Source organism: Bos indicus x Bos taurus, chromosome 7, assembly GCF_003369695.1.
Source record: "Bos indicus x Bos taurus breed Angus x Brahman F1 hybrid chromosome 7, Bos_hybrid_MaternalHap_v2.0, whole genome shotgun sequence".
In the NCBI taxonomy this organism is placed as follows: domain Eukaryota; kingdom Metazoa; phylum Chordata; class Mammalia; order Artiodactyla; family Bovidae; genus Bos; species Bos indicus x Bos taurus.
In genome coordinates, this window is record NC_040082.1 from 104058703 (window position 1) to 104122968 (window position 64266).

Consider the following 64266-nt stretch of genomic DNA (forward strand, 5'->3'; position numbering starts at 1 on the left):
CATGTAGCCATTATAAACCAATACTGAATAATATGGGAAAATGCTCCTAATTTAATGTTAAATGATAAAATGCAACATATAAACTATGTATCTTACAATCTAGTTTTATTAAGATATGCAATATATGCTTACACACATAATTCATGAAAAAAATACTGGAAGGAAAGAAACCAAAGCACTTATCTCTCACAGGTGCTTTTTATTCTGACGATTTTGCCTGAAGTTCCACATTTTCTGGAATGAATATGGGATGCCTCCTGATGATCTTGTCCAGTGCTGGTGGTCACTGTGACCTCTAGTAGCCTCTAGTTCTCACTTTCCGACTCAAATACTGTTAATCTGTAATCATAATCTCCAAAATCCTGAGGACGGATCTGCTGTCAGGCTGACTGATGGTTGTCAACCTAAGTCCTGACAGTTTGTTTTCCCTATGGGCCTCAGTTTTGTATTATTCTTAGTAATCAAGAGAATGACAACAGGGAGTATGTAATATTTATCAAGTACCTCCTATGTGTCAGGTTCCACTCTGAGGGCTTGACATGAGGGCCCTGATCAAGCCCTTTGGACAGTCAAGACCCTTGTAAGGCTCTTCTCCTTGACTCGGTGTGGAGGTCTGCAACTCACTTTGGTCTAGGGGATGCAGTAAAAGCCACACTCTGCCTGATCCAGAGTAAACCTTTAAGAAGGTCTTAGTTACTATATAACTCAGCAATTCCACTCCTTCGACCACCACAGGAAAAATGAAAACATACATTGGCATGGACGTGTACAGGTAAATGTCTATAATAGTTCTATCCTTAATAGGTTCAACATGCAAATACCAAATGCCCATCCACTGATGACTGGATAAACGAAGTGGATGGCTATACACTGCAATATTACTCAATCATAAAAAGAAGTGGAAGGAGGGCAGTATAGGGGTAGGGGAGTGGGCAGTACAAATTACTGGGGATAAGATAGGCTACAAGGATGTATTGTACAACAGGGAATATAGCTAGTAATTTTGTAAAAGAAAAGGAACCTTTAAAAGTTGTATAATTTTTTTTTAATCTTATTAAAATACTGTATAATCTATTGAAATGCTCAAATAACCTAATCTTTTGATTGTGATGATCTAATCATCTGTTAGATTGAATTAGAGGCTATTCTTTTGTTTACTATAGTTTCCTGTTCTCTCAATTACTTTCAGGAACAAAGAAACAAAATCAGTCACTCCATTAATTCTCCAGTGAATTGTTTTATTTTAGTGTCTACAAAAGTAAAATAAGTTCAGTGAAGGAACTGCAGGATAAAGGATAACGGTATTGTAGCTTTTATCCATGATTGGCCTTTTCTACTCCAGGCAGCTGTAACATAGGGTTTGAATCTTACTGTTCTGCCTGCTCTAAAAATGCAGTGGTCTCGTAGTTCATCTTGCCTAAGTCCTTGGCCTACTGAGGTCCTCCTGTCACATACCACATGTCACACACTGGTACACACCATACACGTGCATTTCCCATGTTCCTGGCCAGCCTTATTTCTCGCCATCGCTAAGTGGGTTTTCTCCACTCCTGTCTGTCATGCTGGTCACCTAATTCTCCAACTGGGTGACTTGGCTCCTCAGAAGACCTGGTCAGAGTCATGTGGCTGGATTGGGAGTGAGAAATGGAGTAGTCCTGCCATATCAATAAACAAGGGGGTCACAATCAGTGAATTTCTGAACCCTAAGGGCAACCAGGAAAGAAAACAATACCTGTGACCCTGCAGCCATGAGGCAGCACTGGGGAACTTGGAATGTAAAAAAAACATAGGACACTGGCCCCAGACAGCTGAGACACATATTCAGTTCAGTTCAGTCACTCAGTCACGTCTGACTGTTTGCGACCCCATGGACTGCAGCGTGCCAGGCTTCCCTGAGATACTTATAGAAGGCATGATTTCAGTGAGCCCAGACTCTTGCATCTTCCCCTTCATAGAAAAGCGCTAAATTCCTTCACTTTAGATAGCAGGTTTCCTTTAATTAACAATAATCTCTTTATGTTCAGGCTACGTGTCCATTGTTGTACAACTTCATAACCTGGCTCCTCCCCTTGCTTCCCTGGAGCTGCTCTCTCAGGGTTTCTTGAGAGGCTGTCTCCCGGGCTTGAAGTCCTAAAACTTCCCATTGAAAAAAACATAACTGTCAACTTTCAAGTTGTGACTATTTTTTAAGTTGAGAGGGGCAAGATGATGACTGTGGTCCAGAGCTCAGGGTTCCCAGACTCATGGGGAAACACAGGAACCTAATCAGGTATAAGCCATTTCCCTAAAGAGCAGATGACGGTCAAGGGGTTTTGTGGAAAATCAAATGAGGAGACTGACCTCTGGGGGTGGGGCGGCAAATGGAAGCAGATGGAAGCCAGGAGGAAAGATTCCCAATGTAACTTCTCAGAAACATACACACAAAAACACATGCACAGGACCAGGTCATTTATCAAAATTTCTTCTGGCCTTTCCTGAACCTTCCATGCACTTTTCAGCTTTTCAGGGTTGCTGAATCACAAACTCCCAAGTGAAAGTACAATTTTGATGCAAAGTGGTCAAACCTGGGATCACCCATCCCCCACCCCCACCCACCATCCAGGCAACTATAGTCTACTTGCCTTAAAGCAGAACTGGATTATTGCATCAGATGGCCCAGACAAGAATCTCTTATCTCAAAGCAACTTTAAGGGGGAAAGGTCAGGGGACAAGCGCAAGCAGGTTCTATTGGAAGGGTCTGACCTACCCAAGCCGATATGATTTGAGATCTCGCTTGCCCTGAGAACGTCCTGATCTCTGCCTACCACTCAGGCTCACGGGTGATGACTGCAGAAAAGGACGGAGGTTCTAATAAGCTCTATTTGCATCTTTTTCCTTTTTAACCTCAAAACGCAGTGTTGGTTTTCCTCATGTTTCCTGGATGCTCGGATGTTTACTTCTTTGTGGTTTTTCTTTTCTTTCCTGATTACACGAGTAATAGATATTTGCAGTATAGACAATTAGTCAAGTACAGCAAAATATGAGAACGACTTAAAAATCATCCCCTGATGGGTACACGGAATCTCTGCATTGGTCTACTTCTGTGTGCATTTGAAATTTTCCATGAGTTTAAGACAAAAAAAGGGAAAAAAGAAACCACTCACCCAGGCCCATGTGTTTGTGTGGTTTTGTGTGTGGCAAATGCAAGTTCTGTAGTTAAGAGATGGTGTTGTCTGCAAAACCAAAAATTTTTACTGTCGGACAGAGTAACACCCCATGCCTCAGGCCCCCATTGATTTGATGTGATGTGTTCTGTCTGAATCCTTTACAAAACCCACGGATGGTAGCGCCTCTGTCCATGGAATTTCCCAGGCAAGAATACTGGAGTGGGTTGCCATTTCCTCCTCCAGAGGATCTTCCCGACACAGGGACTGAACCTGTGTCTCTTGCATTGGCAGGCAGATTCTTTACCGCTGAGCCACCTGGGAAGGCAGCCCCCAAGACAGCCCTGTCCTAATCCCTGGAACTTGTAAATAGTGTTTGATGTCCAGGGAGAATTAAGACTGCAGATGGAAGGAACGGGGCTTCCCAGGTGGCCCTAGTGGTAAAGAACCCGCCTGCCGATGCAGGAGACATGAGAGATACAGGTTCAGTCCCTGGGGCTGGGAAGATGAGGAGGGAATGGCAACCCACTCCAGTATTCTTGCCTGGAGAATCTCATGCACAGAGGAGCCTGGTGGGCTACAGTCCACCGGGTTGCAAAGAATTGGACACGACTGAAGGGACTTTGCACACATGCCTAAAAGGAAGGTTGTGACTCTGCTGACCTTAAGATGGAAAGATGTTCCTGGTGTAGCCACAGCCGTCTTAAATGGGGAAGAGGGGAGGAGAAGAGTCAGAATGAGAGAGAAGGCATCATGAGAAAGATCAGACCAGCCCCTGCTGGCTGGGATGACAGAGGAAGGGGCCATAAACAAGGATGCAGAGAGCCTATAGAAGCTGGAAAAGGAAGGGAAACAGATTCTCCCCTACAGCTTCCAGAAAGAACCAGCTCTGCCAACACCTTGATTTTAGCCCAGTGAGATTCATTTTGGACTTCTAACAACATTCAGAAAACTAAGATCATGGCATCCAGTCCCATCACTTCATGGCAAATAGATGGGGAAACAGTGGCAACAGTGGCTGACTTTATTTTTGGGGGCTCCAAAATCACTGCAGATGGTGACTGCAGCCGTGAAATTAAAAGACGCATACTCCTTGGAAGAATAGTTATGACCAACCTAGACAGCATATTAAAAAGCAGAGACATCACTTTGCCAACAAAGGTCCATCTAGTCAAGGCTAAAGTTTTTCCTGTGGTCATGTGTGGATGTGAGAGTTGGACTATAAAGAAAGCTGAGCACCGAAGAATTGATGCTTTTGAGCTGTGGTGTTGGAGAAGGCTCTTGAGAGTCCCTTGGACTGTAAGGAGATCCAACCAGTCCATCCTAAAGGAAATCAGTCCTGAATATTCATCAGAAGGACTGATGTTGAAGCTGAAACTCCAATACTTTGGCCACCTGATATGAAGAGATGACTCATTTGAAAAACCCTGATGCTGGGAAAGATTGAAGGCAGGAGGAGAAGGGGACAACAGAGGATGAGATGCTTGGATGGCATCACCGAGTCGATGGACGTGAGTTTGAGTAAACTCCACGAGTTGGTGATGGACAGGGAGGTCTGGTGTGTTGCGGTTCTTGGGGTCGCAAAGAGTCGACCACAACTGAGCAACTGAACTGAACTGAACTGAACCTCCAGAACTGTGAGATAATAAATGTGCTGTGTTAGGGCTTCCCTGGTGGTTCAGGGGTACAGTCTGTCTGCCAATGCAGGAGACATGGGTTTGATCCCCAATCCAGGAGGATCCCACACACTGTAGAGCAGCTGAGCCTCTGCACCACAAGTTCCGAGGCCTGTGCTCATAAGTGTGAGGTGATAACCTCACTGTAGTTTTGATTTGCATTTCTCTAATAATAAGCAATATTGAGCATTTTTTCCCATGTATTTATTAGCCATCTGGATGTCTCCTTTGGAACAAAGTCTGTTAAGTACATCTTCTACCCATTTTTTGGATTGGGTTGTTGGTCAACACACCAGAAAAACAAACCCAAAAAAATTATTTAAAAAAAAAATTATTATTTTTTTTAATGCCTCAAAGCATACTATTTTAGCCAAGTAGATGAACTAATAGCTGTTGAGTATCTACTACAGCCCAGACCCTTGACCATCTATTATGGACTGAATTGTGCCCCTGTCCAAATTCATGTTAAAGCTGTAAAAGGCTACGTCAGGACACAGCAAGAATGTGGCAATCTGCAAGCTGAGGAAAGGGGCCTCACTGGGAGTAACACTGCTGACATCTTGCTCTTGGACCTGCAGTCTCCAAAAGCTATGAGATAAGAAATGTCTGTGGTTGACGCCACTCAGTCTGTGATATTTCGTTACGGCAGGGAAAGAAGACAAAGACCTCATCTCAATTAAGCCTTACAAAACCCTGTTGAGGATGTCTTTTAATAAATGTACTGGACTTCCCTGGTGGTTAAGAATCTGCCTGCTAGTTTAGGGGACAATGGTTTGATCTTTGGTCTGGGAAGATTCTACATGCCGTGGGGCAAGGCTTTGTGCCACAGCTACTGAAGGTCAAGTGTCTAGAGCCAGTAAGAGAAGTTACCACAGTGAGAAGCCCACTCCCCTCAGCTAGAGAAAAGACCGCTTGCAGTAACAAAAACCAAATTAATACATAAATATTAAAATGATTACTTAAAATGTGCTGGCCCTAATGAAATGACCACATCATTCCACTGAGTGCCTGCCCCACATCAGGCAGGTCACAGACACGTGTCAAAGCTCTCTCCTTCGCTGTCTCCGTATCACAGACAAGGATATGGGGGCACAGAGAAGCCAAGATGCAGCCCCGAGTCACGGTCTGTCAGTGCCAGAGCCAGGGGCTCAGCCAGATCTCCACCGTGCTTTCCGCTGCAACCTTCGTTACCATCTTGTTTCTGACTCACACAATAAACTCTAACTAAATGCACCATGCTTTACTCCCCCTAAAGTAACTTCTACAACCTTTCCAGCACAGTCACTCTTGCAGCCCATGTGTGCAAAGTCACTTCCGTCATGTCCAGCTCTTTGTGGCCCCCATGGACTGTAGCCCGCCAGGCTCCTCTGTCCATGGGGATTCTCCAAGCAAGAATACTGGAGCGGGTTGCCATTTCCTCCTCCAGGGAATCTTCCAGACCCAGGGACTGAATCCAAGTCCCTTACGCCTCCTGTATTGGCAGGTGGGCTCTTTACCTCTAGCACCACGTGGAAACCCATCTATACCACTAACAGCCACTGACACTAATGCAGACTAGACAAAAACGAGTAAGAGCCACCCATGATACATCCTTTTTGTTTTTAATTGTCCAGTCCCGGGACGGGCAGGCAACCCTTCTGTAAATGGTCAGCCAGTCAACATGTTCAGTTCTGTGGGTCAAATGGTCTCTGTCTCAAGGACTCAATTCCGTCCTTGCGGTTTGAAAGCATCCACTGATGATACACAAACAATTGGGTGCGACAAAGTTCCCATAAAACTTCATGGATGAAAAAACATGAATTTCCTTTCCATTTCCGTCTTGATTTGCTTTTCAACCACTTAAAAACATACGATTCCACCTCCTAGACCACGAAGAGACAGGTGGCGGGCAGCAAGAGGACAGGAGGGAAGCCAGGTGTGGGAAGCAGCTTGCCAAGCCCTGGCCCAACCACAAACCAACCAACTGGTCGGAAAGAAAGCCATGGGCCGACACTGATGAGCTCTTGCTGTTTTTTACTGAAAAATGTAGATTTTGAATTTCCAGTTTGCTACAGATCCTTTCGCCCAATTTCTCATCCAGGAACACTTGCTATTAACCAGACTCCTTTCCAGGAACTCTCAAGTGCCAAAAATGGGCTTGAAGGGGATAAAGTGCCTTCCTCTGCATAATGAAAATCAAGGGAATGGTGAAAACAAACCCCCAGGTAGAATTTATATCTTTTCTTTAAAATATTTATGTTTTATTTTTATTTATATGGCTATGCTGGGCTTTAGCTGAAACATGTGGAATCTAGTTCCTGGGCCGGGGATCAAACCCAGGCCCCCTGTGCTGGGACCATGGAGTCTTAGCCACTGGACCACCAGGGAAGTCCCCCCCCCACCCCTTTTTTTAAATAGCATGTTTTTTGCTTTATACACAAACAGCACATGTCTTGCATCAACATAGGAAAACATCAGGTAGTTTGTCAAATCTTTCATGAACTCAGATTTGGTTAAGAAGGAGCTAATGAAAATGCTTGACATGAACAGGAAATGCCTCCCTGGCTTTGCAAATCTAACCACTTCAGAGGAGGGCCAATCTCATTATCACATCTCCTGCAGCTGCTTAAGAGGAATCCCAGGGAGCCCGGCAACGATTTACCCCCTAACTATCCAGGGAACTAAAATTGGGTCTGCTCTGTGAACCACCAAGGGAATATTTCATGTAAAGATGGGCTCCATAAAGGACAGAAATGGTATGGACCTAATAGAAGCAGAAGATATTAAGAAAAGGTGGCAAGAATATACAGAAGAACTGTACAAAAAAGATCTTCACGACCCAGATAATCACGATGGTGTGATCACTCACCTAGAGCCAGACATCCTGGAATGTGAAGTCAAGTGGGCCTTAGAAAGCATTACTACGAACAAAGCTAGTGGAGGTGATGGAGTTCCAGTTGAGCTATTTCAAATCCTGAAAGATGATGCTGTGAAAGTGCTGCACTCAGTATGCCAGCAAATTTGGAAAACTCAGCAGTGGCCACAGGACTGGAAAAGGCCGGTTTTCATTCCAATCCCAAAGAAAGGCAATGCCAAAGAATGCTCAAACTACCACACAATTGCACTCATCTCACACGCTAGTAAAGTAATGCTCAAAATTTTCCAAGCCAGGCTTCAGCAATACGTGAACCGTGAACTTCCAGATGTTCAAGCTGGTTTTAGAAAAGGCAGAGGAACCAGAGATCAAATTGCCAACATCTGCTAGATCATGGAAAAAGGAAGAGAGTTCCAGAAAAACATCTATTTCTGCTTTACTGACTATGCCAAAGCCTTTGACTGCATGGATCACAATAAACTATGGAAAATTCTGAAAGAGATGGGAATATCAGACCACCTGACCTCCCTCTTGAGAAACCTATATGCAGGTCAGGAAGCAACAGTTAGAACTGGACATGGAACAACAGACTGCTTCCAAATAGAAAAAGGAGTACGTCAAGGCTGTATATTGTCACCCTGCTTATTTAACTTATATGCAGAGTACATCCTGAGAAATGCTGGGCTGGATGAAGCACAAGCTGGAATCAAGATTGCCAGGAGAAATATCAATAACCTCAGATATGCAGATGACACCATCCTTACGGCAGAAAGTGAAGAACTAAAGAGCCTCTTGATGAAAGTGAAAGAGGAGAGTGAAAAAGTTGGCTTAAAACTCAACATTCAGAAAACTAAGATCATGGCATCTGGTCCCATCATGGGAAATAGATGGGGAAAGTGGAAACAGTGACAGACTTTATTTTTTGGGGCTCCAAAATCACTGCAGATGGTGACTGCAGCCATGAAATTAAAAGACGCTTGCTCCTTGGAAGAAAAGTTATGACCAACCTAGACAGCTTATTAAAAAGCAGAGACCATTACTTTGCCAACAAAGGTCCGTCTAGTCAAGGCTATGGTTTTTCCAGTAGCCATGTATGGATGTGAGAGTTGGACTATAAAGAAAGCTAAGTGCTGAAGAATTGATGCTTTTGAGCTGTGGTGTTGGAGAAGACTCTTGAGAGTCCCTTGGACTGCTAGGAGATCCAACCAGTCCATCCTAAGGAAATCAGTCCTCAATATTCATTGGAAGGACTGATGCTGAAGCTGAAACTCCAATACTTTGGCCACCTGATGTGAGGAACTGACTCATTGGAAAAGACCCTGATGCTGGGAAAGATTGAAGGCAGAAGGAGAAGGAGACGACAGAGGATGAGATGGTTGGATGGTGTCACCAACTCAATGGACATGAGTTTGAGTAAACTCCGCGAGTTGGTGATGGACAGGGAGGCCTGGTATGCTGCGGTCCATGGGGTTGCAAAGAGTCAGACACGACTGAGCGATTGAACTGAACTGAACTGAACCGAGGATGGTTAACTATCAAGGCAAAGGTGGAAAGCCAGCTGGTATGAGGTCAGCTGCTGTTGCCTAAGACAGTTATCTGGGTGGAGCTGAAAACCTCATCCTGGCTCACAGATTAAGCAAATTTAATCTGCTTAAGTGCCAGACACTGCTCCCAGTCACAGATGACAGGGACTTAGAACCAAGTTCTTTGGTATGTATGTTAAGTATTATGTATGTATGCATAAACAATACATACCATAGGAGCAAATGAATATTAACAAAAACAAGAAGTAAGGTGCCTAAGATGCATTTCTGGGGGTGGGGGCGGTTCTTAGCCTAAAGCTGTCAAAATGTTTGTGTTTTTTTATACGTAAGTTGCAGCAGTAGCTATAAGTTTAGTCATTTTACCATCCTATCTTTTTTTGATATCTGGGTTTTTAATTGAAGCATAGTGAATTTATAATGTTGTGTTAGTTTCCAGTGTACAGCAAAGTGATTCCATCATATATATATTTGTGTGGTTTTGTATGTGTATTCCTTTTCAGATTCTTTTCCATTATAAGTTATTACAAGACATGGAGTGGAAATTCTTTTTTAAAGTGACTCCAAAAACCCACTAGGGATGAGACACTGAGATGTCCACTGCTGTGTTATTTATAATACTCAAAAACTAAAGACAACTCAAGTCTCCATCAGCTGGGGACCAGTTAAATTAATTATGGTATGTCCACACAATGGCTTACTTACAATTAATAAGAATGGTATCATGGGGAAAAAAATGCAGAAATGTGGTCATATTATTAGGTGAGGAAAGCAGGCCAGAAGATACACAAATAACCATTTGTGTAGAGTAAAATGTATCCACCATACCCAATGCACATGTGTGGAAAAGGAGCCAGAAGAATGCATACCCAGAGAGATACTCCCTGGGGGAAAGTGATTATGGGTGATTTTTCCCCTTATAGCAAAGCTGTACTTCATAATTTTTCTACAATGAACGGGCATTGGGAGTAAGAAACTTTAAAAGAAAATAAAACAAACAGAAGCTACGGTGGTGGCACCTGACAAGGGAGCCCCCCTGGGTGCTCTGGGAATTAGCAGTGAGAGAAGCCAGCAGAGCCACAACAATGGTGCCCACAGTGGCGTTTATAACGGCGGACACAGCACAAGTTCAAAGTACATGTGAGAGGGCCAAGGTTAGAGAGATTTATTGAAGCTCCACGGGAATTAAAAATGAGAACAATGAGACCTCTCTGGCAGCCCAGAAAATATGAAGGAAATGATGCTGAAATGAAAACAGCAGAGGCTCAGAGATACAGAAAACAGAATTATGGTTACCAAGGGGGAAAAGAATTAATTAGGAGTTTGGGATTAACAGATACATACTACTATATACAAAAGAGATAAATAACAAGGCCCTACTGTATAGCACAGAGAACAACATAATGGAAAAGAATCAGAAAAAGAATGTATAGATATGTATACAACTGAATCACCTTGCTATCTACCTGTAACATTATAAATCAACTGTACTTAAAACAGCAGAACCCAAACTGCCTTATCCACTGTAGAAACTACCAATATGTATAAGGAAAATGCTAGAAAAGGAATGGGAAGACATAAAAGGTCTTCCATGCTGGACGTTGTTCCCAATTGTTTGAAATCATGTGGGTGCTCTTTTCACAGTCTGTGTGGGGCTGTCTGAACGAGACAAGAAGGGGGAAACTCAGGCAGCGAGGGTACACGCGTGCTGAATGCCGACCGTGCCGCCAGCCCAGCACTTGGCCTGCTTTCAGGTCGACCGCACCTGACAGCTAACCCGAGAGCACACCGCATGGCTTGGGGGACCCACGTTCCCCAACTAGGGATTGAACCTCGGGGCACAGTGGTCAAAGTGCTGAAAGTGGTCAAAGTGGTGAAATCTTAACCACTAGACCGCCAAGAAACTTCTCCCCCTTTTTTCTTCCCCCAAAGCCCGTTTTCAAGATGTGAAAACTCTTTAAAATGGCTTAAGGGAAGGCTTACAGGCAAGAAGCAATCAGTCAAGGAAGAAGGAGCTTCCAGGGAAGCTTTCATGGAAGAGGCAATCAGTCAAGGTCCCGTTAGCAAGACACAGAGATTGGATCTGAACCCACATCTTCAGACTCAGAACACCAGCACTTGCATGCTGTAGGGTCCTATGCATCCTAAACTCAAACTCAGGTAACCTTTGGTGCTAACGTGGGTTCCTGAAAAGCTTCCTGAAGATACAGATCCACGAGTTGCCACTTTAAAAATGTATAACAGCCTTTGATGTGCGTCCCCCAAAGCTCCATTGCTCATAAGAACTGAACAATGAGATAATAGTTCTCCAGAGAAAAATACAACTATTGAAGCAAAATCTCAATGACAGCATTCTCTTCTCTGAGTTCGATTCATCTCCACGATGCACAAATGCCTCGCTTCATTGAAACCTCAGCATCGGGTCTGAATAAGGCGAAGAGGTTTCCTCGCACCATTCATATGGCTTGAGGACTGACCAGCCAAGATCTTGGCACGTCTGTTCCTGCTGACGAGAATACCAGCCTGGGTGAAGCTCAATTCAGCAGCCCCATTCCCCGCAACTTACAAACCATGGGATGATGCTCAGCCTGGATTTGATCAGGGAATAAATGACAGAAGCAATGAAGTATTGAAAGTGAAAGTGAAAGTGAAGTCGCTCAGTCGTGTCCAACTCTTTGCGATGCCATGGACTGTAGCCTACCAGGCTCCTCCCTCCGTGGGATTCTCCAGGCAAGAGTACTGGAGTGGGTTGCCATTTCCTTTTCCAAATGAAGTCTTGGGATGGCCAAAAATGAAGTCTTGGGATGGCCAAAAAGTTTGTTTGGGTTTTTCTGTAAGATGTTATGGAGAAACCTGAAAGAAACGTTTGGCCAACCCAACAGAATGAATTAGCTAAGCAACAGAATAAGTGATTGCGACCTGGCCTAGCAAAACCCCTCCATCATCTCTCACTCATTCTACTCTTCCAGGTGCAGCCCATCAAAATCTTAATCGCCCAATTCTTGCCCAACATATACTGAACAAAATCTGAAAAGGAATATCTAACGATGCTTCTCTAACTTTTTGAAAGCCTCCATAATAAAACAAACCATAGGTGTTTCCCAACAACTCAAACTGAAAGTCAACTTCTATAGTAGAAATTAATACAACATTTTAAATCAACTCTACTTCAATAAAATAATTTTTAAACAACCCAGTGACAGTGACAAAAAAATAATGAGTAAAATACAAAAGTCAACTTCTTGGTTAAAAAAATGTATAAACAAAAGGCCCTTTTTAGAAATGAGCTTTATTTTCAATCCTACTTAGTTCTAAAAGCCTGCATATTTATTTTTTCCTCCCACCAGGTTACCTAGAAGCTTGGATTTCACACATCACAACAAATAAATCAAACACCTGCAGGATCCAGGTGCTGACCACCAGACAGCCATGTTGATGATAAAATTCGGACTCGGATTCAAAGAAGCTTCTGTGCAAAATGCTGTATTTCCTCAAATGAGGCTTATAGTTTGTCAATCTTGATATCATCCACTTAAAAAGCAGACCCCCGAAACCAAGCTTTCAGAACTGGATCCCAGTACCACCACATAAATCACTCTCATTCTAAAAACTCTACAATTAATGGTCCCCAAAAGTTACTTTAATAGAGGGCTTCCAGGCAAGGGAAAGTTTCTCATAAAACCCCCATCCACCCTGCCAACTGCTCTGCACCTCTCTTCCATGGGAACCAATAATACTTCACCCTTGAAGTCCTGGGGCAACCTTAGTGGTACCATGTGGCTGAGTACGTCGAGCACAAACCATTGTGATGGGGAAGGAATCTGGACACTGACCCAGCAACAATGAACTTGCTCAGTCATCACAAACACAGTCCAATAAGAGGCTGCATCAAACCGAAAAGCGAACCTTTCTGCTTCAGATCCCTGGTAAGAAAGATTTTTACAAATCCGTATAACTCGAACCAAAAAAGGATGGTTATTGAAAATAAACCAAGAAAGACACAGAAACAGGTTTCCAGGGAAAGCTTGGTAGAAGAGAGATTCTGCTCTGATTAAATAGGTTCTTTTATCTTTGGGGAATGCAACATTATCCCAGCCCTTTACATACACTCTCCTCAGACTCCTTAAGTAGACAGCATTTCAAGGCAGCGATCAAAGAAAACATCTTTGTAAAGAAAACAGCGATGTGGCTGGGAAACCATGAGCATCTTGGCGAACATCTTTTCCACCCACCACAAGCTTGGACTTTCTGGGAAGGTCAGTCGGTTTCTGGTCAGAAACATTCTTGAAGTCGTCAGGAACGGAGCAAGAGAGACTCAGAAGGTGTGTTCTCGGTTCTGCATCTGGAGCTCAGGAACCAAACAGCCTGGAAAAATTAGAGGGCAAACCTCCATGAGGATGGGAAGCTGTAGGCCTGAAAACGCTGTCAGGAAATATTTTCCGGTTACCATTACTATGGGCTTCCCAGGTGGCACCAGTAGTAAAGAACCCAGCTGCCAATGCAGGAGACTCAGAGAGGCAGGTTCAATCCCTGGGTTAGGAAGATCCCCTGGAGTAGGAAACAGCAACCTACTTCAGTACTCTGGCCTGGAAAATTCCATGGACAGAGGAGCCTGATGGGCTACAGTCCATGGGACCGCAGAGTCAGAAACACACTAAGATTATTTTATACCATTTTCTGATTTTACAAGTAACTCTATTACACAACAATGTAAACACACTTAACACTCAACTGTACACTTTAAAAAAAGTAACTCTTCCAAAAAGTACCTACATTTTATTTGAGCCCATGCTCTATCACTGCAAGTCAGTGGTGACTTTCATAAATGAAAAAGACCTTTGAGTAAACAAGTATTAGAGACCTGTTAACTGAAAAACTCTGGAACAAGAGAGGCCTAGAAACTGTATAAATGTTCATGAAGTTTGGGAATGGGTATATAGGTTATGATACAGACCTACAGGGGAAAACTACAGAGTTGTTAAAAATATACACAGCTGACTCTTGAACAACATAGGTTTGAACATGTACCAGACCACTTATACGTGGGGTTTTTTTTTTCAATAGTTTTTTTCAATATTGTTTTTTTTTCAATAGTAAATTCTGCAGTACTCCAGGATCTAAGGTTTGGTTGACTGGATTTTTCAACAGGAAACACTGCACTGCTACATGACCCAAAGCTGGTTGACTGGATTGTTTTCAACAGTAAGGACTGCAGTACCACACGATCCAAGGTTGGCTGACTGTGGATTTTTTTCAACTGTATTACTGCAGTACTACACAATCCAAGGTTGGCTGAACCTGTGGATGCAGGACTGCCGATATGGAGGGCCAACTGTAAAGTTACACTTGGATCTTCAACTTCGAGGACGGTCAACTCCCCTAACCCTTGTGCTGTCAATGAATAGTATAAGGGAATTCTCTGTATTATCTTTGCGACATTTCTATAAACCTAACTCTTTCCAAGATAAAATGGTTATTTGAAAAACTAACAACAGATGGGGAAGGAACAACTGAGTCACACCACATACAAACGAGAGCAGCTGGATCCCCACTCCACACCATACACAAAAGTTAACTCAAAATGGATCACAGACCTAATTATTAAAACTATAAACGTTTACAAGAAACTTGTAGGTGAAAGTCCTTGTGACCTTGGGTTAAAAAGTGAAGTGAAAGTAGTATCTGACTCTTCTCGACTCACAGACTGTAGGCTCCTCTGACCCGCCTCTGTCCACGGAATTCTCCTGGCAAGAATACTGGAGTGGGTTGCCATTCCCTTCTCCAGGGGAATCTTCCCGACGCAGGGATCGAACCAGGTACCCCGCATTGAAGGTGGACTCTTTATTGTCTGAGCCACCAGGAAGCCCTGGATGAGGCAATGACTTCGAGGCTGTAACACAAAAAGTACAAGCGACAAAAGGAACAGACGCGCTGCTGCTGCTGCTGAGTCGCTTCAGTCGTGTCCGACTCTGTGCGACCCCACAGACGGCAGCCCTCCAGGCTCCCCCGTCCCTGGGATTCTCCAGGCAAGAACACTGGAGTGGGGTGCCATTTCCTTCTCCAGTGCATGAAAGTAAAAAGTGAAAGTGAAGTCGCTCAGTCGTGTCCGACTCTAGCGACCCCATGGACTGCAGCCCACCAGGCTCCTCCATCCATGGGATTTTCCAGGCAAGAGTACTGGAGTGGGGTGCCATTGCCTTCTCCGAACAGACACACTGGACTTCATCAAATTTGTAGAATTTTGCGCTTCAGATGACACCATCAAGAAACTGAAAAGACAATTCACCAAATGAGAGGAAATACTTTCAAATCATTTACCTGATAAGGGACTGGTATCTAGAACGTAAAAAGAACCCCTACAATTATAACTTTAGTAATAATCCAACTAAAAACTGGTAAAAGATCTAAACAGGCATTTCACCAAAGAAGATATACAAATGGCCAATGGTTCAATGTCATTAACTGTCAGGGAAATGTAAATCAACCTTCATATCCATTAGGAAGGCTATAATCAAAAAGATTGACAATAACAAGCATTAGCAAGGTCATGCAGAAATTGGAACCGTCAGACACTGCTAGTGGTAATGTAAATTGCTGAGCCACTTTGAAAAAGAGTCTGGCGGTTCCTCAAAAGGATAAATATAGTTACCATATGACCCAGCAATTCCACTCCTGGGTATATACCAGAGATTTGAAAACTTAAATCTGCATAAACACTTGTACACAAATGTTTGTATCAGCATTATTCAAAATAGCCAAAAAGTGGCAACATCTCAAATATCCACCAACCGATGCACAAACTGCGGCATCTCAATACAATGGACTATTATTCAGTCACAGAAGGAAATGAAATAGTGACACACGCTACAACATGAAGAACGGAGAAGACGTTATGCTGAATGAAGGCAGCCAGACACAGACAGCCATAATGACCCCACCAGTGTGAAATATGCACGACAGGCAAATCCAGTAGAGACAGAAAGGAGATCAGTCGCTGCCTAAGGGTGGGAAAGGGAGGAATGGGAAGGAACTGCTTAATGGGCAGTGGGTTTCCCTTGTGGCGGGTGAAAACATTCTAGAATTAGAGGTTATGGTTGCACAACCATATGAGAGTACTACCAGATACTGAATTGTGAAGACTGACTTCCACTTTTTACTTAAAATCTTTTTCCATGGTTTGACACTTTCCTTTTCTCCCTATCTTCCCCTGCCCATAATTTTTTTACGAATATTTCAACATAAAGAAGAGTTAAAAGGACAGTTCAGCAAACACCCACAAACACACGACCTACATTCTGCAATTACACTTCACTTTACCATGTATCTATCCGTTTATCTACCCAATTATCCATCTACATAATTTTGGATATGTTTCAAAGTTGCAGATATCAGTGCCCTTGGTCTCTAAACATTCAGACACCTTTCTCCCTGTGAAATGAAGTGAAGTGAAGTCACTCAGTCATGTCTGACTCTTTGTGACCCCATGGACTGTAGCCTACCAGAGCTCCTCCATCCATGGGATTTCCAGGCAAGAGTACTGGAGTGGGGTGCCATCGTCTTCTCCACTTCTCCCTATATTTCAAGCTTTTTGTTGTTGTCGTTCAGTCACTATGTCATGTCTGACTCTTTGTGACCCCATGGACTGCAGCACGTCAGGTTTCCCTGACCTTCACTATCTCCTGGAGTTAGTGCAAACTCATGTCCATTGGGAAAAGGCAATGGCACCCCACTCCAGTACTCTTGCCTGGAAAATCCCATGGGCGAAGGAGCCTGGTAGGCTGCAGTCCATGGGGTTGCTAAGAGTCGGACACGACTGAGCGACTTTTCACTTTTCACTTTCATGTATTGCAGAAGGAAATGGCAACCGGCTCCAGTGTTCTTGCCTGGAGAATCCCAGGGACGGGAGCCTTGTGGGCTGCCGTCTATGGGGTTGCAGAGTCGGACACGACTGAAGCGACACAGCGGCGGTGGCAGCAGCATGTCCACTGAGTCGATGATGCCATCCAACCATCTCATCCTCTGTCGCCCCGTTCGCCTCCTGCTCTCAATCTTTCCCAACATCAGGGTCTTTTCCAGTGAGTCAGCTTTGCGCATCAGGTGGCCAAAGTATTGGAGCTTCAGCTTCAGCATCAGTCCTTCCAATGAAAATTCAGGGTTGATTCAAACTTTTTAGGACTTTTAAAAAATTTCCAACTGAGCTCAGCTCCAACAATTACAAAAGTGAGTGCACAGAATACTGAACCATCCCCTTGGACCCGCTGACTTCCTCAGCAGTCACAGCACGGTTACCTCAGTGGACAGGCTGGACTAGATCCTTCCGATTCCTCACTGGCAGTTGCTTCCCCCACTCACTCATTCAGCATTTATTCAGCGTTACTGTGTGCAAGTCACAACGCCAGAGTGTGACGCTAGAGTGTACCTACAGGTGATATCCCACCTTCTTTACTTTCTAAACATTTTCCTGGGTGTGCGTGTGGGTGGCAGTGGGGAGGCAGAATTTCCTGACAGTCCAGTGGTTAGGACTCCGCACTCTCACTGCCGAGGGCCCAGGTTCTATTCTTGGTTGGGGAACTAAGATCCCACAAACCATGGAGCATGACCAAAAAGAAAAAAGAAAATTCTTTGTAGACATGTTATCAATGATGGTGTCATCACCATCGGTCATATGAGTATCTTTTGAGCTACCTGACTCTTCTCCTATTCTTGGAGATTTAGGTGATTTCCACTTTTCAACATCCTGGAAAAGCTGGTCGCTACCTCCCTGACAGAGCCCTTTCTGGAGAGAAGCTTCCCTCACTCAGAGCACAGGCTGAAAAGAGTTGGCCTAGGTCAGGGATCTATAAAAAGCCACAATCAAAATCAGGATCCTGGGCTACTGGCTAAGCTAGCCTTGGGCTGAGCTGAGAGGTTACGAAGCCTAAGGCTACCATCCTGATGGTCACAAGCCAACAGGCAAGTAGTGAAGAAAGCTGGTCAGGTAGGAAAGGACGATGAAGCCGATGGACAGAGAAAATGATGAGAACATAATGAGCTCTCTTCTGCCCCAGAACCTTCACATGCTACTTCCTGCACTACTGTGCCTCTCTCCAGCTCTGTAAATGGCAGATTTCCTCTCGTTCTTTAGGTCTTGATTTCAACGGCATCTTCTTAGCCTCTCCCTGACCATCCTAAACCAGGAGCCTCCCCCTTCAATTCTCCACCTCGTAATTGATTTTTTTCCTATTTTCTTGCTATGCCCCTTTTATTCTGTGCATTCGCTGAAAAGAAAAATGTTAGTCGCTCAGTTGTGTCTCACTCTTTGCGACCCCACGGGCTGTAGGCCGCCAGGCTCCTCCATCTGTGGGACTTTTCAGCACGAATACTGGAGTGGGTAGCCATTTCCTTCTCCAGTGGATCTTCCTGATCCACAGTTTGAACCTGGATCTCCTGCATTGCAGGCAGATTCTTAACCATTTGAGCGACCAGTGCGTTCACTGAAGGCAGGGACTGTGGCTGATTCGGTCTCAACTGTAACCCTGGAGCACAGCCCTCAACAGACACTTGTGAATAAATACTAATAAATCAATGAAGGAGGAGCTCCCCAACACTTCTACTTTCTGTGAGGACTTAGTTATACTTCCTACACTCCTGCAAATTCCTTGATCTCTTCATGAGCCCTCTTTGTACCCAGGTAGGCCTCATCCAAACTCCCCAAAAGGGTCTTTCCAAGCATATTTTTGGGCTTCTCTGGTGGCTCAGACACTAGAGAATATGCCTGCAATGCAAGAGACCCGGATTTGATCCCTGGGTCGGGAAGATCCCCTGGAAAAGGGCACTGCAACTCACTCCAGTGTTCTTATCTGGAGAATTCCATGGACAGAAGAACCTAGCAGGCTACAGTCCATGGAGTTGCAGAGAGTCAAGACACAAGTGAGCAATTAATACTTGTCAGGCATACTTTACAGTCCTCTTTCTGGCCTCTAAAATACTTTCTAATGCCACAGAAACCCCTGCTCACCTGACCTCCTACACCCTGGAATCATCCCCTTAAACAGCTACTTGGTTGACACAAGGACCACCCAGCAACCGCAAATTCAGCATCTCAATGACTCAAGACAGCCAACTTTTCACTCTCTTCCTCTTTAGAGAAAGGACACGGGGTGGGCCCAGCATGCCCCAGAACCCCTGATTCTCTTGTGTTTTTTTTTTTTTCCCCTGAGTCTCATAATTCATTAACAGCAGTATTGGAATTATGGCCCTGACACTGACAGGAAAACCAATCCAACTGGATATTTTTCACCTAATGAGAAAAATATAAATAGGCATAAAAAACAGAAATAAATTCTGAATACACTTCTGCTGGCTTCCAGCAGGGTGGGAGCAAAACCCAGCAGCACACTGGTCTCTCAAGCCATATTTTCCACTTTGACCAACGCCAAGCATAGGCTAAGGACAACAGAGCTGGCAAGAGGTGACGGAGCCACAGGCTCCAGGGAAGGCATCTCTTGGCAGCTCCCGCCAAGGCCCCGGGCATAGCCAGGACTTGAAGAACGCCATGTTCTAATCAAAGCTTCAGCCTGGACTGCAGGGACATAGTTTAACTCGTGTAGACCCCAGTTCCCTCTCGAGCATAGAGAGTTACTTTGAAAGCACAAAGTATGACACAGAAGTGCAGACTGGGAGGACAGAGAATGACCATCAACGGGATCATTCTAGAGAACGACACTGAGAACAATAATGACAGAGGAGACAGGCGGGCTGGACTTACACGATCATGCAGAACATCATGAAGACATTCCACAGGGCGATGAAGATTCGAAAGTATCTGAGGCTCAGCAGGAACTCCCGGATGTTGTCACCTGGGAAGTCAGAAAGCATTTTCACAAGCAGTGCTAACACTTCTGTTTTCACCACTGCAGTGTACTTCTGGGGTCCCTGCCCGCCCCGCACCCACTGCCCCCGTATTCCAGCAGCAGCATGGCTTTTCCTTTGGGCCACCTCTGTTCCCCAACCCTGAGCATGCAGGCTATAGATGCCACTGACCAACCCCCAGAGAGGACCAAGCCCCCAGCCTCTGAGTGGCTCAGGGAAGAGCACGTGACCCAAATCTGTCCAGTGAGAGGTGGCCCTGGGACTTTGGCCCCAACTACTGGGAAAGAGGCATCTGCTTTCTGCCAGGGTTGCTGGGCTGTGAAGATGGAAGCCCAATTCTCTAAGGCAAGGGTTGGAAAACCATGGCTGGTCCACAGGCCAAAACTGGCCTCTGCTACCTACTTCTGTATAGCCCATGAGTGAAGAAATTTTTTTTTTTAATAATTAAAAAAAAAAAAAAATCAACAAAGCGTTTAGTGAGACACAAGAAATTACATGAAATTCAAATTTTAATGTCTGTAAATAAAACTTTATTAAAATACAGCCATGCCTATTTATTTACATATTGTCCACGGCAGCTTCCAAATCACAGAGGTGAAGTGTTGCACCAGAGACTGATGGCCCACAAAGCCTCAACTGTTCATGATCTGGCCCTCCACAGAAAAAATGTGGGTCAAGGGTCATCTTTATCAGCACAAGCCAGCCTGAGAGTAAAACCAACCCAGGAGGAATAAGAGCTGGGGAGGGTCACGTGCTACAGGTCTGGTGTAAGCCCTGAATACACATGTGTCTGAAGACCATGCTACCCTTGGATGTTTCAATTCGATTTACACATTTTGAGCTGGTTTCCAGGATTTTCAACTGAAGTGATAGTGTTAGTTGCTCAGTCATGTCCAACTGTTTGTGACTCCATGGACCGTAGCCTGCCAGGCTCCTCTGTCCATAGAATTCACTAGGCAAGAATACTGGAGTGGGTAGCCAGTCCCTTCTCCAGGGGATCTTCCCGACCCAGGGATTGAAGCCTGGTCTCCTGCATTGTAGATGGATTCTTTACTATCTGAGCCACCAGGGAAACCCCTTACAACTGAAAAAGCATAGTAATTCAGGCAAGTAAAACGACAGTTCTGCTTTGGTGACGACTTACTCTAGTATACACTGATGCCAAGGAATAGAAACCACTCCAAGGAGAGGGAATTTGGTACATGAAGACTCCAGAGGGACTTCCCTGGCAGTCCAGGGATTAAGAATCTGCCTTCCAATACAGGAGATGCAGCTTAGATCCCTGGTTGGGGCAAGAAGATCCCACATGCCTCAGGGCAACAGAGGCCGTGTGCTGCAACTACTGAGCCCATACAGCACACTAGAGAGAAGCCTGTGCACAATGAAAGATCCCACATGCCACAGTGAAGACCTTGTGTGCCACAGCTAAGATCTGACACAACTACAAAACATAAATATTAGGGGAAAAAAAAGATTCCAGAGATCTGGATTCCAGAACCTTCCTCTGGGGTTTTGAGTTGATTACCCAGCCTCTTAAGGCCTCCAGAATGAGATGAACGGATCCAGATGAGGTGCTCCACAAGGGTGGCACCCCAAGTGCCATCCATAGATCAGGGCTGTCTGGGAAGTATGGAATACCAGGCAGGAGCTTGGAAACTTCCAGAGCAACCCAACATGATGGCCACTTGGCGCTGCTGCACCATCCAAGCACAGAAGCAGCACAAGGGCTTGCTCAACATAGTTTAGACAAGTCCAGCACCGTCCAAAGGGGCTTCCCTGGTGGCTCAGTGGTAAAGGACCTACCTGCAATGCAGGAGCCGCAGGAGACGTAGGTTTGATCCCTGGGTGGGGAAGATCCCCTGGAGGAGGGCATGGCAACTCATTCCAGTATCCTTGCCTGGAAAATCCCATGAACAGAGGAGCCTGGTGGGTTGCAGTCCATGGGGTTGCAAAGAGTCGGACCCAACTGAGTGACTAAACAACAGTGTTGTCCAAGTCATGGGGTTAGTGACACGAAACACACCCTCCATAGTGTTGGCCCAGCACGGACTGCAAATGTCAGAGACAGGTCTATCCCCAGGATGTCTGCAAGGCAATGCTTGGTGAGGCCCTTCTCTGAGCCCAGGATCATAAAAATGGCCTCTCTCCCTCTCAACAAAGGCTGATTAAAGGCTACTAGTCTAGGGAGTACAGGGAGGAATGAGACGGGTATCCCCGCCCCAAGGAGCTCACAGGGAGGACAAACACTAAACAAGTAACCACATAACTGATAATTCACTATGAGTGCCGTGGAGCTATAATGGGGTTCCCAACCTGGCATGCGTCAGGAGGGGGGTGGGGTCAGAAGTCTCACCGAGAAAGTGTAGAGGCTCGGATGTTAAATATGGGCAGAAGTTTGCTGCCCTTCCGCATAGGTGACTTGGGCCTATGTGTGCCCCAGTTTCTTCCAGTGTAAATAGGGGTGATGCAGGACTGGGAAGTCCAGTGCACAGTGCCCATTATATAGCATGCTCTGATAAATGCAGTCACTATGATATCAGGGGTCAACCAAGCAGACGATGGAGAGAGAGGAGCATTCTCTGTGGGGGCAACAGCCCACACAGAGTCCTAGCTTGAAGGAGCCTTGCAAGAAGCCCCCAGTCAGAGGAAAGTCGCTGTTCTGACCATCCTTGTCATCAATGCTCCTGCTACCTCTAAGCTAGAATAGTGCCTTCCACGTAGTGGCGAGCAACGTACACAACTGCTGAATGAATGATGCATGTATGAATGACTGAACAGACGGACGGTCTAGTGACTGAGGGGACAATCTCTGGAGACAGAAAAACCCAGGCTCAAATCCTCATGCTGTCACTGATTTGCTGGGTAGCCACAAAAAAGTTGAGCTACACTTCTGAGCCTCAGTTTCCTCATCTGTAACACAGGAAATGCTCCTTACCTTTTAGAAACAGAGGTGGAATGAAATACCTGTAGGAAGAACCTAATAAGGCGGCCACCACCAGGCAAGCCCCCGATAAAGGAGAGCTGTCAGACTGTCTGTTCAGATTCACAGCTCCTCAGGGTTCCTGCTGTCCCCATGCAATGCTCCATCATAGCACCCATGACCTTGGCTCCACACAAGGAAGCTGGAGCAGCAACCCCATTGCTATCCTACATCTTCTCCTTTACTGTCTGTTCTTTGTTGAGGAACTGTTTGTCCCACTCTGTGTGACCACAACCCAAAGGCAGGAATTACCTCTGTCTTGTTCCCTGCTGTGTTCCCAGCATCCAGCACAGTAGCTAGTATATAAGAGGAGCTCAATAAATGCTAGGTGGATGAATGGATGAATGGATATAACAGTCAGGTACAGGTCCCATTAGACTCCAAAGTTATACGAGTCAATTTAGCTGCAAGTATACATTCGAGGGCCACCAGGGGCCAGGTGGGTAAAATGCTATAAAGATAAGGGGCGGAGGCTGGGATAAGCTAGAGTCCACAAGCCCCACTTCGATGGGGTCCTGCTTCTCAACTCCCATTCAACAGATGCCAAAAGGTCTCTTGATCTCCAAGTAGTAGAATGTTCTGATTTACATTTGAATTTTTATATGATATGTCCTGGCTTATTTGAAAGCTAATCTACTAGAAAATTAATCTAGTTGAAAATTAAACAGGTCTACAGCATTCTGAACCCACTCCAATATTCTTGCCTGGAGAATCCCACAAAAAGAGAAGTCTGTGGGGGCCCTGTGGGGGCTCTGGTTCATGAGGTTGCAAAGAGCTGAACACAGCTGAACGACTGAACAATAACAACAGCATTCTGAAGGTAATACTTATTTGTGAGGATATTCACTCATTCACACTGGAATGTTGGAACTTCAAGGACACAAGGAAGCCAAAACAAGCTGGAACCTCTTTTCTGGAGCTTAAGATCAAGTGTGAGAAGTAGATATTAGCCAGATGATAGCACAGACAGAAGAAAATTATAATTGTAAAAAGTGATATGAATGCTGATCTACGCAAGGAGGCCTGGTAAGAGAAACAAGTGGATGACAAAGATGGGTAGAAGGAACAGCACAAACTCAGGCCACCCCCCACCACACACACTTAAAACTGATGAGAAAAAACTGTCCTCTCCGAAATGTACCAATTTCAGAGTCCTGATAGGAGGCCTTACCTGTGCTGGGCTCCCTCGACTCCTCCCCAAAGCCCTGCGTGTCCTTCTTTTTCCTACAAAGAGAAGCAGACAGCGTCCACTTTCAATAGGACAGACACACCACTTGGTCCCCAGGCCCTGATCCCCAGCTCAGAGGAGAGTTCTAGCCCTACCGCTGGTCTACTGTGACTTCGAGCAGTTCAGTGATCCTCCCTGGACCACCACTTGCCCCGCCAATCATAGCTATGACTACAGCCATCGACGAGGTGGAGGTGGTGGTCCGAGGGTGCCAGATGTGGGGCTGAGGATACACGTTAGGGCTAAGAGATTCTCGGGGGATGGGCCTGAGGCTCTCCTGGGTGCGAGCAGAGGGATACCGGGGGAACTGAGAGTCTGGATTTCAAGTTGCGGTGGCGCAGAGGATCATAGAAGACGGACCAGAACGGAGGCGGAACTAGAGGCCGGGACTTGGGGGCGGGGCCGGGGTCCTAGGGCAGGCTCACGCTTGCAGGGGCGGGGCTACAGTTCCCCCGGATGGAGCCACGGTCCAACGCGGCCTACTCACAGCTTAAAGTTGAGCACCGCCCCGGCGTTCATCAGCAGCGTCCTGCAGAGGAAGAATACGGTTACTTATACCGCCCCCCACCGTAAAGGGCCCTCATGTCCCATCCTCTGGTCCCCCTAATTACCCAAACAGCAGGATGTCCCCGATCATCGTTACGGCCGGAGCGTCCGTCAGAACAGGAAGCGGAAACCTCGGGGAGGGAGGGGAGAGACACATGAGCCAGCCAATCTGGAAGCAGCTCTGGCGAGGGCTGAGCCAATCAAAGACCAAGACGGTCAGGGTCCCGCCTTCTACAGGCCAAGCCCCTTAAAGGAAGAGCCAGCGCCGCTCCTTGCTTGAAAAGTGTTAGTGAAAGTGTTAGTCGCTCAGTCGTGTCCCACTCTTTGCGACCCCATGGACTGTAACCCTTCAGGCTCCTCTGTCCATGGACTTCCCCAGGCAAGAATACTGGAATGGGTTGCCATTCCCTTCTTCCGGGAACCGTTCCGACCCAGGGCTCGAACCCACATCTCCCGCATTGCAGGCATATTCTTCACCATCTGAGCCCCCAGGCCTTGAACGTAACCAAGAAAGGGCGGGGCGAGAACCAGACGTCATCCAACGGGAAGGAAGCATATGAGGGCAGGATTGGGTCACGGATTGGAAGCCTATCGCCCATGTGTGAGTGACCAGCGCTCCACACCACTAGCGCAGCAGCTTTTCCTTCTGCTGGGCTAGGCTCTCAAAGGATGCGGCCTTTGGAAAAACGGGATTTTTTGATCATTAAACTGCATAAGGGAATGGATCCCGACGCAGTGGGCTCTCCCTGACATGTACATCCCGACTGTTGGGTTCCAAAAGGGCCTCCTCCTGGGCCCCACGGAAGGCAAGATCCCCACTAGCCGTGGGCACTATCGGGGGCGGGGGTTCCCACTGAGCGGTTCCCTCGGAGGACGTGATTCCTCGCGGGGGACAGAAGTTATGACTTAGAGCTGGGATCATGACAGATCGATAGAGGACGAGGGATCTGACCGAAAAGACCCTATGGGGCACGGGAGTATGAGGTTCACAAGTGATCCGGTCCCACGGGGGGATGGAGGTCTCGATCCAAGGGCTCCACAGAGGATGTGGGTCCTAACCGAGCCCCACAGGAGTGGGGTCCTGAATGATCCGTCCTGCCTCAGTGGGCTCCTTGAGGAACGGATATCGCCCCCCTCCAAGGATAGATTCCGTGTCCAACTCACAGTCCATAGCGACCCCGCACCCGGCATCATCCACCCACCCCACTCCCCCGGGCTGGGCTGTATCGGGTCATGATGGCTCGAGAGGCAGAGTGTGGGATGCTGGACCGATCGAGCTCCGTGGGACAGGACGGTCCCACGACCCGCCGGGAGGCCAGCGGTCGCTCCTCCTCTCCCGCGGGGGCCGGGTTGGGGCGGCGCCTGGCGGGCGGGGGCGGGTCCAGCGGCGGGGGCGCAGTTGCCAGCGACTGGACGCACCGGGCCGGGGGCTGGGGTGGGACCCGGTGGGCGCCATGGAGCTGCTCTCGGCGCTAAGCCTGGGTGAGCTTGCGCTCAGCTTCTCGCGGGTGCCCCTCTTCCCTGTTTTCGACCTTAGCTACTTCATCGTCTCCATCCTCTACCTCAAGTATGAGCCAGGTGAGCCAGGGCCGGGGTGCTGAAGAGGGCTGGCATTACGGGGCGGGAGACGGAAGGAAACCCAGGGGTCTGGAGGAGGGGAAAGGCCTGGATCGTGGGGAAACAGTCCCAGGGGTCGGTTCGGGGACGCCGGCAGGTTCTGGTATCGTGGGGGCGGGCAGAGGGGACAGATGTGAGCGAGGGCAAGGAGAGAAGCCCCTGGGATTGTGGGGCTGGGGGAGGGGAAGCAGATGCAGGAGAGGAACGTGATTGTTCAGAGGAATGGGGAACAGGTGCTGGGGAGGATGCGGGGAGAGAGAAGGTCAAGGATCCTGGCAGGAGGGGGTCGGATGAACTTGGGCGAGGGGCTAGGTCGTGGTGAGGGCGCAGGCAGGGGTCGGCTCTGCTGGCCAGGTCACAAGTCCTGGCTGCCTGCAGCCCTGACCTCTCTCCTTGCCCTTGGCGCCGGGAGCCAAAGCCGCAGCTGAGTGTCTATATAAGGGCCGGCAGTGCTGGGGGCTGTGATCAGGTTCAGAGAAAGTGACACCGATGTCGCTTCCCTGCTGTGGCTCTGGGGCAACCTCTTCTCCCTTTGCCTGGGCCGAGGCTGTGCTGGAGCCCAGCGGGAATTCTTCCAGCTCTGGCCAGGATCCTTTCCACTTCCTGAGCAGGACCGGCCCTAGGGCAGGGTAATTTGGGGTCAGCCTCCTCCCACCGGCTCCAGACCCTTTTGGAGAATCTCTGGGGGAAGACCCAGAGTCTTGGATTTTTTTTTTTTTTTTTTTTTCCAGTAGGGGTAAATGGCCTCCTTAGAATGCAGCCTATTTTTATACAAGGCTTAGGGAGTGTTTCTTATTCATCTCCTCCTGTTTTAATAACTCTAGCACAACAGCAAACTAAAGGGATAATAGAATTTTAGCTTTAGAAAAAAGACCAATCACCTGAAACTTTGTGATCTGTTCTCCCACTTAGATGTAAATTACTCCTGTATCCTCTCAGAAATAGCTTTTCTTTTTTTTTTAAGATGATAAAGATAGCAGCTGCTGCTAAGTCGCTTCAGTTGTGTCTGACTCTGTGCGACCCCATAGACGGCAGCCCACCAGGCTCCCCCGTCCCTGGGATTCTCCAGGCAAGAACACTGGAGTGGGTTGCCATTTCCTTCTCCAGTGCATGAAAGTGAAAAGTGAAAGGGAAGTCGCTCAGTCGTGTGGGACTCTTAGCGACCCCATGGACTGCAGCCTACCAGGCTCTCCGTCCATGGGATTCTCCAGGCAAGAGTACTGGAGTGGGATGCCATTGCCTTCTCCAAAAGATAGATGCTAGTGTACATTAAAGAGAAAAATCAAATTGAAAAGCCTAAAGGAAAAAAGAGATAATTACAGTCGATGTTGTGGCCGCCTTCCAGACCTCACTTCTCTGCTTTTATACCCCTGTAGTTATGGATGTAAATGCGCAGTCTTATGCAAATAGGATCATACTCTGCCTGCAGAGTGTTTCTGTTCTGTTTTATTTTAGCTCGTCCACATGCCAGAGCCTATTTCTTTATAAGGGCTTTTGGAAAGCAGTTACTTTGCAAAGCAAAATAAGCTTTGTGTTGTCTTAGCCTGAACACAGGGCTGTACTTCCTGTCTGCAGATGAATTGCTGGTGGCTCATACCAGGTCTCTTGGGCAAGTACAGAGCCTAGCACACATTGGGGAATCTAAAATTGTGGAGGGCAGGAGCCCGGTAGTGATGTAGGACACAAGTGTCTGGAAGGAAAGCGGTCTCTGGGCTGGCTGGGAGCATGCAGTAGGGGTTGAGACATTCCTGCTGGAGTCATAGAGTAAAACTTCTGGACTTGAAGTGCTGGAGCCTGAAGGTTCTTGAAGGTTGAGAGGGTGCCTTAGAGGCTCCCCGGGGCCCTTCTTCCCCTATCTCATCTCTGCTGCTGCTGCTAAGTCGCTTCAGTCGTGTCTGACTCTGCGACCCCAAAGACGGCAGCCCACTAGGCTCCTCTGTCCCTGGGATTCTCCAGGCCAATTGAGTCAGAAAGTCTGGGATAGTGACCTGGCATGCTCCTGTTTCAAGCTCTTCTCCCCTAGGGATGCTGAGGAAATAGAGGCTAAGCTAATTTACATACACAATGAACCTGTGGTCCCATAGCTGGAACCCAAGAATGACTACAATTGTTCCGGAGGACTCGCCTACCCTTAGAAAAGGGAGGCATTGGGTTTAGCTATTGAGCCCCCAAGTTTGGTGTTCCTGCTAAGCCTCTGTAAAGGTTTCTTCTCAGAGTCTGTGTGCTGTTTGCAGGGCCAGCTAGAGAATGCATGGGCCCCTAAGAATTTTGTGAACCTGAGAGCCAATCTGGCTTAAGGAATAATCTTCAAACTAGAAGTCAGTTCTGCCTTTAGCAGTGAGTAAACACCAGGCAGGTTGTTTTGCTTACATGAGCATCAGTTTATTCATCTGTGAAATGGGCTCATTGGTACAATAATCTGGATTCCCTTACCTGGCTCTTGTGAAGATCTGTAGAGAACTTGATCAGTAGTCAGGTCTAAGGCACTTGTGAGAGGTAGTAGAATGATTTGTAAGGCATGGGGCAATGTGTTTCCTGGGCTGCAGGCATTTTCTGGGTCAGGCTTTCATGAGAATCCTGAATGAGGATGAAGCACAGCGTGTGGTCCTCACGTGAACAGCATCTGTGACCCCTGAGTTAAGAAATGCAGAATGCCTGACTCCCCACTCAGACCTACTGAGACAGACTCTGCATTTGAACAGGATCCCTGCAAGCATACTAACATTTGAGAAATGATGGACTAAAAGAAGCTGGAGCTCCTCAATAGGGCAGGGAGGGCCAAACCTGACTCACCTCTAAGACCCCTAGCTCTATGCAAGAAGAGAAGAAGAAGCTGTGGATGCTGGCTGCATGATTGAAGGAATGAGTGGATGAATGAATGACAATCAATGGCTACTTTAAGACCTGATCCATGCAAAGAGCCTTCCAGACTAGTGGTTCTCAAGTATGACTACACATTAGAGTCACCTGGAGAGCTTTGAAGATTCTTGTTGTCCAGGGAGTACCCCTTCATCATGAAAATCAGAATTTCAGGGGATGGTACCAGCATCAATATTATAAGTTCCCCAGATGAGATCCAGCTTTCTGCACCAGTGTTTCCCAACCTCAACACTAGTGACAGTTAGAGCCAGATCATCCTCTGTGGTGGGGGCCATCCTGTGAGTTTCAGGATGTTTCACAGCATCCCTAGCCTGACCCACTGGAAGCCAGCAGCACATCCCAATTGTGACATCCAAAAATGTCCCTAGACATTGCCAGTGTCCCTTCAGGGGGGCACAGCTACCTCCAGTTAAGAATCATAAATCTAGACTGAGTCTTAAACTCTCGTGCTTCCAAGGGCCTGTCAGGTCACATATAGAAAGCAGTAAGACAGCCAGGTGAGGACAGTCCCCAGGTGAGATCCAGCCACGTGCGTCGCCACCTGATTGGGGCTGGAACTAGCAGAACTAATTTTTCAAGGGAAGCTAGAAATGTGATTTGCAGCTTCCTATGTTTATATGTTGGCTGTTTGAATATCTTTATTCTTTTTTTTTTTTAATTCATAGACAATTTTTTTTAGAGCAGTTTTAGATCCAGAGCAAAAAAATGAAAGTAGTTTTCCATATAGGCTGACTACCTCCTCCACATACAGCCACTCCTACCATTAAGGTTCTGCACCAGAGGGGAGCGTTTGTTATAGTCGATGAACAAACATTATTGTCAACATCATTATTGTCCTATTAGCATTATTGTATTGCATTATCAACATCATTATCAACTGGTCTATAGTTGACATACGGGTTCCTTTGTGTCGTACATTTTATGGATTTTTATATAGTGACATGTATGCATCATTATGGGGCCTCCCTGCTGGCTCAGTGGTAAAGAATCTGCCTGCCAATGCAGGAGAAGTGGGTTCGATGCCTGGGTCAGGAAGATCCCCTGAGAAGGAAATAGCCAGTATTCTTGCCTGGAAAATCCCATGGACAGAGAAGCCTGGCAAGAGTCAAACAATACTTTCTGTAACTAAAACAACAACAACATCCATCATTGTAGTATTGCACAGAAATGCCTCACTAACCTAAAAATCCCACAAGCTCTGCCTATTCATCTCTCCTGCCTCTTCTCCCCAAATCCCTGACAGCCTCTGATCTTTTTACTGTCTCTATACTTCTGCCTTTCTCAGAATGTCACAGTGTTGCAGTTGTACACTATGTAGCCTTTTCAAGCTGGCTTCTTTCACTGAGCAATATGCATTTAAAGCTCCTCTGTGTCTTTCTGTGGTTTGATAGCCCATTTCTTTTTAGTGCTCAATAATACTCCATGGCATGACCGTTCCAAGGTTTAATTATTCACCTATTGAAGGACATCTTCGTTGGAGTTTGAGCATTTAAAAATTACCTGGGGAGCTCAGCAGAACCACAGTGAGGAAGAAAGCTGAGCACAAAGGCTTGGGGGAGGGAGACTTGTCTTAGAGAAACTGAGCACACCTCCCATGTTCGGACCTCACAGTAAACAGCACAGAAAGGCAGCAGCACCAAGAGTGCCCTGTGGGGACTCCCTTGGTGATCCAGTGGTTAAGACTCCTTGCTACCAATGCAGGTGGCCTGGATGCAGCCCCTGGTCCAGGAACTAGATCCTGCATGCTGCAACTAAGACCTGGTACAGCAAAAAAAAAAGTACACCGGGGAATCTTCTAGCACTCCCCAGCCATCCACAGACAGGACACTAACCCCCAGAGAGGGAATGTGTGGAGCCCATCACAGATCAGAAATAGGGTCAGCATCAGTGCTTCTTCCTTAGGCAGATCTGATTTTTATTATCAGTCCATCCACTAAAATCTCCACCCACAGGTACTTTCCATTTCAGCCCAGTTCCAGAAATAACCCTCACATAATTGCTAAGCACTAAGCTTCATTTCTTTTCATCTTTCACAGATGAAATGAATAATAGCCCTTTGAAATGAGTAATAGCCCTAGGTGACCACCTCACCCAGGTTTGCCCTAGACAGACATCCAAAGCCCCAGAAACCTCTCAGCCCAAGCAAACAGCGACAGTTGGTTGCTCTAGACAGCATCCCCATTCTACAGATGACTAAATCAAGGCCCAGATGGGGAGTGAGCCACCAGAGCTCACCCTTGAGAGGGGAGTGCTTTTGTGGCAAACCTGAAATTGAAACCCACATTCTTCTGCTTCCTGGCACTGCTCTAAGACCCAGCAAAAGAAATCAGAATGAAGCATGGCAAAGGGAAAGAGCCAGGGGGACAGTTTCTCCACCACTGCCTTGCTGTGGATCCTTAGGGCAGACTGTCCCTGCCAGCCTCAGTCTTCTCATGTGGTGATGGGGAGACTCGTCCTGTCTTTCCAGTGTTGCTGGGAGAGTAGTGATAAAGACAAAAAGCTCACAGACATAGAAAACAAAATTGTGATTGTCCAAGCAGAAAGGGGAAGTATAAAATAGGGGTATGGGAACAAGGATACACATGGTTGTGGTGGTTTAGTCGCTAAGTCACGTCTGACTCTTTGGCGACCCTGTGGACTGTAAGCCTCCATGCTCCTCTGTCCATGAGATTTCTTAGGCAAGAAGACTGGAATAGGTTGCCATTTCCTTCTCGAGGTGATCTTCCCCACCCAGGGATCGAACCCATGTCTCTTGCATCTCCTGCATTGGCAGGCAGATTCTTTACTACTGAGTCACCAGGGAAGCCACAGATACATATTGCTATATATAAAATGGATAAACAACAAAGCTTTGCTGTATAGCACAGGGAACTATATTCAATATCCAATAATAATCTATAATGGAAAAGAATCTGAAAAAGTATGTATTTATATATGTATACCTGAATCACTTTGCTATATATCTGAAATTAACATTATATTGTAAATCAAGATCCTACAGTTCAATTTTATTTATTATTTTTTTGGCCACACTACGTGGCTCGTAAGATATTAGTTCCCTGATCTAGGCCCTTGGTAGTGAAAGCACAGGATCCTAACCACTGGACTGCCAAGGGAATGCCCTTTAATTTTTTTTAAAAAGCATAATTATGGTAATAAACAGCACTGAATCATCAGGATAACTCAGTGAAGGGAATGCTCTCATTCTCCCTTTGACAAAAGAGGAAACAGGCTGGAGGTGAGAGGGGGTGGTGGTCATCTGCCCAAAGCCACTGCAGAGTGAGCCGCAGAGCCAAACCCCAGACGTGTGGCTTTTCTACCAGGCTTCCCCCATAGTGAGGAGCCTACGGAGTTCCTGCAAAACCCAAGCTCCCCACACCCCCACTCCACCTTATCGTCCCAGCAGGCAAAGGAAAGATCCTGGAAAGAATTCAACCTCTGGGGGTTATTTTTAGTTGCAGAGGTATCCATTTCTGCAAAACATGGGGGCCTCACCTGACCCAGCCCCTATAGGACCCACCAGCTGCTCCCAAGGATTAACTCTCAGCTGGCAGCGTTTTAAATAGATGCCCGGGGGAGAGAAGAGGGCACCGGGCTTCATAATGGAGGAGCTTAGTAGATGCAGAGAGGATATACTTTAGGCTTCTGACTTCAGGGTGAGATGGAGGAGGGAAAATTTGATTCCAACCCCTGATAGGAGTTAGGCAAAGAAGGGATTAGGGTTCCCACCTGACAGAAGGAAAGAGATGGAGGGGAAAAAAAGATGGTTTGTCCAAGAACATGTGGTTAGTCAATGAGGGTGTAAAAAGAAAGGGAAGTGTGTTGCTGATTTAATCTGAAACGACTTTTATGAGGCAGGTTTCTGATTATAGTATGTATTAGTATATGCCAGAAAATGGATAAATAACTTGTGATCTGTTCCTATGATGGCATATAGTACAGCAGTGGAAATGAATATTCCCCTTGAAAATACTGAGCTCAGTGAAAGAAGCCAGATGCAAAGGGCCATATTATATGAGCCCATCTGTATGGAATGTGGGCCTTCCCCGGTGGCTCGGCGGTAAAGAATCCACCTGCAGTGCAGGAGACTTGAGTTCGATACCTGGGTTGGGAAAATCCCCAGGAGAAGGGAATGACAATCCACTCTAGTATTCTTGTCTGGAGAATCCCATGGACAAGGAGTCTGGCGGGCTACAGTCCATGGGGTTACAAAGAGTTGGACACGACTGAAGCGACGGAGCATGCACGAATATGGAATGTATAAGTTCAAGAACCACCTTCATCACTTGAAAAGGAAACTCCGGTCCCCGTTAGCAGTCGCTCCCCACCCCCTCCTCAGTCCCTGCGTTCTGTCTCCATGGCTTTTCCTTTCCTGGATATTCCACGTCAGCAGGGTCACAATGTGCGTTGTGCCGTGCCTGGCTTCTTTCACGTGGCGTGTTTTCAGGATTCACCCCTGTTGTAGCACCTGTCAGTGCTTCATTTCTTTTCAGGGCTGAATAGTACTCCGTTATGTGGATGGACCACATTTAGTTTGTTCGTTCATCTGCTGATGGACGTTTGAGTGGCTTTCACCTTTTGACAATTGTGAATAGTGCTTCTGTGAACATGACCTTTTAAGAGTCTTCTAGAACCTATTGGTGGGTTGTTGTGCATAAAACCGTGTGCTGCCCCACCCTAGGCTGTGAGACCTCCTGTTCCTGGGTCCCCATTCACAACTACTGGGGAGGGGGCAGGTAGTGGGGGCCCCCCAGGGGGTTTGGTGTGATAAGGCAGGAGAGCACCAATCCCAGTTCACAACCATTGGGGAGGGGCAGGCAGTGGGGGGCTCCCAGGGGGCTTGGTATGATAAGGCAGGAGAGCATCAATCCCCGTTTACAACTATTGGGGAGGGGCAGGCAGTGATGAAATATTTCAAACATACAGAATATGCATGACACAGATACCTCTGTGTTCGCTACACACTTACCAGATGTAAACATAGATTTGCTTCAGATCTTTCTTTTTTTTTAAAGAAATAGTGACAAAGCCAGTCCCCTCCCTTCCCCTCTTTCCCTCTCTAGCTATGTTGTTGTTGTTCAGTCGCCAAGTCGTGTCTGACTCTTTGTGACCCCATGGATTGCAGCAAGCCAGGCTTCCCTGTCCTTCACCATCTCCTGGAATTTGCTCAAATTCTTGTCCATTCAGTCAGTGATGCTATCCAACCATCTCATCCTCTGTCACCCGCTTCTCCTCTTGCCTTCTGTCTTTTCCAGCATCAGGGTCTTTTCCAGTGAGTCAGCTGTTCGCATCAGGTGGCCAAAGGATTGGAGCTTCAGCACAGCATCAGTCCTTCCAATGAATATTCAGGGTTGATTTCCTTTAGGATTCAGTGGTTTGATCTTGCTGTCCAAGGGACTCTCAGGAGTCTTCTAGATATGATCACTGCCCTAAAATCAGCCTATATTATTCCCATGCCTGTGTGCATACCTTCACCGATGTACATATGTCTATGAACTGCATGGAGCAGTTTGTGTTGTTTTACATATATATTATACATAGAATGTACATAAACATATCATTTTGCAACCTAACTTTTTTATTCAGCAGCAGCCTTATGGGATTTATCAGTATTGATGCATCTGGAGTAGGGGTTCTCAGCCAGAAGATCTGTCCTCTGGGGATGTTTGGCAATATCTGGAAACATTTTTGGTTGTCACAACCAGGGTGAGGTGGTGGTTTATGCCCACCACACTAGAAGTGTCTTGACTCTTTGCGACCCTATAGATTATAGCCCGCTAGGCTCCTCTGTCCATGGGATTTCCCAGGCAGGGATACTGGAGTGGGTTGCCATCTTCTTCTTCAGACTGGGGGTGGGCTATTAGCATCCAACAAGACAAGGCCCGGGATGCTCCTTGACATCCTACAAGGAGCATCCCGGGCCATCCTACATCCTGTGGAGGGGCCCCACCACAGCAGAGAGTGATCCAACCTCACATGTCAGCAACGCTGAGGCTGAGGAGCTCAGATCTGGATTTAGTGTGTTGCTGGTGTTTGTTTTGGCCACGTCACACGGCTTGCAGGATCTTAGTTTCCCAGCTTGGGACTGGAGTCCTAACCACTGGACCACCAGAGAGTTCCCTAACTGGTTCGTTTTTGTTCTTAAGGTTTATTTATTTGTCTATTTTTGGCTGCACTGACTCTGTTGCTGCAGGTGAGCTTTCTCTAGTTGCAGTGAGCAGGGAGGCTACCCTTCATTGAGGTGTTGGGTTTCTCACTGTGGGGGCTTCTCTTGTTGCAGGACCCAGGCTCGAGGTGTGCAGGCTCCGTAGCTGTGGCACACAGGCCTAGTTCCCCTGTGGCATGTGGAAGCTTCTCAGACCGGGGATCGAACCCTTGCCCCTGCATTGGCAGTGAATTCTTAACAACTGGACCACCAGGGAAGCTCCTTGTTCACTTAAAAATAACTACTCTGTGGTACTCCATTTTGTATGACTCTGGGTTCACTCACTCAGTCGTGTGTGACTCTTTGCTGCCCCATGGACTGTAGCCCGCCAGGCTCCTCTGTCCTTGGGATCTGCCAGGCAAGAGTACTGGAATGGGTTGCCATTTCCTACTCTGGGGAGAGGGGGATCTTCCTGACCCAGGAATCAAGCCCACGTCTCTTGTGCCTCCTGCATTGGCAGGTGGATTCTTTACCACTAGCACCGCCTGGGATGCCCTTTGTGTGGCTCACCCCTTACCAAGAATCAGTAGACTCTGCTTTTCTCCTGCTGCCACAGTGTGGCAGCGAAATGCGTCCCCACCCCCATGTCTCTTTGTTCACGTGCATGAGTTTCTCTCTTGGGCAAATAGTGAGGAATGGAATTGCTGGGGCCAAGTGACTCACAGGTGACTCGTTTCCTCAGTGTTTCCAAATTGCCTCTCAGCTGGTTCTGCCTATTGATCCTCCCAACTGTGTACCTGCAAGGGAAATGGGCTTTTTTCCTCTGTAGGAGGGGCCGATATTCCCCTCCCCAACCTTCTCTCTGAGGTTCACTGATCTGAAAAGAAGGCAGCTCCTTCTATAGAGTAGAGTGAATTCCATGTTTCTTTCCCCAACATGAGCTTAGAACACTGGACACAGGACCCGGAAAGAGGCTTGGATGCTGACAGTGTATTGTTCGGGTTTTGTGTGTGTGGGTGTGTGTATTTCTTTGTTTCTAAGATGTTTTTGATGTGGACCAATTTTTAAGTCTTTATTGAACTTGTGACAATATTGCTTCTGTTTTTTATGCTTTGGTTTTTTGGCTGAGAGGCATGTGGGATCTTAGATCCTGACCAGGGATCGAACCCCCACCCCCTGCATTGGAAGGAGAAGTCTACCCACTGGACCCCCAGGGAAGTTCCCTGAACACTGTATCTTGTGCTGAGTGTCCCTTAGCTCTTAGCTTCCCTGTCTCCCCTTCTGACCTTCTCCCATGCACTCTCTTTGCCTGGGTCATCTTCTCTCTTCCACCCCTCATCCTCTAGGAAATCCTTGCTCATTGTTCAGATCTCAGGTTAAGCTGCTGCTGCTGCTGCTAACTCTGACCTCCTCAGTTAAGACAGTTGCTGAATTAAACCCTTCAAAGCACCATGTGCCTCTCCTTTATGAGTTTTAACCTCCATTTGTGGAATTATTTAACCATTTTGCCTCCCTACCAGACTACGGACCCCACAAAGGTAACCCCTGAACCAGCTCTTGCTATAGCTGCTTCTCTGGTGCCCAGCAAGAGCCTGGCACATGGTCAGAACTCATAAATCCTCACTGAAGCCTGGGTGATCTTGAGAAAGCCACTCAAGATCTGTTGCCTCTTCTGTCCGGTGCTGTGTTAGTCTCCTAGGGCTGCCATAATGAATGACCACAAACCAGAGGGCTTGAAACAACAGACATTTATTCTTTCCGTGTTCTGAAGGCTAGAGTCCAAAGTCAAGGTGTCTGGGTCCTTCTAGATACTCAGGAGACGAACCATTCATGCTTCTCTCCTGGTTTCTGGTGTCTTCCAGCCATCCTTGGCATTCTTTGGCTTATACACAAATCACTCCAATCTTTGCCTCTGACCTCATATGGCTTTTTTAAAAATTATTTTATTATTCTTATTTTATTTAGTTTTTGGTCATGTGGCATGTAGGATCTTGGTTTCCTGACCAAGGATCAAACCTGCACCCCGTGCATTGGAAGCATGGAGTTTTAACCACTAGACATCAGGGAATCCCCCTCATCTGGCTTTTTGTATAAATTTCCTTTGGCTGCCATAATGAAGTACCACAGACTGGGTGGCTTACAACAGAAATGTATTGTGTCACGATTCTGGAAGCTGGAAATCCAAAATCAGGGTGTCAGCAGGGTCATCCTCTCTGATGGTTCTAGGAAGGAAGCTTAGGAAAAGCTTCCGGAGGTGGCTAGCGTCCTTGAAGTTCCATGACTTACAGCTCCATCAGTGCAGTCTCTGCCTCCTTGTTTATACAGCCTTCTCCTCTGTGATCCATCTCCTCTTATCAGGAACATCAGACACTGTATTAAGGCCCACATAATGATTTCATCTTAAATTAATTACATCTGCAAAGACCGTATTTCCAAATAAGGCCCCATTCACAGATACCAGGGGTTAGGACTTAAACATATCTCTCTGTGAGTTTAACTCCTAACACCTTCTTATCTGTGTCTACATCTCCTTTTCTGCCTTTTACAAGAACACTCATTGGATTCAGGACAAACCCAGATGCTCCAGTATGATCTCATCTTGAGACCCTTACCTTAATCACATCTGCAAAGACCCTATTTCAAATGAGGTCACTTTCTGAGGTTCTGATGGACATGAACTTGAGGGGAGAAGGGAGTACTGGTCCCTCCTGTAACTGACTGTAGGTAGGGATATCAATCCCTATGTTACGTGGGGTGGAAGCCTGGGGTGTGAGGCTGAAGCCTTGAGGATGCTAAGAAGGTATGTAGTTGCCTAGGATACAATAGTAGGGACAGGGGAGCCTGGTGGGCTGCCCTCTATAGGGTTTTACAGAGTTGGACAGGACTGAAGCGACTTAGCAGCCCAGGATACAATAGTAACTCAATTAAAACAAGGAACTCAGTAGGTAAAGAGAGCAGGGGAGGTTGTTGTTATAATGTAACTAAAAGTGCCCAACATAACTGCAATGCTTAAGAGTGTTCAGTCCACATTTGCTAGAATGTAACAATTATTATTAGCTACCATGTATCAGGACAGTGCCCAGCATGGAGGAAGGGAGGAGGCTGGGATGGAGGGTTCCGCAGCAGTTAGGAAGGATAAGGTCCTTGTACTCAGGGAAGGATTAAGATCAAGTCAACTTGATGGGGGTGCTTCCCAGGTGGCGCTAGTGGTAAAGAACCTGCCTGCCAATGCAGGAGATATAAGAGATATGAGTTCAATCCCTGGGTAGGGAAGAATCCCTGGAGGAGGGCATGGCAACCCATTCCAGTATTCTTGCCTGGAGAATTCTATGGACAGAGGAGCCTGGTGGGCTACAGTCCATAGAGTTACACAAAGTTGGACATGACTGAGTAACTTAGCATGCATGCATGCAACTTGTTGAGTGTATCAACAGTATATAGTTATTTATATCAAAAGCTTCACACTTAGTACATGGCCTAAAGAGGTCAAGCCTTCAGATTTGACAATTTTAAATTTTTTATTTATTTTTATTTCTTGGGCTGCACTGGTCTTTGTTGTAGCATGCAGGCCTCTCTAGTGGCAGCACATGGGCTTCTCTCTAGTTGTGACCCGCAGGCTCAGCAGTCGCAACACACAGGCTTAGTTGCTTCAAGGCATGTGGGATCTTAGTTCCCTGACTGGGGATTGAACCCTCATCCCCTGTACTGGAAGACAGATTCTTAACCACTGGACCACCAGGGAAGTCCTAGATTTGACAATTTAGAGACAAAAGTCATCCAATCTCTAGATATAAAGAGAAACTTTCCCTTCAAAATCCCCAGAGCTGGACTGACTATATCTTTTGATTAGTCTCCTGATTAACAGATCATATATTGTAACCTTGTTATCTCACATCCACATTGAGTGGAGTTTTCATTGGATTTAAGTAAACCATTTAAAGAGAGCTACTGGGGGAATACTACTCAGCCATAAAAAAGAATGAAATCATGCCATTTTCAGCAATGTTGATGGACCTAGAGATTATCATACTACGTGAAGTAAGTCAGAATGAAAAAAACAAATACCATATATACATGGAATCTAAAATATGACACAAATAAATTTAGCTACAAAACAGAAAAAGACACCCATAGAGAACAGACTTGTGGTTGCTGGGGTGGTGGGGGAGGGAAGGAATGGGAATTTGGGATAAACAGATGCAAACCATAGGCAGATGAATGTGTATATATACACACGCGATGGATAAACAACAAGGTCCTACCATATAGCACAGGCAACTCTATTCAGTATCCTATGACAAACCATAATGGGAATGGATATGAAAAGGACTGTATGTGTATACATAACTGAATCACTTTGCTGTACAGCAGAAATTAACACCACCTTATAAATCAACTATACTTTGATAAATTTAAAAATAAAATTTACAAAATAAATAATAAAGACAGTCATTGGTACCACCTCTGGCTATGAGAGCTAAGTAACTGTGTCTTACAACTTCATTCTAAATTCATTCTCTGGAAGATGAAGCTAGTGGGGGAGGGAAGGAATCAAGATGATGAACTAAGTTGTCACACCAGAAGACACCTGAGTTCCAAGCTGGGGGGTGGTAACTGGAAGATTATGACAATAACAGTATAAAGATAGACCTGAACTATTTCAAAAGATTTGCGAGACTTTCAGTGGGTAGTACAAAGTGTACAGTTTGACTAACAGACATCAGTCTTGTACCTCTAGTGGTTTTGTAAACATGTTTTTAAAGAACTAGACCCCCCACACACACACCTTCATTTTAATTTGGGATCTTAAAATAGCTTTTATCTTGAAAATGTTCAAGACTCATAAGTAATTTATTATTTATTGTGCCTATGCCACACAGCTTGCAGGATCTTAGTTCCCCTACCAGGGATTGAACTCTCCACAGTGAAAGCACCAACCAAGTCCAACCTCTATGCTGTGCTGTGCTGAGTCGCTTCAGCTGTGTCTGACTCTTTACGACCCTATGCACCATAGCCCACCAGGCTCCTCTGACCATGGGATTCTCCAGGCAAGAATACTGGAGTGGGTTGCTGTGCCCTCCTCCAGGGGATCTCCCTGACCCAAGGCTCAAACCCAGGTCTCCTGCACCAGTAGGCGGATTCTTTACCACTAGCGCCACCTGGGAAGCCCCCCTAACTGCTGTACCACCAGGGAATTTCCAGAAGTTGCAAAAATGAAGCAAAGAGTTTCCAGCTTTCCCAGCTTCATCCAATGACAACATCTTACCTGATGATAGCTCATTATGAAAAAAAAAAAAAAAAAAACCTGAAAATTGGGACTTCCCTGATGGTCCAGTGGTTAAGAATCTGTCTTCTTATGCAGAGCATGCAGGTTCAATCCCGGGTCAGGGAACTAGGTCCTACATGCCACAGGGCAATTAAGGCTGTGCCCCACAGCTAACCCCACTGGCTAACCACAGTGAAAGATCCTGTGTACACAACTATGATCAGACACAACCAAATACATATTAAAAAATAAAAACACTGGAGATTGACACCAGTATTATACCATTAACACCTACTATAGACTTTACTCAGCTGTTTTTCCTTGCACTTTAAAAAAATATAGTCCTTTGAAATTTTTCTTACATGTGTAGATTTGAGTAACCACCACCACAGTCAGGATATAGAATGGTTCTGACACCCCAGGGAAACTCCCTTGTGAAAAGAAAGTGAAAGTCGCTCAGTTGTGTCTCAAGGCTAGAATACTGGATTGGGTAGCCTTTCCCTTCTCCAAGGGATCTTCCCTACCCAGGAATCGAACCCAGGTCTGCCGCATCGTGGGTAGATTCTTTATCAGCTGAGCCACAAGGGAAGACCAAGAATACTGCAGTGGGTAGCCTATCCCTTCTTCAGCAGATCTTCCTGACCCAGGAATCAAACCAGGGTCTCCTGCACTGTAGGCAGATTCTTTACCAACTGAGCTATCAGGGAAACCCCCTATAATTAGATCTTCTTTAGAAGCCTAACCTCTGGTAACCACTGATCTGCTCTCTGCCACTCATCACTATGGTTTTATCCCATGGAGAATGTTATATAAATGGAATCATTCAGTACATAACCTGAGATTGGCAGTTTTCACTGAGCATTATACTCTTGAGATCTGTTCAGATAGTTTTTGCATCCCTGGTTCGTTCCTGTTTCATTATTGAATAGTATTCCATGGTACAGATATACCAGGGTTTGTTTATCCATTCACCCATTAAAGCCATTTAATTGTTTACAAATAAAAACTGCTATGAACATTTGTATGCATGACTATGTGAATACCAGATTCTCCTTTTCAAACAAAATATGCCAGAGTCTGAGATGAAGCAGTAAATGAAATTGTGCTCCATTTTAACTCCAGCATACCCACCTGATTTCTCTTTTGCTCCTGCAAACCCTCACGGTTCCCAGGAACACAGTTTGAAAACCATTGCTCTTGGGAGCCCAACTTCTCAGCCATGGATGGAAGGTTTGGGGTTATCAGGGCTGCAGGATGTCAGGACATGGACCAGCTCATTCCCCTATCTCTGTGTGCTCGACTATGTTGCACAGAAGAATCACTCAAGAGCGTTAAAAAATCCACAAGCCCAGCCACACCCCAGAACCACCAACCAAGACACTTGGCTGGGGCAGAGGGATCAGGTGTTTGTAAAGTCCCCAGGTAATCCTGATGTATAGTCAAGGTAGAAACTAACACACTAAGCCATCTTCCTTAAGGATGGGGTCCCTGTTTCTATTTGCTAAGTAAGTCCATTGTTTCACATTTTCTTTCTTGGGTTGAATAAGAAGACTCAATTAGTATCATTTGTGTGTATATGTATCTTCAGCTGTGGGCTTCCCTAGTGGCTCAGTGGTAAAGAATCCACCAGCCAATGCAGGAGACATGGGTTTGATCCCTAAGTCAGGAAGATCCCTCGGAGAAGGAAATGGCAACCCACTCCAGTATTCTTGCCTGGGAAATCCCACGGACAGAGGAGCCTGGTGGGCTTACAGTCCATGGGATCACAAAAAGAACTGGAGGTGACTGAGTGACCAATAACAAAGCAATGATCTTCAGTCGCAGAAACTGTGAAATATATTGCATCTTTTCTTTGCTGGCCTTTTATTTTTTTTAACAGCTTTATGGAGGTATAATTCTTGTACCACCCATTTAAACCATCCCATTCACTGGTTTTGAGCATATTCACAGCATTGTGCAACCGTCACCTCTCAAAGAAACCCGGATCCTTGAGTTCTTACCTTCCCACCTCCCGTCCCCTCCATCCCTAAGCAACCACTAAGCTACTTTCTCTTATTCGATGTGAAAAAATTGCATAAAGTACCAATAGCATGGAGTCCACAGGGGAGTGGAAGTCCTCAGGAGTGACTGGCTCTGTAGAGCCAGGAAGCCTTCCTGGAGGAAGTGACATTTGTGCTTGGCCCGTTTTGCTTTGTGTCTTTGTCCCTTCTATGCTGCTAATAGGGTTGCTCTCTCTCCCTCCACACTCTGTCGGTATAATTCTATAGTCAAGGACTCCCTTATCCAGCTTTGCTCATTGCTCTTTCTGCACCCTTCCACACACATGGGCCTGTCTGCACTGTCCGTCTTGGTACCAGTATCTGGTGACTTCCCTCTGCCCTGATGGCACTCTCCCAATAAGACAAGACTTGGAAGCAGGACTTCAGATTCTCCTTTCAAATTTCTTCTGTACCTTCCTATCTGGGGCCAGTCAAAGCAAGTAAACCTTCTCCATAAGAGCACAACTCAACAACAGAGGGACAGCCCAGTTTTTTCAAAAATGCACAAAGGACTTGAATAGACATTTCTGCAAAGAAGATACTGTAATGACCAATAAGGACCTTCCCTGGTGGTCCAGTGGCTAAGACTCTGTGCTCCCAATGCAAGGGGTCTGGATTCAATCCCTGGTAAGGGAGCTAGAGCCACACGCTGCAACTAAGACGCAGTGCAGCCAAATAAATAAGTTAAAATATTTAAAACAATGGTGGTGCAGAGAAAAAAAAAAAAGACCAATAAGCATTTGAAAAAAGAACTCAGTATCACCAGTCATTAGGGAAATGCAAATCAAAACCACAATGAGATACCACCTCCCACCCATCAAGACAGCTATTCCTAAAAAACAAAACAGTAAGTGTGACCCAGGAGGTGGAGAAGTTGGAACCCTTGTGCATTGCTGGTGGGAATGTAAAATGGGGTGGTTGCTGTGGAAAACAGTGGGAAAGTTTCTCAAAAAGTTAAAAATGGAATTAACCTTTGATTTGGCAAATCCACATCTGGAATTATACCCCAAAGAATTGAAAGCAGGAACTCACATATATTCATATGCTCTTGTTCTTAGCTGCCATATTCATAATAGCTAAAGGATGTAAGCAACCCAAATGTCCACTGACAGATGAATGGATATGCAGAATGTGGTAGACGCACTCAAGGAAATATTACTCATTCTTAAAAAGGAAGAAAACTCTGACACATCCTATGATGTGGATGACCCTTGAGGATTTTATGCAAAATGAAAGGATCCAGTCACAAAAATGCTGTATGATTCCACTTACTTGAGGTCTCTAGAATAGTCAAATTCACAGAGATGGAAAGAAGAGTGGTGGGCGTCAGGGGCTGGAATGAAGGGGGAATGGAGAGTTAATGTTTGATAGGCCAGAGTTTCAGTTTTGCGAGGTGAAAAAGCTATCAATATGAATGATGGGGGTGGTTGTGCAATAACATAGATGTGCTTAACGCTATTGAACCATACCCTTAAAATGGTTAAAGTGACACATTTTATGTATATTTTACCACACCCACTTATTTTTTCTTTTAAATAAGGAAAGACCAAATGTACAGGCGTAGGCTTACAGGAATCTTGGCATCCTCCCAAGGCTGCATCAGATGTTCTCAGCTGCGTGTTGCCCTCTTCAAGCTTTAGTCTCCTCATAATTCCCTGGTGGTCCAGTGGTTAAGACTCCAGGCTTCCACTGTAGGGGGCACGGGTTCAATCCCTGGTCAGGGAACTAAGATCTCATGAGCTGAGAGGCATGGCCAAGTGAAACAAAACAAGTTTCAGTCTCCTTGGGCAGGATAATAACAGTGATCACTTGGCTGCAGTCATCAATGAGGATTTAATGAGTCCTTCCTATAAATTCTAAAACCCAGTGTCTGAGAGGGCTTCCCTGAAAGCTCAGTGGTAAAGAATCTGCCTGTGATGCAGGAGACCTGGGTTTGATCCCTGGGTTAGAAACATCCCTTGTTGAAGAAAATGGCAGCCCACTCCAGTATTCTTGACTGGAAAAATCCCGTGGACAGAGGAGCCTGATGGGCCACAGTTTGTGGGATCACAAGAGCCGAACACAACTTAATGAATAAACCACCATCACCACCTCGGACCCAGGAATGCTTGCTAAATATGAAAGTGAAAGTGAAGGTCACTCAGTCGTGTCCAACTCTTTGCAACCCTATGGACTTTACAGTCTATGGAATTCTCCAGGCCAGAATACTGGAGTGGGTAGCCTTTCCCTTCTCCAGGGGATCTTCCCAACCCAGGGATCAAACCCACATTGTAGGTGGATTCTTTACCAACTGAGCTATCAGGGAAGACCTGCTAAATATGATTTGTTTTAATTATCATCCTCTCTGAGCTCAGAGGAAAGAGCCCCAACCTGGTCCTGCCTTCTCTCTGTGTGATCTCAGACACATGTACAGTCTCTCTGAGCCTTGGTTCTTCCTCTGTAAGTGGACGAACTGCAAGGCTTTGGACGGACACTCTGAGAAGGCGGCTGAATTAGGATGGGCTGGTCAGAGGGCATGATGGTGAAGCATGCCCTCAGCGCCCTGGTGATGGTGGGGACACCCCCGTACCCCTCAGGAGCAGTTGAGCTGTCCCGGCACCACCCCATGGCATCCTGGCTGTGTGCCATGCTGCATTGCTTTGGGAGTTACATCCTGGCTGATCTGCTCCTTGGGGAGCCCGTGATCGACTACTTCAGCAACAACTCCAGCATCCTGCTGGCCTCAGCAGTCTGGTGAGCGTCACGGGTCCGGCGGGATGTGGGAGAGCAGAGCAGGCGGGCAGGGCGATCCCACCACCTGGGAGGTGGGAGGAACTAGGACCTGCCAGCCAAACCTTCACAGTTAGCCCTGACTCACCACCCTCTCCGCCCAGCTGTCCTGAGTCTGGACACAACCTCGTCTCCAGGGGCCCCCAGGGTCTAGCTCCCCCCTGATGCTTGGCATTCTCTCCCCAAAGGTACTTGATTTTCTTCTGCCCCCTGGACCTCTTTTACAAGTGTGTCTGCTTCCTGCCAGTGAAACTCATCTTTGTGGCTATGAAGGAGGTGGTGAGAGTTCGCAAGATCGCCGTGGGCATCCATCACGCCCATCACCACTACCACCACGGGTGGTTCGTCATGATCGCCACCGGGTGGGTCAAAGGTAAACAGGACCATGGCCAGAGCAAAGGGAAGCCACCCCACTGAGAACCCCTTCTCTCAGCCATCTTATCCAATCCCATGTGGGAGCTAAGACCCCATATGCCTTGGGACCAAAAATCAGAACTTAAACAGTAGAAGCAGTATTGTAACAAATTCAGAAGAGATTTTTTTTTTAAGTAAGTAGGACAATGAAACATTGATAGCTAATGTCTCTGGAGAAAGCTTTCTCAGCTGCGCCCTACTCACACGTGGGGCTGGACCCTTCTGTGTGTGGAGGCTGTCCTGTGCATTGTAGGGTGTTGAGCACATCCCTGGCCTCCACCCACTCGATGCCTGTAGCACCTACCATCAGTGCAACAACCAGAAATGTCTCCAGACGTTGTCAAGTGCCTCACAGAGAGGAAATCATACCCCTGTTAAGTTTTGTGGACTATGGCCCTTTTGCCAGCCCAGTAAAGCCTACAGACCTTTTTATGTTTTCTTAAGTGCATAACATAAAATATATAGGAGAATAAAGGAAACCTAATCTTTTAAAGTAGTTATAAAGTGTTTTAAAATAGGCTTTAGTAGTTTTATGCCTATTTGTTATTGCTGTTTGTTGTTTAGTCACTCAGTCGTGTCTGACCCTTTTTTGATCCCATGGACCATAACCCACCAGGCTCCTCTGTCCATGGGATTCCCCAGGCAAGAATACTGGAGTGGGTTGCCATTTCATTCTCCAGGGGATCCTCCCAATCTAGGGATCAAACTTGTGTCTCCTGCATTGGCTGGTGGATTCTTTACCACTGAGCCACGTGGGAAGCCCTTTATGCATATTTACTATTGATTAAATAGCAGACTTTCCACTGACTTCTAATAAGTCTCATGCTCTTGGAGCAGTGTTGAGCACAAATGGTATTTGAAATCATCTACAACAATGATAATGTGAAAAGAAAAAAATCCATTAGTTCTGTTGATGACAGTCATAGACTTGCAAATCCTGCCGAGGTAATTGCCTCCCTTCATGATAAAAGGAAAGGCTGTGTTTCAGTGAAGGATGTGAAAATGAATATGTAATTCTGTTTCCTCTCTGGGTTCCTAGACTCTAGGTTAAGATCCCTAAACCAGGGTAAGTTTTGAGTTGAGCTCATTGTGCCTCTTACTTGACCTTCTTTAGCAGAAAGTTAGCATCACCCCTTTCTACTGACGAGGGGAATGAAATGACTTCCCCAAGTAATGAGGCTGTGGGGGCACAGATGGGGTTTGAGGCCATGTCCTCTGAATGCAACATTCACATTCGTAACTATTTTGAAGCCCCCCCTTTCCCCCTCCTCTATCTATGCTAAGAGGCAGACCGAGATAGACATTACGACCAAAACAAAAAGTTACTAAAATTACATAGGGACAGTTTATAATGATGGGTCAGTCCACTAGGATGATATAACCATTTTAAACAATTATCACCTAAAAACAGAGCACCAAAATACATAAAGCAAAAACCGAGAGACGTTAAAGGAGAAACAGACAATTTAACAGTGTTAGTTGCAGAGGTGAACCAGGGAGTGACAAGAAGGCAGGGAGAGAAGGCTTGAGCAGGTGCTGAATACCACTAAGCTCTGTGTTCCTGTTTCCTGACAACCAAAGTGGGTACTCCCAAATGCCTGGGAGTACCCTCCAGCGAGCCAGTGTCCTGAGGCACCTTTGACGCTTAGGGCTGGATCACGCTCTGGTGGGGGCTGCCCTGTGTGTTACAGGATGTGCAGCATCTCTGGCTTCAACCCGCTAGTTGCCAGTAGCAGCTCCCTCCCCAGTGGTGAAGTAAAAAATGTCTACAAATATTGCCAAATGTCTCTTTGGGGCAAAGACACCCCAGAAGCAAACTCCTGGGCCAGTGGTACATATTGGGCACCCCAGTTGGCACAACCACTCCTTCAGTGAGTGTCTAAGCCTCTTTAGCCAATACATTTGGAGTAAATGGGAAGATTCTTCTAGAAATTCAACCAAAAATCTTGATATGGGTCTCCTTATTGTCTCTCTAGGAAGCCTATACTAAAGAGAAAGGTCCCCAGGGGTATAACATGCCTTCCAGAGGGCAAGTGGCTCAAGAAAGGTTGAAAGCTCAGAACCCAAGGCGGGAGAGGCTGGGGTGCCTCTTGCACAGTTCAAGGTCCTGGATTGAAAACATCAGGGCAGACAATCCAGATTTGATCAAGACATATCTTGCAGGTGGGATATGACCACCCCACCCCCTCTTACTTCATGCTGGTTTTGCTCTGAATATGCCTTGTGATCCTTGGGAAGACTGTCCCTTCTTGGCCTCAGTTTCCCCACCTGCAACACTTTAGGCTCAATATACCTCTGGAGAAGACTCCAGAAACTTCTTGCTTGGGAATTCAGCCAAGAAGAATGGGAAGCTGGGGGTGGCAGGCTTGTTCAGAAGTACCCTGTCCCATAGGCTCTGGTGTCACCCTCATGTCCAACCTTGAGCAGCTGCTCCGAGGGGTCTGGAAGCCAGAGACCAACGAGATTCTGCACATGTCCTTGTGAGTATCCCATCTCCCCCACCCCCTGGGCCTGACCCTGGGTTGGATACTCTGGTAACTTAGGAGCCTTGGTTCCTTAATTCTCCTTCCAGAAGCTTCCAGAGGCCATGGCTGGGGGACCTCAGAGGCAGAGCCTTGATACTACTCAGAGGGTAGGCAGAGCTTCAGGGAGATAAGACACTCCTTCTTCTCCCATGTAATGGGTTTTGAAGATTGAGTAGGAGTTTCCTGGCAAAGAAGGAGACTCTGGAGAGAGGCCAGTGCTTCTGCCAACTATCAAGTCAGAAAAGATTCTGCCTGGTTCTTCAGGGCCAGGGTACAGATTTTGGGTGGGAAGTGAGGGTGTGGTGGGGAGTGTGGCTGGGGTTAGGTGGAGAACAAAGGGTAAGACCAGATGGTCATATACAGGACTCAACCAAGGACCCCATGAGGCATTAAGTCTAGTACATTTTTAAAAGACCTGAAAGGATCAGGCTAGTTAAATTTTCTTCCATAAAGCTGTTGCCATTAAAATATGACAACATTGAAAGACTCACCCGTGTGCCAATGATGCTTTTGAACTGTGGTGCTGGAGAACACTCTTGAGAATCCCTTGGACTTCAGGGAGATCAAATCAGTCCTAAGTCAGAAAGGAAATCAACCCTGAATATTCACTGGAAGGACTGATGCTGAAGCTGAAGCTCCATACTTTGGCCACCTGATGTGAAGAGCTGACTCATTGGAAAGCCCCTGATGCTGGGAAAGATTGAAGGCAGGAGGAGAAGGGGATGACAGAGGACGAGATGTTGGATGACATCACTGACTCAATGGACATGAGTTTGAGCAAACTCCGGGAGATAGTGAAGCACAGAGGAGCCTGGCATGCTGCAGCAGTCCATGGGATTGCAAAGAGTCAGACACAATTTAGCAACTGAACATCAACAACATATGCCAGTGAAAACTACCTCCCATGTCGTATGTTGCAAAACATGGCATGATCTCATTTTATCCTCATGAGAGGTGTGTTCACACACTCAGCTCATGGGCAAGTCAAAATATCGGAAGCCTATTCTTCAAAGAAGAAAAGGAAAATCAATAAAAATTGTGTGTTATAATCCCACATTCCAGGGGAGTGCATTGTTCAGGAGTCCCCAAGACCACTCTCAGGTGCAACGATTTGCTAGGAAGAGGCATAGAACTTGGCCAAGCTGTTATACTTAGGGTTGTAGTTTATTAGAGTAAAAGGGAACATTAAAACTGGCAAAGGCAAAAGGCACGAGGGATAGAATCCAAGGAGAGACCAGGTGCAAGCTTCCAATTGTCCCCTCTCCGAGGAGCTGTGTGGATAGCACCTGTTGCTCCCAGTATCCATGTGTGACTGTGTGTATTTAAGATTGCCAACCAGTAGTGTTCCCTCAAGCCCTGGTGTTCAGGGGTTTTCCTGGAGCTTGGTCACATGGGCCTAACTGACACCCTGGATGGCCAACCTCAGTCTCCAGTCCCTCCAGAGGTTCAGCTGATACCATGTGGCCCTAGACCCCACCCTAAATCACATCGTTATCATCTGGTGTGACCCAGAGTCCCCAGGTGAACAAAGACATTCCGATCAGGCAGAACTTAGTGGGTACCTCTCAGGAGCAGGCCAGAGGAGAGAGCTTTCTTTGCACCAAGTTACCTTTTACTGCCCAGGGGGACACTGTCTCGTCTGTGTCACATGGGCATCTTCCCACCGTGCACCCCGGAGAAGCTGGGGTGGGAGCTGGGCACAGCAGGGGCGGGTGGAGAAGGGGCCCTGGGCCAGAGGAACAAAGCCCTGAGCCATGTAGACCCCCCGGATAACCAGAGCCACCCCGTGCAGCCCCACCAAGGCCAGCCTGTATGGAGCCATCCTCTTCACCCTCCAGCAGACCCGCTGGCTCCCGGTGTCCAAAGCCAGCCTCATCTTCATCTTCACCATGTTCATGGTATCGTGTAAGGTAAGTCCTCCTGTCCTGGCTAAAGCTGACCCATGCTTCCTGGGCTGAGGATGGAAAACTTAGGCTGATAGCCTTGGGGGGTCTGGGGAAAGGACAGCCCTAAGGTCGAGGTGTTGGGGGGAGGAGCTTGTCAGCAGGTTCATGCCTGAGAGCAGGGTATGAGATCAGGGTCCAGCAGGTGGGGGTGAGAGTGAGCAGAACAAGGTCTCCCTGGCAGAGGGTCCCATAAGGCCAAGATGGGAGCAGGAGAGTATGGAGTCTGTTTGGAGTATGGGGGCCTGTGCCTTGGGCATGGAGAGTGGGCTGGACCAGGAATGGTGCGAGTTGCAGTCACTTCCTACTCAGGAAAGGTCTTTCAGGGCCACACACCCTTCCCTGCCCCGTGGAGCTGGGGAACTTCATTGCTGGCTCCCTAGGAGGGGACCACACTGAACAGAGGAAGGGAGTGAGTGACCCCAGACCAAGCATAGCTCCTCTCTGATCCCAGGTGTACGTGTGGTGGGTGGGGATATTCCTGGGGAAAAGGCAACCAACTGATTCGGTGTGGCTGGGATTTTAAGCACCAAAATCTTTGCATCCTGGAAATGGCAGGATAGTTGATCACCTTCTTGGGGGTGCATGCGGCCAGAAATCTGAGTCTAGGCTCCCTCTGCCCTTGACCTTTTGACCTTCTCTCTCTATCTCCCCTCCCCCCGCCCCAATCTGCTTCTGCCTCATCCTCCCGCTGGCTCTCTCGCTGTCTCCTGTACCTCTGTCATCCCACCTCAGGTGTTCCTGACGGCCACCCACTCCCACAGTTCCCCTTTTGATGTCCTGGAAGCCTACATCTGCCCTGTGCTGTTTGGGTCGGCCTCGGGGGACGACCATCACCATAACAACCATGGTGGATCCCAGGGTGGCAGCGGGCCCGGCTCCCCACACTCACCCCTGCCCACCAAGTCCAAGGAGGAGCTGAGTGAGGGCTCCAGGAAGAAGAAGACCAAGAAGGCAGATTAGGGGGCAGCCCAGGGGGTCTTCAGGGCACCAGGGAGAGGACCCAGACCCAGGACCTGGGCTCCGTTCTCCCCTCTCCAGGCCTCTGCTTCCCTGTCTGCAAACTGGGGCCATCAGCCCGCCCTCCAGGGCTGATGTGGGGGGTTAAATGAGATATGGGGGGTGAAGGGCATTTGTAGGAATGGGGGGTCCCTTTCTTCTTCTGCCAGGTCCCCATAGAGTTACAGCTTTGGGGGAGCGGTCCACAGAATCCCAGCAATCGCTCCAACCAGAAACCTTGGCAGTTATGTTCTTGGTCTTGTTACTCCCTCTCTAAAATGACACCTTGACTCCGAAAGAATGTCAAGCCATGTTGACGCTCATCCATCTGATGGATGTTTACTGTCTGCTGTAAGGTAGCTGCTGTGATCTCCACGTCTCTTCCTATCAACTTCTCCTGGGCATCCCTGGGCAAGCTGCCACCTGCTCTGAGCCCTGCATGCCCATCAGTATAACGGCCCCTCACCCCATTCTGTATACAAGGGCTGCTGTGAGGCTGGATCTGACAAACCAGCTTTGTAAGCTCAGAAGCACAACGCAGTCAGGAGGTGAGGCCTTGATGGGTGTTCATCATGCTTAAAAAACAGTTTTGCAGTTTAGATCTTTTGTGTTTGTGGCTTGGAGAGCCCCACAAGTTACCTGGAACAAAGGAGGCCATCAGTAGATGTGTCTAGGCCAGACTGGGGAGCCTGGAGGGGTGGGGGAGGCTTGTTCTGATCCTTGGCTTCAGGTTGCCCCCTAAACCAAAGAAATGCAGCTGGCCGGGCGGGGGTGCCAAGATCTGGCTCTAATCCAGGGGCTTCAAGCCCTCACTGTCGGACTCCAGAAGCTCCATGAGACCTCCCTCAGTGCTGGCATCCTTCATTGCCACTCGCTCAGTCATTCAACAAACACTTGCCTACTATGTGCCAAACCTTGTGCTGCTACTGGATGGGCTGGGAACTTGATTCAGGGTGAGCAAGGGGGATGGGAGCTGAGCGCCCCTCCTGGCCACCCTCACCTCAGCCTAGGTCACCAGGGTATTTGACAGGGGTAGGTGGGTTGGGCATGGCCAGTCTCAGGTGGGATTTGGGCCCAGAATTGGCCAGCTTGGGACTGTTCTTTGCATGTGGGTGCTCAGGGCATGCTCAGGGCATCAGCCTGTGGCTGTGTCACATAGGCCTTGGGTTGTTGGGGTCCCAGGTTTTGCCCAGTTATTGGGAAAGTGCCTTGGTCTGGTGATGCCCGGGAGCTTGGTGGGTCCTGAGGCTGTAGGGCCCCCAAATTCCTCCTCTTGTATGTCTATCAAGGCTCAGCGTGAAGGATCGGCAAATAAATTTGTTGTGAAAGAATCCTGAAGGCTTGTCTGGTTCCTTCTTGCTCTTTTGGCCTCAGGGCACAACGGGAGTGTGTGAACTTAGAGACACATGGAGGTTCTAGGAGAATGAAGCTCACGGTAGCCCTTAGTCACCAGGGGGAGATGGAGGCGGTGGGTGAAGTCTGTAGGGATTAGGTAGACTTAGGTTTAATCCTCACTGTGCCATTTGCAGGTCATTGGGCTTCCCCTTCTCTAAGCCTGTTTGCTGCTTGGGAAAAAGGATGATGGCTATCACTACCCTTCAAAATAGGCTGGATGATCAATGGGATTAATGGTTGGGATTTGCAGCTAAGAGTCTGTGCAAAACCCAGTTAATGCAAGTCAAGCCACAGACTAGGAAAAAATCTTTGAAAATCACACATCTGATAACAGGAGTGGATCCTGCATATATGAAGAATTCTTAAGCCTCACTGACAAGGAAACCCCTCAACTTAAAAAGGAGCAAAGGATTTGGGCGGACATTTCGCCGTAAAGAATATACAGGATGGCGTAGAGATAAACACACGAAAGATGCTCAACATCCTTGGCCATCAGGTAAATGGGTGGAAAGATACCACTTCACACCTGCTAGAGGACTAAAATTAAGGAGACCGACCACACTAAGTGTTAGCAAGAACACGGAGCAACTGCAACTCTCATACATGGCAGGTGGGAATGTAAAATGGTGCAGCTGCTTTGGAAGACAGTCTGGCAGTTTCTTAAAAAGTAAAGTTAAGAGAGTCTGGCAGTTTCTTTAAAAATTACTGTATAACCTAGACATTCCACTCTTAGGAATTTGTCCAAGAGAAATTAAAATATGTGTCCATACAAAGACATGCACATGGATGTTCATAGCGGCTTTTAAATAATAACCTCAAACTGGAAACAACAAACGAATTTCCATCAAAAGGTGAATGGGGCCTTCCCTGGTGGTGCAGTGGTTAAGACTCCATGCTTCTGATGCAGGGGGCTTGGGTGTGCTCCCTGATAGGGGAACTAAGATCTCACATGCCACACAGTGTGGCCAAAAGAAAAAGAAACAAACTGAATGAATAGTGCTCAGTAATAAAAAGGGACAAACAATACCATGAATGAGCCTCAAATGCATCGTGATGGGGGAAGAAAGCTGTACCAGAAAGTATGCACATGGGATGATTCCCTTCATAAAAAATCATAGAAAAGGCAAATTCATCTATAGTAACATCTAGTCATGGGTACTTGGGGGGAGAGAGAGAGATGGGGGTGGGGTGGGAGGGATGGCAATGAAGTAGAAGAAAACTCCAGGTGATGGAGGCCTTAACCTTCCTGATTATGGTGACGGTTTCACGAGGCTATATACCAGTCATGTGTGTGTGTGTGCTAAGTTGCTTTGGTTGTGTCTGATTCTTTGTGACGCCGTGGACTGTAACCTGCCAGGCTCCTCTGTCCATGGGATTCTCCAGGCAAGAATACTGGAGTGGGTGACCATGCCCTTCTCCAGGGGATCTTCCCAACCCAGGGAACGAATCCCTGGGTCTCTTGAGTCTCCTGCATTGGCGATCGGATTCTTTACCACTGGGAAGCCCTACTGTGCGGTTACCTATATATCAATCACATTTCAATAAAGCTGTAAAACAAATTTAAATAAAAAAACTTGATAAAAAATGATCAAAAGATTTGAACAGACAGTTCACCAAAGAGAATAGATGTATGACAGTGTCCATATAAAAGAGAACATTAGAACACAGACATGCACAGAGAAAAGATCATGTGAGGCCACAGGGAGAAGATGGCCATCTACCGGGAATGGAGAGAGGCCTCAGCAGAAACAAGTGTGCTGTGGACACCTTGATGTCTTGCTGCCAGAGCTGTCAGAAAACAAATTTATGTTAAGTCACTATATCTATAGGACTGATGCTGAAGCTCCAATACTTCGGCCACCTGATGCGAAGAGCCAATTCACTGGAAAAAGACCCTGATGCTGAGAAAGATTGAAGGCAGGAGGAGAAGGGGACAACAGAGGATGAGATGATTGGATGGCATCACTAACTCAATGGACATGAGTTTGAGCAAGTTCTGGGAGTTGGTGATGGACAGGGAAGCCTGAAGTGCTACAGCCCCTGGGGTCACAAAGAATCAGATATGACTGAGTGACTGAACTGTGTTCGGTGTTCAGACTGTGAATAGTGTTCTGCTAAGTCAGCCCTAGCAAACGAATACAACACTGTTGAGAGTGAGTAAAATAAAAATAACTCAAAATGTCAGGTGCTGGTAAGGATTTGGCACTGCTGGAATGCTCACGCACTGCTAGTGGAAGAGTTAGAAGACAGTAGTTTTATATAAAATTTAACATCACTGACCATATAACACAGCAATCCCATTTCCAAGTAAAGCAAAAACTCAAGTTCAAGCAAGAAAATTTATAGTGGCTGGTTTGGGTAATCAGCAAAACCTGGAAATATCCCAAATGCCCTTCAGCTTGTGAGTGGCTGAACATCATACAATGACTCCATCCCACAATAGAAAACTACTCAGCCAAGAAAAGGAACGGGCTTGTGACACATGCAGCAATGTGGATGAATCACATATGCATTTGTTCACCGAAAGAAGTCAGACTCAGGCTACATCCTGTGTCGCTAAGCTGTGTCCAGTTCTATGTGACTCCATATACTGTAGCCTTTCAGGGTCTTCTGTGCTTGGAATTTCCCAGGCAAGAATACTGGAGTGGGTTGCCATTTCCTTCTCCAGGGGATCTTCCTGACCCAGGGATCGAACCTGCGACTCTTGTGTCTCCTGAATCGGCAGGCAGATTCTTTACCACTGAGTCACCTGGGCAGCCCCATAGGATGCTATAGGAAAGGCAAAAGCGTAGAGACAGAAAACAGATCGGTGAGTTCCAGGGTCTAGGAGTGGGAGGAGAGATTGTCTTCAAAGGGACCAGGGGCATTTCAGGGGGAGAGGGTGGCAGAACTGTTCTGATTTTTGATCATGGTCAAAACTCACAGGACTTATGCTGAGAATTCTACTTAACCCAAAAGAAAAGGAAAACTAGAATAGGCTCTGAAGCTTCTCAGACCTGTTCTTATCCTGTCTTTTCACCTTCAAGAATGCGTGGCTTTGGGCATGTGAACCCCCTTCTCAGACCCTCAGTTTCTTCCTAGGACTACCAGTAGGAGTCACCAGAGTTGGATCACAAAGCCAGCTCTGTAGGGTCCCCAGAGAGTCTGCTGTGCTCATCTAGCGCCTGCCGGGGGCTGGTAGTAAGCCAGCTCCCTGCAGTCCAGCACGAATGTTCTGGGATCTCATTTTATGAGAGAACAGATTGTACCAAAATAGCCTCTAGGCCTATTTTGGGAGGGGGATGGGCAAGCCACCGGCTGGCTGGGGGACGATTGGCTGGGCAAGCTGACTCTGCCATCTGGGGTAGTGCGGGAACTCCGAAGGCTGGCTCTCAAGTCCAGAGTAATTTTAGCAGCAGGAGTCAGGCTCCATAGTTTCTTTGGTCTTGAGAGAAAAGTTATTTTATTGCTATTACTATTATTCTGCATGTGCTCAGTTGCTCAGTCATGTCCAGCTCTTTGCAACCCTTTGGACTGTAGCCCACCAGGCTCCTCTGTCCTTGGGGATTCTCCAGGCAAGAACACTGGAGTGGGTTACCATTTCCTGCTCCAGGGGATCTTCCCAACCCAAGGATCAAACCCACAGCTCCTGTGGCTCTTGCATTGGCAGGCAGGTTCTTTACCACTAGCACCACCTGGGAAGCTTCCATCACTATTATCATTATAAAATCCACAACATGGTATTATTATTATTGTAAAATGCACAACATGGTATTATTATTGTAAATAAACAACATGGTTTTATTATTATTGTAAAATACACATGGTGTCATTATTGTAAAAGACACAACATGTTTATTTTTTATTATTACTGTAAGATGCACAACATGGTATTATCATTATTGCAAAACACACAACATGAAATTTGCTATCTTAACCTTTTTTTTTTTTTTTTGCTGCCCTGGGCAGTTTTGGGGATCTTACACCCTCAGTATGAAAGCCCAGGTCACAGGGAAATTCCCACCATCTTAATAATTTTTAAGTACACAGTTCAGTGGCATTAAGTACACACTCACGTTGTCATGCAACCATCGCCATAGTCCGTCTCCAGAACTTGCTCACCTTCTCACGCTGAAACTCTATCCTCGTTAAGCATGAACATCCCATTTCCCACCCCCAGCCCTGGCACCCACCGTTCTACTTTCTTTCTCTAAGACACCGGCTGTTCTAGGGGCCTCACAGAAGTGGGATCATACAGTACTTGTCCTTTGCTGACTGGCTTATTTTACTCAGCATGATGTCTTCGAGGTTCATCCGTGTTATAGCGTGGGTCAGAATTTCCTGCCTTTTTCAGGGCAAATATTATTCCTTTGTATGGACATACCTGGTGGCTCAGTAGTAAAGGATCCACCTGCAATACAGGAGACGTAGGAGACGTGGGTTCAATCCCTGGGTTGGGAAGATCCCCTGGAGCAGGAAATGGCGACCCACTCCAGCATTCTTGCCTGGAGAATCCCCAAGGACAGAGGAGCCTGGCTGGCTAGAGTCCATGGGGTCACATAGAATCAGACATGACTGAACACGCTCATGGACATATCACGTTTTACTTATCCACTCATCTGTTGACGAAAACTATGGGTGGCTTTTACCTTTTTCTTTTGTGAAAAAGCACTGCTGAAACATTGGTGGACAAATACCTCTTAGGTTTTTGTTGTTTAGTCGCTAAGTAGTATCCAACTCTTTGCAACCCCATAAACTGCAGCACGCCAGGCTTCCCTGTCCATCACCAACTCCCAATGCTTACTCAAAGTCATGTCCAAAGAATTGGTGACACCATCCAACCATCTCATCCTCTGTCGCCCCCTTCTCCTGCCTTCTGTCTTTCCCAGCATCAGGGTTTTTTTTCCAATGAGTTGGCTCCTTGGATCAGGTGGCCAAAGTATTGTAGCTTCAGCATCAGTCCTTCCAAAGAATATTCAGGGTTGATTTCCTTTTGGATTGACTGGCTTGATCTCCTTGCAGTCCAAGGGATTCTCAAGAGTGCTCTCCAGCGCCACAGTTTGAAAGCATCAATTCCTCAGCACTCAGTCTTCTTTATGGTCCAACTCTCACATCGGTACATGACCACTGGAAAAATCAAAGCTTTGACTAATATGGACCCTTGTCAGCAAAGTGATGTTTCTTTGAGACCCTGCTTTCCTTTAAGAGGGAGATTGTTGTAGCGAAGATGATGGGGTGGATGCAAAGCCACTGGGTACCGGAATCCAGTTCTACAAAGAAAGAGAACAGTGACCACATTACAAGGCCTTTATTTCTTGGTACCACATCTTTTGGCTAGAAACGTACATGCCTTTTGTTGGGGGAGGGTGGTCATTGCAGGTGTATGAACTTCCTGTGGCTACTCTAACAAATTACCACAAACTTGGTCACTTGGAACAACAAGAAATTATTCTCTCACAGTTCTGGAAGCCAGAAATCTGAAGTCTGGGCATGCTCTTTCTGAGGGCTCTAGGGGAAGATGCTCTTTGCCTCTCCCAGCTTCTGTGGCTCCTTGACTTGCCGCTGCCATCACTCATATCTCTGTCTCCATCTTTACCTGGTCTTTTGTCTCTCTCTTTCCCTTTCTTTTTTTAAGGACGCTGCCCAATACAACAGTATAGTCAAAGATCATTGATCATAGATCAGCATGAAGAGTATAATAACAATCAAAAAGCCGGAAATAGTACAAGAATTACCAAAACGTGACAGAGACATGAAGTGAGCAAATGCTGTTGTTAAAATGGTGCCGCCCAACTTGCTCAAAACAAGGTCGCCACAGGTCTTCAATTTGTAAAAACAACACTCGGCCACACAGAGTATATTGTACTTTTCCCCAGTAGGGAGAAACCTGCAAAATCTTGTCTGCCAAACCATGAAGTGATACCTCTACCCACTCTTCACCTAAGAAAGGGAAAGAGGAATCAAAAGAATATTTATCAGGCAAACTACATTAGATGTTTGTACCTCCAACAGATGTTAGGTGGGATGAACAGGGGTTCAGTCTCGGAGAAACTGATTAAAAATGTGACCTGAAACCAATGAATTTATCTCTTTTTTTTAGAAAAAATTGTTATTATTTTTATTTAATGCTTAAAGTTTTAAATAATTTTTGGCTGCCCTGGGTCTGCACTGCTTTGGGCAGGCTTACTCTAGTTGTGGCAGGTTGGGGCCACTCTCTAGCTGCAGTGTGCAGGCTTCTCACTGCAGCTTCTCTTGTTGCAGAGCACAGGCTCTAGAACATGAGGGCTTCAGTAGCTTCAGCAGTCAGCCTCAGTAGTTGTGGCTCATGGGCTTAGTTGGTCCACTGCATGTGGGATCTTTCCAGACCAGGGGTCAAACCTGTGTCCCCTGTATTGGCAGGTGGATTCTTATCCACTGCACCACCAGAAGTGTCCCTCTTGAAATTCAAGCATCTTGCCTCTACAATGGGCTATATTAAGAATTGACTAAGGGTGTTGAGGCTGTGGTCTCATCCTAAGGCTTGACTGGGGAAGAATCTGCTTTCCGAGTCCACATGGTTGTTGGCAGAGTTTTGCTTCTTGTGGTCTGTTGGACTGAGGACCTCAGTTTTTTACTGGCTGTTGGCAGGAAGTTGCCCTCAGTTTCTCAGCCATGACAGCCTCTTCAGTCCAGCAAAATTCATCAAAGCCAGCACCTTTCCTGTTAGCAAAATGGAAGTTGCAGTTTTTTTTTTTTTAATTGAGGTGAAATTCACATAACATAGTGGTTGGTTAGTTTTAACTAACCACTTTAAAGTAAGTAGTTCAGTGGCAGTACAATCACAATACTTTATACCCATAATTTCTATTTAGTTGCAAGACATTTTCATCCCCCAAAAGGAAACCTCATGCCCATTAGCAGTCATTCCCCATACCTAATTCTGCAGCCTCAGGCAACCACCAATCTGTTTTCGGTCTCCATGGATTTGCCTGTTTTATAAATGGAATCACACAATATGTGCCCTTTTGTGTCTGGTCTCTTTCATTTGCTGCTGCTAAGTCGCTTCAGTCGTGTCTGACTCTGTGTGACCCCATAGACAGCAGCCCACCAGGCTCCCCTGTCCCTGGGATTCTCCAGGCAAGAACACTGGAGTGGGTTGCCATTTCCTTCTCCAATGCATGAAGTGAAAAGTGAAAGTGAAGTCGCTCAGTCGTGTCCAACTCCTGGCGACCCCATGGACTGTAGCCTACCAGGCTCCTCCGTCCATGGGATTTTCCAGGCAAGAGTGCTGGATGATCTTTAAGACTCTAAATCCCCAAATCTGATAATTAATAGAAAAAATGAGCAGTACAATTAACTAGGTAAAACCAAAGCAGTTTGTATCAAACTCTGTGCCACCCCACAAAGGGACATCTCACTATCCCTCAAGTATTCACATTTCCTCAATAAAAATCTACCATAATTAGGTTGGGCTGCTATAACAAATTATCACAGACTGGGCTCGTTAAGCAATGTTTATTTCTTACAGTTCTGGAGGCTGGGAAGTGCAAGATCAGGTTGTCAGCACATCCACTGTCTAGTGGGCGCTCTTCCTAGTTTGTGAATAGCTGTGTTCTTGTATTTTCACAGGGCAAAGAGGGAACCACTTTCATGTCCTCTGCCTGCCTCTTGTTTGTAGAAAAAACTTAGTCTTCTAGGCCTTCACCAAGTTCCAAATAACACATTTGAATCAGAAAAGCGAGAAAATGCAGAACCAAAGAAAAACAGTCAAGCAAGACAAGATAATGATGTGTTCTCAGTTGCTCAGTCCTGTCTGACTCTCTGTGACCCTATGGACTGTAGCCCATCAGGCTCCTCTCTCCATGGGATTTTCAAGGCAAGAATACTAGAGTGGATTGCCATTTCCTTCTCCAGGGGATCTTCCCAACCCAGGGATCAAACCCGTGTCTCTTGTGTCTCCTGCATTGGCAGGTGATTCTTTACCTCTGCACCACCTGGGAAGGCCAAAACAAGTCAAAGACTTTCAGTTCATCCTTCAGTTCAGTTCAGTCGCTCAGTCGTGTCCAACTCTCTGCGACCCCATGAATCGCAGCACTCCAGGCCTCCCTGTCCATCATCAACTCCCGGAGTTCACTCAGACTCACGTCCATCGAGTCCGTGATGCCATCCAGCCATCTCATCCTCCGTCATCCCCTTCTCCTCCTGCCCCCAATCCCTCCCAGCATCAGAGTCTTTTCCAATGAGTCAACTCTTCGCATGAGGTGGCCAAAGGACTGGAGTTTCAGCTTTAGCATCATTCCTTCCAAAGAAATCCCAGGGCTGATCTCTTTCAGAATGGACCAGTTGGATCTCCTTGCAGTCCAAGGGACTCTCAAGAGTCTCGATAGTATCCTGAGCCATATTCTTGAGCTATTTTGCAGATACTGAAACCCCCATTCAGGAGGAAGGTGTTAACTGTATGTTGACCCCAAACATAGACCCACAGATCAGTTGGAACCAGAAGGTTGATCATGTTGACTCATGAGTATTTCACCATCAGTCACTCAGAGGAATGCCTGTGAACTGATCATGTACCCTGAAAACCTCTCCCTCATCCCGTCCTTAAAAACCTTTCCCTGAAAGACATTGGGGAGTTTGGGTCTTTTGAGCATTAGCTGCCCAGACTCCTCACTTGGTGACTGCAATAAACACAGTACTTTCCTTTGACATAACTTGGTGTCAGTAGACTGACTACACTGTGTGCTGGTGAGCATACTCAAGTGTGGTTTGGTAATAACCCCCCCACACAGAAAAAAAACACAAATGAAGAGAATTCTGAAGATGAGATGCAAAATCATGCTTGGAACATAACTGAGGGAGGGTGCAGGAATCTTTCAAGCATTGGAAACATTCTATTTCTTAAACTCGTTTAGAGTCAACTGATTTTGTACAACCCCTGAACTAAGAATGGATTTTACATTTGATTAATGACAGGAGTGGGGAGAGAGGACAATTGTCTCATGCCATGTGAAAATCATGTGAAATTCAAATTTCATGTGCCCAGAAATAAAACCTTATTGGCACACATTCATGACCATCCGTTTATGTATTGTTTGTGGCTGCTTTCAAAGAACAATGACAGAGCTGACTAGTTGAGCCATAGGCTGATCTGCAAAACTGAAAACATTTACTCTCTGGACTTCAAGAAAGTGTCCATTATGTTATTTGTTATATCTAAATGTGTTGTATCTTATATGTCATATGGAACCTCTCCAGACGATGCAGTTTCTTGAACATGCTATGCTCTCTCTCAGAGCATTTGCACGTGCCACCCTCAAGGAGAGAATACCTCTTGGTTTATTCTAGCTTCTGGTGGCTCCATTCCTCCGCTGGGGCTGCTCTACTCCAATCCCTGCCTCCATCATCATATCGACTGCTCCTCTGTGTTCGTATATTCTCGTCTTTCTCCTACAAAGATACTTGTCATTGGATTTAGAGGCCATCTGGGTAATCCAGGATGGTCTCCTCTTGAGATCCGTAACTTAATTACATCTGCAAAGACTCTTTTGCCAACTTTAGGGTCACATTCACCTGTTCTGGCAGTTAGGGCAGGAATATATCTTTCTGGCAGTCCCCATTCAACCCAATAGGCTTGGTTACATTGAAATTTTGGGTTTGTCCGAATGGACCTCCTATGAACATGGTAGGTAGCATTGGTCCCTTGGAAAATATCAGTTTCCTGAATTATGCAGAGGTTGTCGTGCTTTCTTCTTCAACAACAGAAAGCTACATTCATTAAGATCACCACCATTCTGTTGCAAGAAAAAAAGCCTTTTAAAAATGTCAGGAAGTGGTAGACATGGGATTTCCAAAATTTTGATTTCCCTTGAAAGCTTATATCTTACCATTGGCAACAGCACTGACAGTTGTTTTCCTTGAAGTAACAGGCTCCTTTTGTTCATTTTTGAGGAAAAATCTGCCAAACAGCCAAGTCTGAATCATACTTTGTCAGATATTTCAAATGAAAATGGTGTTCCCTGAAAAAGGATGCCAGCTGGATGCCAAAATGTGTTCAAGTGCTTTTCTTTTGGAGATGATCATCGAACTTCATGCTCAATAGGAGGGCTTTATGTGTATTTCCCATTTGTCACACAAAATATTAAAAAGACATGGACTCACCTATTGTGTGGTGAATTGTGTCCCCCTAAAAGGTGTATAGAAGTCCCTAACCTTCAGTATCTAAGAAAGTGACCTTATTTAGAGATAGGGTCTTTGCAGATGTCATTAAAATGAAACCACCAGGCTGGGCCCTAATCCAGTAAGACTGGTGTCCTTACAGGAAGAGGAAAGCTACATTTAATGTCTGAACTCAGACATTAAAGAGGAAAAGGCAAGGTGACGATGGAGCCAGGAACTGGAGTGATGTGTGTGCAAGCTGTGTGTGTCCCAGTGATGTGACGCAAGTGATGTGTGAAGTGGGTCACAAGGACTGAGCCATCACAGATGCTGGCAAAGACAAGGAAGACTTTCCCTACAGCCTTGGGAGAAAGTGTGGCCCCTGCGAATGCCTTGGTTTTGGCTTTCTGTCCTCCAGAAGCCTGAGGGAATAAGCCTGTGTTATTCTAAGTCCTCCAGGCAGGCCCAGGACACTAATCCATCATCCAAATATGCTGAGTAGATAGAGACTGATGGAAAAGAAAGTGAAAGTGTTAGTCAGTCCAAGAGTCTGACCCTTTGCCATGCCACGGACTGCAGCCCATCAGGCTCCTCTCTCCAAGGAATCCTCCAGGCAAGAATACTGGTGTGGGTAGCTATTCCTTCCTCCAGGGAATCTTCCTGACCCAGGGATCAAACCTGGGTTTCCTGCATTGCAGGCAGACTCTTTAACATCTGACCTACCAGGGAAGCCCATGATTCTGTTTATGTGACATTCTCTAAAAGAACTTATCTTTTTAAAAAATGTAATGTGGACCATTTTTAAAGTCTTTATTGAATGTGTTACCTTATTACATCTGTTATTTACGTTCTGGTTTTCTGGCCATGAGGCACGTCAGATCTTAATTGCCTGACCAGGGGTCTGAACCCACTCTCCCTACATTGAAAAGTGAAGTCTTAAGCCCCAGAATGCCAGGGAAGTCTCCAAGAGAACTTACCTTGACAGAGAAATGGGAACATGCCAGGAGCTTGGGAGGGCTGTCCAAACAGACAGCCTAAGGGAGTTTCTTGTTGTTCAGTTGTTCAGTCGTGTCCAACTCTTTGTGACCCCATGGGCTGCAGCACACTAGGCTTCCCTGTCCATCACCAACTCCCAGAGCTTTCTCAAACTCGTGTCCATTGAACTGATGATGCCATCGACCATCTCACCCTCTGTTGTCCCTTTCTCCTCCCACTTTCAATCTTTCCCAGAATCACGGTCTTTTCCAATGAGTCAGCTCTTCACATCAGGTGGCTAAATGGAGCTTCAGCATCAATCCTTCCAATGATGAATATTCAGGGCTGATTTCCTTTGCGATTAACT

General features: G+C 46.5%; 2 protein-coding genes across 3 annotated transcripts; one reads left to right on the plus strand and one right to left on the minus strand.

Annotated features, from left to right (window-relative positions):
* Window positions 1-12484: 12484 nt before the first annotated feature.
* SMIM7 (small integral membrane protein 7) lies at window positions 12485-25286 on the minus strand. Of its 2 annotated transcripts, XM_027548122.1 has the most exons (5): window positions 24885-25286; window positions 24761-24802; window positions 24217-24269; window positions 19962-20052; window positions 12485-13579 (listed from the first exon to the last, which is right to left on the minus strand). In XM_027548122.1, the coding sequence occupies exons 1-5, from the start codon at window positions 24974-24976 to the stop codon at window positions 13564-13566; spliced, it is 294 nt and encodes a 97-aa protein (XP_027403923.1). In that variant the 5' UTR covers window positions 24977-25286; the 3' UTR covers window positions 12485-13563. The 2 variants fall into 2 exon arrangements, with proteins under 2 accessions (XP_027403923.1, XP_027403922.1); XM_027548121.1 differs by lacking the exons at window positions 24761-24802; window positions 24885-25286 and adding an exon at window positions 24369-24623.
* A 915-nt stretch (window positions 25287-26201) lies between these two features.
* On the plus strand, window positions 26202-52754 carry TMEM38A (transmembrane protein 38A). Its single transcript, XM_027548123.1, has 6 exons — window positions 26202-26397; window positions 45343-45499; window positions 45724-45908; window positions 48342-48429; window positions 50267-50384; window positions 51153-52754. The coding sequence occupies exons 1-6, from the start codon at window positions 26274-26276 to the stop codon at window positions 51378-51380; spliced, it is 900 nt and encodes a 299-aa protein (XP_027403924.1). The 5' UTR covers window positions 26202-26273; the 3' UTR covers window positions 51381-52754.
* Window positions 52755-64266: the final 11512 nt, after the last annotated feature.

Bases quoted from the DNA above. Each gene is read 5' to 3' on its own strand.
- SMIM7 (XM_027548122.1), bottom strand. From the start codon at position 24,976: ATGTGTCTCTCCCCTCCCTCCCCGAGGTTTCCGCTTCCTGTTCTGACG. The intron at 24,803-24,884 runs GTAATTAGGGGG...CTTCCTCTGCAG, and splicing joins GGGGACATCCTGCTGTTTGG to GACGCTGCTGATGAACGCCG. The intron at 20,053-24,216 runs GTAAGGCCTCCT...CTGACTTCCCAG, and splicing joins GTCGAGGGAGCCCAGCACAG to GTGACAACATCCGGGAGTTC.
- TMEM38A (XM_027548123.1), top strand. From the start codon at position 26,274: ATGGAGCTGCTCTCGGCGCTAAGCCTGGGTGAGCTTGCGCTCAGCTTC. The intron at 26,398-45,342 runs GTGAGCCAGGGC...CGTACCCCTCAG, and splicing joins CTACCTCAAGTATGAGCCAG to GAGCAGTTGAGCTGTCCCGG. The intron at 50,385-51,152 runs GTAAGTCCTCCT...ATCCCACCTCAG, and splicing joins TGTTCATGGTATCGTGTAAG to GTGTTCCTGACGGCCACCCA.